This window comes from Sparus aurata, chromosome 7 (assembly GCF_900880675.1).
Source record: "Sparus aurata chromosome 7, fSpaAur1.1, whole genome shotgun sequence".
In the NCBI taxonomy this organism is placed as follows: domain Eukaryota; kingdom Metazoa; phylum Chordata; class Actinopteri; order Spariformes; family Sparidae; genus Sparus; species Sparus aurata.
The window spans coordinates 28,269,490-28,330,437 of record NC_044193.1 but is presented as its reverse complement, the minus strand read 5'-3'; the positions used below and the strand labels follow the sequence as shown (position 1 = coordinate 28,330,437).

At 41.3% G+C, this 60,948-nt stretch overlaps 1 long non-coding RNA gene across 1 annotated transcript; it reads left to right on the top strand.

The window, feature by feature from the left end:
• The first annotated feature begins 16,277 nt into the window (after positions 1–16,277).
• On the top strand, positions 16,278–21,177 carry LOC115584619 (uncharacterized). The gene is made up of 3 exons (XR_003984571.1): positions 16,278–16,869; positions 18,537–18,660; positions 19,214–21,177. It is a non-coding gene; the product is annotated as an uncharacterized LOC115584619 (long non-coding RNA).
• The last annotated feature ends 39,771 nt before the right edge of the window (positions 21,178–60,948 follow it).

The following is a 60,948-nucleotide window of genomic DNA, read 5'->3' as shown; positions in this document are numbered from 1 at the left end:
GCCCTTTACGACTCTAGTGTTACTGCTCAGTTTCATCCGCATCTTTAAGCTTTCAGAAAACATGCACAAATATGGTTGAAATGAAAATGTAGAACACTGACAGAGGACTCTGTCAGTATCTGTATACATATCTCACATTGAGCATAGTCCTTCGGCTAGAAAATAGGCACACTGCCTCTTGAAATTGCTCTGAATGTTGGTCTTGATCATAAATTCTAAGGTGCTTAATAGTCTGGTGCAGGTGCTGTATCTTATGAATGCCAGAGGCTGCATTTGATACTTGTGTGTGTATATTTGAACCCTTCTCAGCATCTGTTAAGGTGATTAGGTTTACCACAACCTGAAAGTGGTAGGAGTTGGTATTTAAGGTCACCGTCTTCGGTAGACTAACTTGTGTGACTTGGCTTAGGAATGCAGTGCTGACAATTAATGGCATCACCTCTTGTGGTCTGGCCAACAGTAGGTCTGGAATGAATCTGGCTTTACGAAGTCAACAGTGATGACAGATGAATATTCACCAACAGTAAATGGATGAAGTTAATCAAGATCTTGTCAGCTGCATTCTCTTCCACACTGCTCTTCCAAGACCGTGTTGACTCACCATCAGTCATCCTGGGCTACCAGATCTCTTCTTCGTCCTGCCGAAAACCTGGTCTTCCGCGTTGACTTCAAAGATATGGCATTTGAATTGGCATTTAGGTTCATCATTGATCCTGTTATCAGCACTGCCTGTAAAGCTCAAGCACACAGTAAGCTGATGTGAAAAATAGCAAAGAATACTTTAGGGAGGCAATCCAGCAAAAGTAACAGCAATTTACACATATATCATCATTGGCCTGGAAATAAAATGGATGTTTTTTTTTGGCCTGTTAAAGTGTAAGTGATGCCAAAAGAGTTTATTGGCTGTCAAGACTGAATATAGACCACAATGTACAAATGACTATCTTGGGATGCCTGGGAGGTATACAGATCAAATCTTCCTTTCGCAACCGATTTCTTCATTTGTAATTTAATTAGATTTTGGCACTAGTGCACTGTCTTGTGGAGACAGCAAGAACATTAAGACAATTAAAAAATCAACTGAAAAAAAAAGTGCAGTTTAAAATGCATACACACAGACTAAGAGCCCCATCTACCTTTTTGAAGGAGGTAAAAGAGCATGTTTCATGTCTGCCCTTTCTCAGCACTGTAGTACTATGCACTATGTACTGTATATATGTCGATTGTGAGATGTAGTAATTGATCTGGTTTTAAAGGTGCAATATGTAAGAAATTACGCCAAAAACATCAACTAAACATATCTAAACTATCAAAAATATCGTTATGTTGTAGAGATAACATCTATATGTTGCAGAGTCCTTTTTCATCATACCACTATGAGCTCCCTGTCTGGACTGCTAGGTGCAAGGCTAACCAAGCTGTCTGGCTAACAGCCTTGACGGCTAGCAGCAGTTAGTTGTCACTGTGGTGAAATGCTGTCCCATTTGTATAGATTTAGGGGGCCAGTTCTTCATATCCTATATATTATACCTTTAAAATAAGGATGAATCTGTTGTAAAGTACTTATTTGCTACAAGTAAGGCATGAGAAGATGGATTCCACTCTCTTTCTGTAAAATATGAAGCTTCAGATAGTAGACGGTTAGCATAGCTTAGCATAGAGAGTGGAAGCAGGAGGAAACAGCTAGCTCTTCAAGCTCACTAATAAACAAAATATTTCTTCTGTTTAATTTGTGCAAAACCATAATTTGGGGAAATATTGTTAGCTTTGTCTTAGTGCTAACCTAAGCTTACAACCTCCTGACTGTGGCTTTGTATTTAACGGGTGAGAGTGCGGTTGATGTTTTCATCAAACTCCTGGCAAGCCAATAACACCCACTAACATCCACTCAAATATGTTTTTTTCTTCGATGGGAAAGAGTACAATCTACATTCAGTCCTGCATTCTACAGTAATCATAAGTGTTGATCTGCTCCCGCTAATTTTCAACAATGTTTCAACATGATGCTATTGTGTGTGTTGAAGTTAAAGACACTGGTTTGTTAATACTTTTTAAAATTTTTGTACTTTTCTTTTTGGAAAAAAATACTGTATCAATCCATCCATGCAATGTTCTGGACATAATTTGAACAAAAATATATGTGATTAGAAATGTGATTAGATAATTAGAATTTATAGTTGTGCTTTCATAAAAGGGTGGCTGTAGCTCAGGAGGTAAAGCTGAACATCTAGTAATCGAAAGCTCACTCGTTTATATCCCAGCTCCCCCTAGCTGTATGTCAAGGTGTCGTTGGGCAAGATACTGAACCCCAAACTGCTCTTGATGTGCTGGTCAACACCTTGCATAGCAATGAAGTCGCTTTTGACAAAGGCATCTGCTAAATCCCAAAATGTAAATGTAAATAGAAAACTGACAGTATAAAGTTAAAGTAGCATATTGTATAAAAATTACATGTACAAATGCTCTTGTGTGCCAACACAGGAGTAAAAGAGTGAAAAAAATATAACTGGATTCCATAACAAAATGAGCTTGGCAAGCTTGCAGGACTGACAGCAGCACCACTAGCAACACTATGCTGTACTTACATATTGTACATTTGTAAAGTCCTCTCTTTTGTCCTAATGGTCTAAACCATTTTGGTTACTTCCTTTGCACAGGGAAAACCTTATGTTTTTGTAGATGTCAGTTGTTTGCTTTCTCACTTTTTACATGTCTAAAAGCAACAAGGCCATGGCAACAGAAATGGAAGCGTCAGTAAAAATGTGGCTCACCAATGCCAGAGACAGGCATTGTGTAAGTACCAGAAGGAGCACATGCTAAACTACGAGATGAATTGTGACCATAAAACATTTAATTCGAAGCAAAAAACATTTTAGAAAATGGAAAAAAAAGCAAAGGTACAAGACTGTGTACATAATTATCTTAAGAATAAAGGAACTATTCATCCCATAAACCATTGTGAATGTAACAGCGATGTCTCTGATTGGTGGAACTCGCTGTTACCATGGAAATTTTAACAGAACCTGCAAATTTTGTGTTCGCTAGTTACTGCTACCACCAGGCCTAGAATTTCATCATTTTAGGGGCAAGGCCACTTGGCCTTTCGTGTTGTCAATTATTTGAGGGCACAAAGGCCAAAAACCAGGGCAGCAAGGCCATAAAATAAATCAGTGATTTTAAGTACACGTCCATAATGAATTTAATTTAAGGACTAAGAATGTATATATTTCTGTGAAATTAATATAAAACAAGCTCAGGCGAGAAATGTTCAACTTTCAACCAGCACAGGAATTTCACGAGGGAATAGTTTTGCAGTTTTAAGCTGCATCTGCAAAGCTTTTTTTAAGGCCCCACTCCCTCCATTGTTTGCTTGGCATGGTGATTGCTGGGGGTAAATGAATAAAAGTAAATATAATGTTGTAATGAAGTCAGCCACCGGTGTTAGCCTACCTTGCTACCCCTGGTGCTTGACAGCAAGCTAGCAAGCGTTCGTTGACAAAAATGTTACAGGCTGAGGCTACCTGTACAAGCAACGTGTATTGTGTAAAGTTAACGTTAACTTTAGATCGAAATTTTTTTTCACTAATTTATAACACTGTCTTACCTCAGACTCAGCGACTTTTTCCTCCTCCTCAGACCCAACGTCTCGGTCATGCGGACGTTGGGGGTGCGTTTGATGAAGTCTCCTGGTTAGCCAGTGACAGATTGCTGTCAAACTGTTGTTGTAGCCTGCCCGAGCGGTTCATGCCAGGCTCGAATTACCTGCTACAGGGGATGTACACATCGTCTCATTTGATGTTGCCAGCATGTCATAAAAAAACGCATTTTTTTCTGTAAAAGATGCTGATGTTCAAAGCTGTGTTGACAGGGAAGAAGCAGAGGAGAAAACTGCAAAATCAACTAGGGCAGTTTCGGGTGCACAAGGCCAAATTGCCATGGCCATAGCCCTCGTGGCCCTTGTGAAATTCCTGCGCTGGCTACCATTGAACTCTACGATCGTTTATCATAGAGATACCATGATTTCATTTATTGACCTACTGCATTTTTTTAGAGATAAGGAGAAAAGTGTCGAAAGGGGTGAAAATCACTACAAGTCTCAGTGGTAGCAGTAACTAGCGAACATGAAATTTGTGGGTTTGGTAAACATTTCCATGGTAACAGCGAGCTCCACCAATCAGAGACATCACTGTTACACTATAAGATTGTGGGTAGTGTAGTACTTTTCCATGACATCACAAATAAAACATGTTTTTCTTAAAACAAGGTTGATATCATACAGACTTGTGGCTTCTACAGGATCATATACCATCGTTTCACGATCTCATTACTCGTGGTAAGTCTACTTTGGATGGTTATGACATTATGGCCAATAATCAAAATCCTCTATCAAGAATATGAATGGCATTTTCACTTCCGGAACCTCTCTGTTGAACTCTATACAGGTGTCTCTCACTTGCAATAGATGCATTATAAAAACACACATGACTCTCAGATTATTACTGCTGCTCTCAAGTGCAATTGTTCTGCAAACAGTCTGCATTTAGGGTTATATTGTGAGTTCAGTTTTTTAAATGCTATAATGCAGGTTCAAAGTGGGACAACAACTATTTTTGTAATTTTTTAAGGACACCATAGACCATGCCCATGGAAATACTGGAGCAGTATGCCACTATACATGTGTTCAGTGTTCATTCACATTAAAACACACTGATTATGCTCCTTTTTTTTATTCTATATTTTGATATCTAATTCTCAGTTAGAGACACATGTAGGGCCCCACACTATCAGGCCCAGTTGGGACCCTGTTGGGCTTCCTGCATTCTTTTTGACTGCAACTCTACTGTCCTACACACAAATTGCAGGACACTTACATGTTTGTAATGGTGTGACCCGACCTCTCACTAGCCGTTTGTAGACAGGGCAGCAAGGAGCCAATTTGCCCGTCCTTTTTGCGGCTAGGTCCGCGATTTTAGACAGAGGCCGGCAATTTGGGGGTCTGTTTTGGTCCACCGATTTGTCGAGGCGTCAATGTGCCGTCCCCTGCGGAAGATGGGCGGAAGTGCCGATGACCTGCACTGTTGTGCCAGGGAGTTTTAAAACCAAGAAACAGCTGATCACAGCAGTCAGTCCATCACTTCATCTGCAGACATCAAGATGAGCAACTGGACAGCCGTTGAGATCCAGGAGATACTAGCCTCTCCTGGTTCTCTGTGGCTGTTTGGTTGTGTCCGCTTGTTGTTGTAGTGGCAAGCTAGGGACGGTCGCTAGTTCTAAACTCCAATGGGGTGCAATGTAAAGCTCTTATTTTGAAGACAAATTTGTTGTTACTGTTCACAGCCCAACTTCGTGGTTCACGGCAAGTCATATGTTTACACCTACCCCGGTGGCGGGTTTTGGAAAAGGAGGAATATTATGCCTCCATTTTAGAAAGACAAGGCAGTACATTGCCGCCCTTACCTTGAAGCAAGTGTGCCGCCTTTTCTATCTAAAAAGGGCTACTGAAGCAACAGAAACAACTTATAGGGGGGGTAGTAGGGAGTGGCTGAGACAGACACCTTTCAGCCTATTACAAATGAGGTGTGGGTGTTTGAAAAACTCATATTGACCAGTTGAATACATCTTCTTTTTAATCAAAATCTAATTCTAAGGTAATTAAAAACAATTCAACTTTCATTATAAAAACTTTACTCATCAAATTATATTTAATTTGAAAATACAAATGTTTTCAATGCATGGAAATTAAATGCAATGTAAGTTTTAATAAAAAACTATAACTCATTAATTATATTTAATTTTAAAATGAAGTCTCATGGCATCATTCAAGCAAGTGTATTGCAATCATAACTTATTTTCAAGACAGTAGCCAACACAAAAGTGGCAGGAGACAAACACTTGGTGGGTTTTTGGCAGGGACTGACGCTGTTTATCGGCACAAATATGATGAAGAGTCAGTAGGACAGACAGGATGACAGACCCATCTACACGTATAATGGAGAGGGTATTTTTTTCCTCATATAAATTGCCAAAGACATTACCAGTTACTACTTTACTGTTGTTCAGTCCTGTAACATTGCTTTGTGGTACATTTCTCTTTATTTTGTTGAGTGAAAAATCTGTTTAGTCATCATGCTGTAAATACCATCAGATCGACACGCACCTGCCCTATACTGCCGGCTTATCAATTCACACAGGTATGGTTTACCTATGCTGTGGCTCAGATAGTACCTCCAGAGGCGCATCAGAGCTGTAGCGAAATTTCAACCCTCTCCACATCTGAAACTTTCACCCAGAAGAGGATGAGGAGAATTCGAAGGGCAGTGGGAATAATAATAATAATAATAATAATCAATTTATATAGCGCCTTTCAGGGTACCCAAGGACACTTAACAAAGTGGAACAAACATATATGAAAACAAACAAAACAAAGAACAGCAGCACCGCTGTCAACACCGCTGCCAGCACCGCTGCCAGCACCGCAGGGAACAGCACCCTCTGTCCAGAAGCGAACTTGCGTCTGGAGGTCCCGTGCACATATCGGGGGCGACGCAGGCAACCCAGAGATCCAGTCCTAGCGACGGAGCCCGGGGCGAAGCGACAGCAGAAGTCCAGGAGCTCCCGCGCTGAACACCTGAAGACCCCACCAGGAACGGCAGAGCAGCGACCATCCAACATCGCCGCGAGTCAGGGGAGACCACAGCAGCAGAAGAGAGCGACAAAGGAGCCAGGCAGTGAACAACCCAGAGGTTGTGGTGGAGGGAGGACAAACAGAGCAGCGATGGACAGCCAACAGAGCATCAAGTACATCTGCTTATAAGTTAGCGTTGCTATGCTAACAGCTGATTGGTGAGACTAACAGCTGATCAGCGGGGCTAACAGCTCATCAGTGGAGAAAGGTTAGTCCATGGAGTCAATTCTTCAGGTGTGCAGGCTTAAAAGGTAGTAGCACAGCCTCAGAGCTTGTAAAGACAACCTGGCTTTCTTCATTTAACAGAAAATAGCCGTTTTGTCACGGATCGAGAAGCAACGATATTCACGCCAGCGTCCTCTCGCATCCGGGTTGCCATGGAGACTGAGAGGAATGAGAATGGGGCTAATTATAGACATAGGTGTGATCGGCAAAGGACAAAATAGCAGGATAATATACGGCTCCGCTATGTCTCTCTTTACATTTATTTTGTCCCGTTGTCGGTTTTAGCTGGCAGCGGTGCTTTAAATGGTGACTACTGGTGAGATTTTTTTTTTTTTTTAATGTTTTTTTATTCATTTTCAGAATCAGAAACTAAGACATGAGACAAAATAGTGTAGAAGCTGACATTGCTGCTTGAAAATATGTTAACTTCTTGAGCATTAGATAACTTTTTACCATTATTTTCTTCATTATTATAGATTTTTTATGGAAACAGAATCTGTTTCTGAAGTCAGTGGGTCACATGACATGAAAGTTATTGAGAAAAAAATATAATTTCTGTATATTAATATTCATATAAAATACAGGAAGCACTAAAATACAATAACGATAGCTGTGTCTCATTCGTCCACTTTACTAATACAATGTGCTGCTGGATTGGAGTCACTGGGTCACATAACATGGAAGATATCGAAAAAACGATGCAATTATTTTGCATTAATATATTTATGCTAAGTAATTTAATGACGGTCCCTAAATCAGTCTCCAGTCATTCAGCGAGGCTCTGGGACGTGAGCTGACCGTCCTCCTGCTGCTCACACTGGGTGAACCTCAGTAAAGTCGTGGCTGGACCCGAGTGAATATCCGCCGAATATCCAACCGGAAACTAACTTCACCCCGGTCCGCCTGTTGCAGCCTTTGAATAGGATGACGAGGACTTCAGTCACTCAACTTAAACGGTGACTTGTATAAATTAAACAAATAGCAGTAATGACAATAATAATCAATTTCAAGATAACTTAGGGTGTACACCCTCTACACTGTAGAGCTTTCACTGTGTGCAACTTAAATTCGCCATTCGCCAGTGTTATTAAACCTACAGAAATCACATCTTTTTTGTTTTGTTTTTGCAGTGGTGGCACTGAAAATCCAGCAGCAGAATGCATATAGGAGAAACACTGACACATCAGATAACCTTCTGCATCGTTTGCAGGCTCTTTGGTGGAGCTCTGCTTTCAATGAAGTTCCGTCGTGACAAATGAATGGAGTACTTGCAGAGTGAAATGAAGACAAAAAAAAACAAAAAACGGATTTGCATAATTTACGAGAGCCTCATTTTCAGGTCGGAAAATCTGGATTTCCGGATTTATCCGGAAGAATCGCACCCCTGGATAGAATATGATGTCACATGGAAGAAAAAAAACATCAAAGCAATGGAATGTGATGATGTCACCAGGTCAACCAGTGATAGAATGTGATGTCACAGGAAAGAAAGAAAACATCAAAGCAATGGAATGTGATGATGTCAACATATAGAAAAAAAGATCAAAGCAATGGAATGTGATAATACCTACAGCTGGTGTGCTTTTCTGATGTTTAGCACCACTGCAAGCTGTTATTCAGGACAGAACCCACCACAGGTGATACACAAATTGGACGGAAAAGGATTTGTTTTGGAGTAATTTCTAGGAAGATCTCTCATAGGAAAGTTGTCTAGCCCGGGAAGCTTGAGGAGAAACAAGACACCACAGAGTTGGAACAAGCCACAATGTCTTTAACGGATATGGCGATGGAGGAGAGGAAGACAGCAGTGGAGAATGAGCTGAAGGAAAAGGCAGAGAGTCAGAGAAAAGTGGACCAACCATTTAACCAGGAGGAGCAAAAATTAAATGCTCAGGCAAAAAACAAAGACCTTGCCAGAAAACTAAAAGAAAAAATCAACCTGGCAGCTCAAAAACGTGCTTGCCGTTGGCAGATTGAAGCAGGAAGATGGGATGAGGCAAAAGAGGAACAAGCCACAATGGTTATCACGGAGGAGCAAAGATTTATCAAAGCTTTTGCTAAGAAGCAGATGAAGGCAAATGAGGAGAAGAGGACCGCAATGCTTGCATCAATTTCTTCTCACCGACTAGAGGTGATACGGGAGAAAGAGCTGAAGGACAAGGCAGAGAGTCAGAGCAAAGCAGATGAACTTTGGGCTAATGTGAAAGCTGATGAATTATTCTGGAAAAAGGAAAAATTAGAGGCTCAGAGAAAAAGAGAAGAAAAAATCAAAATACTCAAAGACAATGCACAGCTGGCTGCTAAATGCCGTGCTCGCCGTCAGCATATGGAAGCTATTGAGTTCCCTTTTGAACCCTCGTACCTCCCACCAAATTATGGAACCACCTTAGCAGCAACTGATGCAACCAGGATGCTTGAGGCATCCACACCAATTGTTGGGGACGAGCAGGTCGTCGCAAGAAAGGAACAAGCTACGATGGCTCTGGTGGAGGAGCCAAGATTTATCAAGGCTCTTGCTGAGAAGCAGATGAAGGCAATAATGGAGAAGAGGACCGCAATGCTTGCATCTATTTCTTCCCACCGACTAGCGGTGACACGGGAGAAAGAGTTGAAGGAAAAGGCAGAGGGTCAGAGCAAAGCGGATGAACTTCGGGCTAACATGGAAGCTGATGAATTATTCTGGGATGAAGAAAGATTAAAAGCTCAAAAGAAAAGAGAAGAAAACATCAGAATACTCAAAGACAATATCAAACTGGCTGCTCAACGCCGTGCTCACCGTCAGCAGATAGAAGCTACTGAGGTCCCTTTTGAACCCTCCTACCTCCCACCAAATTATGAAACCACCTTAGCAGCAACAGATTCAACCAGGAAGCTTGAGGCATCCATACCAATTGTTGGGGACGAGCAGGTCGCCGCAAGAAAGGAACAAGCTACGATGGCTCTGGCGGAGGAGCCAAGATTTATCAAAGCTTTTGCTAAGAAGCAGATGGAAGCAAATGAGGAGAAGAGGGCTGCAATGCTTGCATCTATTTCTTCCCACCGACTAGAGGTGATACGGGAGAAAGAGCTGAAGGAAAAGGCAGAGAGTCAGAGCAAAGCGGATGAACTTCGGGCTAACGTGGATGCTGATGAATTATTCTGGGAAGAGGAAAGATTAGAGGCTCAGAGGAAAAGAGAAGAAAAAATCAGAATACTCAAAGACAATGTCAAACTGGCTGCTCAACGCCGTGCTCACCGTCAGCAGATGGAGGCTATTGAGGTCCCTTTTGAGCCCTCCTACCTCCCACCGGTTTATGAAGCCACCCTAGCGGCAACTGATGCGACCTGTACACCTGAGACATCCACACAAATTGTTGGGGATGAACAGGACACCCCAAAAGAGGAACAAGACATGATGGCTCTGATGGAGGAGCCAAGATTTGTCAAGGCTTATGCTAAGAAGCAGATGAAGGCAAATGAGGAGAAGAGGGCTGACATGCTTGCATCCATTTCTTCCCACCGACTAGAGGTGATACGAGAGAAAGAGCTGAAGGAAAAGGCAGAGAATCAGAGCAAAGCGGATGAACTTCGAGCTAACTTGGAAGCTGATGAATTATTCTGGGAAAAGGAAAGATTAGAGGCTCAGAAGAAAAGAGAAGAAAAAATCAGAATAGTCAAAGACAATGTCAAACTGGCTGCTCAACGCCGTGCTCACTGTCAGCAGATGGAAGCTATTGAGGTCCCTTTTGAGCCCTCCTACCTCCCACCAGTTTATGAAGCCACCCTAGCGGCAACTGATGCGACCTGTACACTTGAGACATCCACACAAATTGTTTTGGATGAACAGGACACCGCAAAGGAGGAACAAGCCATGATGGCTCTGATGGAGGAGCCAAGATTTGTCAAGGCTTTTGCTAAGAAGCAGATGAAGGCAAATGAGGAGAAGAGGGCTGAAATGCTTGCATCCATTTCTTCCCATCGACTAGTGGTGATACGAGAGAAAGAGCTGAAGGAAAAGGCAGAGAATCAGAGCAAAGCGGATGAACTTCAAGCTAACTTGGAAGCTGATGAATTATTCTGGGAAAAGGAAAGATTAGAGGCTCAGAAGAAAAGAGAAGAAAAAATCAGAATACTCAAAGACAATGTCAAACTGGCTGCTCAACGCCATGCTCACCGTCAGCAGATAGAAGCTACTGAGGTCCCTTTTGAGCCCTCCTACCTCCCACCAGTTTATGAAGCCACCCGAGCGGCAACTGATGCGACCTGTACACTTGAGACATCCACACAAATTGTTGGGGATGAACTGGACACCGCAAAGGAGGAACAAGCCATGATGGCTCTGATGGAGGAGCCAAGATTTGTCAAGGTTTTTGCTAAGAAGCAGATGAAGGCAAATGAGGAGAAGAGATCCACAATGCTTGCTTCCATTTCTTCCCACCGACTAGAGGTGATACGGGAGAAAGATATGAAGGAAAAGGCAGAGAGTCAGAGCAAAGCGGATGAACTTCGGGCTAACGTGGAAGCTGATGAATTATTCTGGGAAGAGGAAAGATTAGAGGCTCAGAAGAAAAGAGAAGAAAAAATCAGAATACTCAAAGACAATGTCAAACTGGCTGCTCAACGCCGTGCTCACCGTCAGCAGATGGAAGCTATTGAGGTCCCTTTTGAGCCCTCCTACCTCCCACCAGTTTATGAAGCCACCCGAGCGGCAGCTGATGCGACCTGTACACTTGAGACATCCACACACATCGTTGGGGATGAACCGGACACCGCAAAGGAGGAACAAGCCATGATGGCTCTGATGGAGGAGCCAAGATTTGTCAAGGCTTTTGCTATGAAGCAGACGAAGGCAAATGAGGAGAAGAGGGCTGCAATGCTTGCATCTATTTCTTCCCACAGACTAGAGGTGATACGAGGGAAAGAGCTGAAGGAAAAGGCAGAGAGTCTGAGCAAAGCTGATGAACTTCGGGCTAACGTGGAAGCTGATGAATTATTCTGGGAAGAGGAAAGATTAGAGGCTCAGAAGAAAAGAGAAGAAAAAATCAGAATAGTCAAAGACAATGTCAAATTGGCTGCTAAGCGCCGTGCTCACCATCAACAGATGGAAGCTATTGAGGTCCCTTTTGAGCCCTCCTACCTCCCACCTGATTATGAAACCAACTCAGCAGCAACTGATGCAACCAGGAAGATTGCAACATCCACACAAATTGTTGAGGATGAACAGGACACCGCACAGGAGGAACAAGCCATGGTTGCTCTGATGAAGGGCCCAAGATTTATCAAGGCTACATGCCAGCCACTGCCCAGGATGGTTAAACCTCAGGCCACTAAACTGCTGCGATGTCGCAAGAACATCGAGGCCTATCAGAGAATAGAACCATCTACACTCAATTTCTGCTTCACTGAGTACACAAAGTTCTGAACGCAAACTTGAGAATCAAATGAAAATTCTGTCAGGTGTCTTGTGAGAGCTGGGGTCTGTGGCCTCTTTTACCTCTCTTTTGTTAGAGCTGACAGGCCAGTTGGTAGGGCAGCGGCAGGCCAGCCTAGCAACAGCCCACCCCTCCACTCTTATGAACAAATCCAGAGAAACTGACAATGAAAAGCAGCTCCAAAGTACGAGGGACCACCACAGGAGCAGCAAAAGACCTTTTCATGGTGAAAAACATCGAGGCCTATCAGAGAATAGAACCATCTACACTCAATTTCTGGTCCAAATCACTGAGCCTACATGGGTAGGCTCAGTGATTTGGACTGGTGCTTCCCAGTCAGGTTCTGGCTCAGGCCAGACCTCAGTGAGAGGAGTTTGCATGTTCTGCTCATGAGTGTATGGGTTTACTCCGGGAGCTCTTGTTCGCCACGATAATATCTAAAAGAAATGTTAGGGTGTAGGTGGAATAGCTACTAGACATTAGTGGCTGACCTCCACCATGAGCCCAGAGACACTGCAACTACAACAGCCCGCCCTACTTTGCCTCTGACTGGTTGGCTTTATTAGTTGCATTCTCTATGCTTGTCTTAAACTGATAACTCATACAGTAGCTCTGATAATTTGAGAGTATGAATGTCTGATTTAACAGTTTGAGTGAAGTGTAGAGTAAGCTCTTTTGTTAGAGCTGACAGGCCAGTTGGCTGAGCAGCAGCAAGCCAGCGTGGTGGCAGCCACCTTTCTGCTCTTCTGAAAAAATCCAGAGACACTGACAGTGAAGAGCAGCTCCAAAGGATGAGTGAACTCAACAGGAGCAGCAGAAGATCTTTTTCTAAGACGCCATGTAGGCTCAGTGATTAGCACTGGTGCTGCCAAGTCAGGTTCTGGTTTAGGCCAGACCTAGCTGTGAGGAGTTTGCATGTTCTGCTCATGAGTGTACGGGTTTACTCCGGGTGCTCCGGTTCGCCCACGATAATATCTAAAAAAAATGTTAGGGTGTAGGTGGAATAGCCACTAGACGTTAGTGGCTAACCTGTCCCTGCTCCTCCATGAGCCCAGAGACACTGCAACTGCAACAGCCTGCCCTACTTTGCCTCTGACTGGTTGGTTTTATTAGTTGCATTCTCTATGCTTGGCTTAAACTGATAACTCATACATTAGCTCTGATAATGTTAGAGTATGAATGTCTGATTTAACAGTTTGAGCGAAGTGTAGAGTAAGCTCTTTTGTCAGAGCTAACAGGCCAGTTGACGGAGCAGCAGCAGGCCAGCGTGGTGGCAGCCACCTTTCTGCTCTTCTGAACAAATCCAGAGACACTGACAATGAAGAGCAGCTCCAAAGGATGAGTGAACTTCACAGGAGAAGCAGAACATTTTTTCCTAGGACACCATGTAGGCTCAGTAATTAGCACTGGTGCTGCCCACTCAGGTTCTGGTTTAGGCCAGACCTCGCTGTGAGGATGTTCTGCTCATGAGTGTATGGGTTTACTCCGGGTGCTCCGGTTCGCCCACGATAATATCTAAAAAAAATGTTGGGGTGTAGGTGGAATAGCCACTAGACGTAAGTGGCTAACCTGTCCCTGCTCCTCCATGAGCCCAGAGACACTGCAACTGCAACAGCCTGCCCTACTTTGCCTCTGACTGGTTGGTTTTATTAGTTGCATTCTCTATGCTTGGCTTAAACTGATAACTCATACATTAGCTCTGATAATGTTAGAGTATGAATGTCTGATTTAACAGTTTGAGCGAAGTGTAGAGTAAGCTCTTTTGTCAGAGCTAACAGGCCAGTTGACGGAGCAGCAGCAGGCCAGCGTGGTGGCAGCCACCTTTCTGCTCTTCTGAACAAATCCAGAGACACTGACAATGAAGAGCAGCTCCAAAGGATGAGTGAACTTCACAGGAGAAGCAGAATTTTTTTTCCTAGGACACCATGTAGGCTCAGTAATTAGCACTGGTGCTGCCCACTCAGGTTCTGGTTTAGGCCAGACCTCGCTGTGAGGATGTTCTGCTCATGAGTGTATGGGTTTACTCCGGGTGCTCCGGTTCGCCCACGATAATATCTAAAAAAAATGTTAGTGTGTAGGTGGAATAGTCACTTGACATTAGTGGCTGACCTGTCCCTGCTCCACCATGAGCCCAGAGACTCTGCAACTGCAACAGCCTGCCCTACTTTGCCTCTTATTGGTTGGCTTTGTTGGTTGCTTTCTCCTTTCTTAAAGGGATAGTTCATGTTTTTTGAAGTGGGGTCATATAAAGTAAATATCTATAGTCGGTCTGTTCCCTACCGTAATCGCCGATCAGCACAGCCTCAGTTCGGAGAAGCAGAGAGCTGGGATACGGAGGTTCTACGGTTGAGAAAATGTAGTGCCACAAGAAAGGGCGGTCTGACGGTGATGTAAAGCAATGTGAATTTTCTCTATACAATGTACACTTGAACTGATATAGATTTTTTTAGGTGGGGCTTGTTTTAGGTGCTTTAAATTCGCTTTGCATCTGGGTACCATTCACTGCAGTACAAAGCTTAGCGTCTGGGCTGGAGAGGCTCCCTACTTCTCCAAACTGAGGCTGCGCTGATTGGTGATTATGGTAGGGAACAGATCGACTATAGATATGTACTTTATATGACCCCACTTCAAAAAACACGAACTATCCCTTTAAGGTTTATTTTCCAATATAAGAAATGTTTTTTTCTTAATAATTCATCCCGGTTGGATGATTTAAATTAGGGGTTATGTTTTGTTAGACTGGTCTGTGACTAACTATCTCAGTTTATGTTAATAGACTGCACCTCTTTTGGTTTCATTAATTTCCTTGAATTAACTCTTTTTCTTTTTTTTCAATAGGTAGAAGTAGTGTTTATGTAAAATTAGAAGGGAGATTTAGGTTAAATTTGAGTGAGAGAGAGAACAAGGAAGGCGCTGGGGTCTGATCAGCGGGGGGTCTGTCACCCTGACCAATAGTAGCTCAAACCTGAATTTTGCACCTAGTTGTGAAGAATTGGGAATTCTGGGACACTGAGTTCAGTTCAAAGTCCATTTTAAAATCTACAATGAATGACGTTATCTGTGGGTCTCAACAGATGCTATGGGGTTTTCTTCTCCAATCTCTGGATTGCCGTGGAGCTGAGAACCATTGTGTAATAATGCACTTGTTCAGTATGTTGACAATATTTGTGTATATGTTTTCCTATGCAGAGGCATTGTCAAACTGAGACAGTGTTTCCATTTTGTTTTCTGGCAGAAAATGGTCCCACAGTTTTGAAGGACAAATGCAAATTCTTTCAAAAAATGTAATGATTTAAATTAGGGGTTATGTTTTGTTAGACCGGTCTGTGACCAACTATTAGGGGTGGGTGATACAGCAAATTTTGGTATCGATCCGATACCAAATAATTACAGGGCCGGTATTGCCGATACCGATACTGATACTTTCTACTTGAAAATTCCTGATCATTGAATGATTTTGTACTTTTGCATTTAATTAGTTGACCATGGTTATGATAATGATAAAACACAGGACAAAGATTTTAGCCAAATAAGAAAATCATACTTAACATAATTTAATCTATAACCTGTCTGCATGTATCCTAAATAGGAATACTAATGTTCCTTCAACAGATACACAAAAGGGTTATTATATACTGCCATATCTGTCATATTTTTGAGTTACAGTTACAGTGAACCTGAGTGAGCGGAGTGAGAGAGGTGAAGAGGAGCGCTGCACTTAAGGACTGCGCTCACACAAGCTCTGTGAAGAAATATGATTGATTTGCTGAACTTATAGAAGAGAAACTACTACAAAAATATCGATCTCATCACGCTAGTATCGATCCGATACCAATACTCACATTGGTACCGATAATATCGATATTTGGATCGATTCGCCCACCCCTACTAACTATGTCAGTTTATGTTAATAGATTGCAATCTATTAACATAAACTGACATAGTTAGTAGGGGTGGGCGAATCGATCCAAATATCGATTTGAATTTCCTTGAAAAGTTAATTCAAGGAAATTAATGAAACCAAAGGGGTGCACCCCTTTGGTTTCATTAATTTCCTTGAATTAACTTTTTTTCCCTTATTTCCATAGGTAGAAATCCCTTTTCACCATTTCAAAGTATCTCGATCCAAATAACGTGAAACAATATTATACCGTAAATCACAATATTGACAGTTATGAAACAGAATGTAAGCATGTAACACTTCAGTTCAAGTTTCATAAGGTTTCAGTACAGTTATTTTTCTAACTCAGTTCAGTTCAAAAGAAATATTTCCAACACTCCTACCGCTCTGGTAGTGAGTTTACCGTTAATCTATCCAGCAAATCCTCATTGAAGCAATGAATGTGAAGATGAAGATAAAGATGAAGATGTGAACGAAGTCTGGGTTTGGCTCGCCATCTTGTGTCCCATGCCTGGGCACGTATGTGGTCTCCCGCGCCGAGGAACAGTGTCTCTCCGCGACCAAACTTCAGTGAGGAGCAACAAAAAAAAATCTGACCAAAACCATTGTGGCTTATTTAAACATGGTCCTCATGAAACACCAAGCAGGTAGAAATTATTTTAAACCAACTAATTTTGAAACTATTTCACTTAACTTCTCTGCATCACTTCGCTTCTCCTCCGTTCTCGGCTCTGCTTGGCTCTGACCGGAACATACGTAAATAAGTGGCACGAGTCCCTATAAAGGGGAAGCATCACCACATTTCTTAAAGGCATGTTCTTAATGATTTCCATTAAATTACTGCCAAATCTGTGTTAACTGACTCTTAATGAAATATATGCATTTTAATCTTAACAAAATACACATTTTTGCTTTTATCTCGCACCTGCGCAGAACGCAAAATCCGATCCAATCCGCTGGAACGTATACATGCAGGAGTAATGCGACTATCAATCGAATAATCTGGGTGCTTTAATTCAACTATGAGAAATCCGATCCGGTCTGATTTTAGTCAGACTAAGGTGTATACATGTATCTTAAAAATCTGATCATAGTCGGACTAACCCAGTAATTCGATTTTCTTGAGTATCATGTAAACACACTGACTGATAGTGAAGAGCAGCTCCATAGGATGAGTGAATTCCACAGGATCAGCAGAAGACCTTTTTCCTAGGACGCCATGACATGAAAGTCAGGTGGAATAGCTATTTGACATTAACAATAGTAATTTGAGTAAATGGAATTAAATACAAACAAATCAATACATTGAATACATTTCCTGGCCTTCCATTCATATTTTAAATCCCTTTTGAGTTTTTTCTTTATGTTTTTTGTTTTTTAAGTGAGTCATTTGACCGTCAGAAACAAACATACATCTTATATAATTAGGGATGAATTGACTGTTTTTTGATAACAACATTTTGTGGAACTTAGAGAACCACATTAGATGGTTTAATCACAAACAACATGAACATAAATACGAAAAAGAAAATAGCCCTGGATGTGGCTGGCAAACAGACCAAGCTACAATAGTTTAGCAAGACATGCATAGACAGTCATATAACTCTTTTAAATTTTCGACTTCATAAATCAACTTGAATCCACCCACTATTCTTCCCTACTTTTTTAAAATCTTTATTTTATCTTGGGGAATCATGAATTTGGCAAATGACTCAACCACAGATCTGTTGTGTCTATGACAACATGTCTATCAGAATCACCAGGTTAACGTTAGGTCAGGTTAAGTCAATAAGTGTTGATTCTGCTACAGCAGCTTAAGAGTCAACACAGGCCATTATAACAATAGTTAAAGAGGCACTGTAGTTTTGGAGAAGAAATTCCAACTCAACATTGTTATATTTACAATATAAATAAGGTAATAAAACAAACTCGGAAATTATTATCATAATTATTCATTTTTTCCACAACTGAATGAACAGGCTGTTCTCGGAGTAAAATAAGGTCCCAGATAACTGTTTTAAACAAGAGAGGTGACAGGATCTGCCAAATATAACACAGTAAAACAGCATGAACTTGTGTTTTCCTTTAAGGTTTGCGTATTCAGTCATGAAAACAAGAGTTTGTTTTTCTAGTTTATTTGGCCATTAAAAGAAAAAAATGTCCATGAAGATCTCTCTCTTCTGATTAAAATTGTCTCCCCATAGTGCACCGTAAAGGAGATCTACTTCGGGTGCTTCATGTCAGCTTTCTTTTCAGGATCGCATCACTTGATTAAAGGTCCCATATTGTACTGTTTTTCATCAATTTCACACAGCTGTCAGAGGTCCAACAACTCTGTATTTTGTTCAACCATACCAGTTTGACCCGGAATCGGATCCAGAAGGAGAGGCTCCTGAAGAAGTACAGCCTCTGCAGCTGAAAGAGGGCATTTCAGAATGGTTAGTGTGTCTGAATAATGTTAGTTTGTTCGTATTTGTTGTTACAGTTACTACCATGTGGCTAATGGCTAACAGCTAGCGAAAGCTGTATTTGTTTCCAACATAGTCTCCAAACTCTTGGACACTGTTTGCATCGTCTCTGTCTCCAGTCTGCACATGTGTCCAGACTTTTTACTGTGAAAACCAAGCTCCCTTGTAATATTATTAACATTAAACTCGCTTCAAACGCCATTGCATAGAGGACCGAAGTGGAGCTAACTAGTTAGCCAATTTCCATCTGACTTCACCATACTCGTAGGAAACTGTAAATACTATCCAACCGCGGCGACACTTATCGGTGGCTCGGGTGCAGTTGCTGGGTCCCGTTTGGTGGTGACTGATTCTTTTATGAGGGTCAGTGTCGAGGCAAAGCCAGCTTTGTACTGACCCTCGTTACTGAAGCAGTCTGACGTAAAGTGGTTAGCACACACATACAAGCTAACACGAACCGCAGCCGGCAGGTTGTCGTTATAAAAAACTAAATGCAACCACTGTCTCTTCTGTTGTTCTGAAGCTGGGAGAAAATATAGGCACTGGTGTTGATTTATACAACCAACCTCAGAGCAATTTGCGCGTCTAGCTCTGAGCTATGACATTGCAAAACACTGCTATCTTACTGCTGGACACACCGAACTTCACCTCGGGGATGGACGCCCCCCTTTCAGATCTCCTAACACCACGCAGAGGAGGCCGGCCTATGAATCTGAACAGCATGTAGGAACCCCGTTTTACCAGTGGATGGGCTGCAGAGACAATGCAGGAATCGCTTGTTTTCCTCATTCTGGGAGTTGGCAGGCATAGGGAGGACCAGCTTATATATAGAGAGAGACCAGACCAAACGTGTTTTTCATAATATGGGACCTAAACTTCACGGAAGTCTAAATTTAATATGGATTTTCCAAAATGAAATATAAGACTTTGACAGGCAGAAACAGCCTTTAGGCATTAAATCTATCAAGGAGACAGCTGACTAGAAACATGGTGAACTTACTGAGTGGTGATTTTGTCCTTAATGTGTGAGAAGTTGTACAGTGTACAGTATATGCATGTGTGTGTAGATGGGGGAATGGAAATGTTGTTATAAGGTTGATAAAGGCGACTATTGACTACTTTTTCACCCAAGTTTTTTATTTAAAGAATCTTTCCACTGACGTTACAATAATTGTGATCAGGCTGTCACTAAATTTTGTTAGAATGAGTATGACCTACTGATTTGGTCACTGAAAATGATAATTCAGTTTTGGTCAGTTCAGTGGTATTAAAATGTGTGTGCATTCTGTATTGTGCACATCTACCTTTTTCATGTGTGCATTTCAAAACAACGTTTTTTTGTTGTTGCTAGGTTTCAACAGTTTTCTGTTTTACAGCACATTAATGACATTGCACGTGAAGTTTAACCAGGTTTACTGGTGTTTGAAAACATTGCTGCATATTAAGCGCCCATTTTTGATGTTAGAATGGTATAAGCTTTATTGCGAAAATCTTATCAACTTACCTTACATCTTACTTTTGGAGCCATTGTATCTTTGGACCAAGGCTTGTTTTCTTGACAGGATGTTGCTGGGCCAAAAACTATTCCAACACTCCTGGAGAATTGGCCAGGTACAGAGAAGGGCTCCTTGTTAAACGTCTTCTTCCCCACTTCCTCCCCTCTTGATAGTACTAGAATAATAACAATGGATGAACCCTGGCCAGCCTCTAAGGTCACAATCTGTGTCTCTATTGGCATCAAGAATGGCCTTTTCTGTAGTCTGGCATATGGGAAAATAATTCAAAGCATACTGAAACTAATGTGGTCTAACCTTCACAAAAGCTTTGTGCACCACAACCCCATCAGTACTTGTTGTCTTGATGAATACTTTAAATCTTTCCTGTAAAGGAGGAAAATGTCACTCATCATAATTGTTGATGGTGACTAATACAGGGAAGAATATGAAACACTTTCCATTTGCAGTGTTTCTTCTAAGAGCTATGAATAGTTTTTGTAATTTGCCTATGAAAACTTTTTTTTTCTCCTTAGCAACGCTGATGTAAACATGTTTTATATGGGCTGCAAGTAAAAGTTGTACTAAATATTACAATGCAGGACTGGTAGGGAACTTTAAAGGCTTTAAGTACACAAACTAATGCAATCATGCATGTTAGGATTTAATGTTATGGTTGTATGACACCGTATGAGGTAAAACCGTGTAATATTCCACAGATCCTGTGCTCCTGCCGTACCTCACATCAACAAAAATGACCACAGAAAATAAATACAATTCCACAGACTGGCCAGGCATTTGGCATATAAAAGTGTTCATAAAACACGCAGGTTCCGTCTGCCAAATATGACCTCAACATCTTACAAGCCTGTGTTCCAGCAGCAGGACCGCCATGATGCTGGATTAAACTATAAACACTTCTCCACCAAAGATGCAGCTGACATCAATTAAATGCAGACACAGTAGGAACACCTCTAATAAAAAGCTAATACAATTCGCTGTCTGTTGCTTATATCCCCAGGCTCAAACTGTAATTCTTTGGAAATGCATCACAAATGTATACATTTATTTCAATATTAGGGCTGTCAATTGATTAAAATATTTAATATTTAATCATGAACAATTGCATGATTTTCCATTGTTTTTTCAAGTTTTTAATACCCTAATTGACATGGGAGTGGACAAATATGCTTGCTTTATGCAAATGTGTGTTTAATATTATTTCAACAATCCAAAACAATGACAAATACTGTCCAGAATATTCTCCAGAATAACCTCAAAGGTACTGCATGCTCGAAACATATGCTGAAAGTATAACATGGCAAACTCAACCCCAACAAACAAACAAGTGATCGGCATATATCGACCTGAATGCAACATTCTTTAGTAATACTAACACGATGCAGTGTCCAACTGTACACGTGTTAAGGTTAACTAAACAATGTTAATTGGCCTGCAAGCTGTAGCCACCCGTTTACCTATCGCCGCTGAAAGTTTGTCTCATGTGGAATTGTTCAGGCGTCTCCGTTTCAAACTATTCAGCATGGTCTGTCTTGGGGAGGGGGAGGAGGGCTCTCTGCATCAGCTGTGTGCTTGGCCGGCATGTGGTATTTGAGACTTGATGTATTTTGGCACAATACAGAACCCAGAAAGCAAGAAAAGAGCAAAAGAAAAAAGAAAAGTAAAATAAGTCAAGTCATATAGTATCCATTTGTACTGTGTCCAATATCCATCTACAGTTGACTTTATGATTCTCTCTCTATATATGCTATCCTGTACTATTTTTCAGGTGTTCATTATGAAAGAAAGTTTTAAAGGAATCGTTCACACAAAAATTAAAAATTCAGTCATTATCTACTGACCACCCCATGCCGATGGAAGGCCAGGTGAAGTTTCGTTGTCCATGAAACAATTTCTGAAGCCTCAAAGCAAATATTGTTGCAGCATTCTGATCTTAAAAACAGACACGGAATAAAAAACAAAAACAAACAGAAGACGGCTCCATACAGCTTGACAAGCTTATTTGGCATAATCAAGTCTCCAGAGCACCCTAGAGCACACACCGAAGGGCGAAGATGCCTTTATTGTTAGAACAACTGTGCTATCTTTGATTATCTCTTTGCAGTAATTGCTGTTCTCCAGTGACAAGTTGGTGGTCTTCAGGGTGGAGTAGTCCCATCACAGCCTGAGTACTTCCATATGCTGCATCTTAGTTTATGGTATGGCACTCTGGCTTTAATGAGAACCAAGATCATGTCCCGGGTACTTACTGTGATGCCACATCAATAATACAATTTGCACACTGGGCCTGTGATATCTCCGCGCGTGCTCTCTGTGCGTGCAGAGTGAAGCAGTAACTGCACAGCGAGCGAGGCATGCCTGGTGACTGGGCCGTCATCCACACTGACACTGCGAATTATTGTAGAACTTGCACCTTTCCAAGCTTTTCGGCAGAGCTCACTGCAGTGGAATGTCTCTGCATTTCATCTATAAAACTTCAGCTTCTTCTGCGTCAGTCCAGCTGGAAGGTAAAACTGCTCTGAATGTATTTCAAATGGGTTGCCTGACCACAGCGAAACCACTTGAATAGTTCCCAAAGTATACAACCTCACTCATGTGGCACTCGGGCCCGAGCCGTCCCGCAGCACTCCAACTAAGCTGAGGTTGAGGCCCTCCAAATGCACGGGTAGCTTAATTAGAATAGAAGAAATATTGATTTCTTTAAACGTCAGAGAGGGAAGGAGTGACCACAAAGGATAGACTGATTACAAACTGACATTATTCTGCTTGGGTACTTTCCAGGTGAAAAAATACTTCAGAAGAGTATGTAGGCAAAAATAAATGGGAGAGGGAGGCTATTAGAAAAGTAGGAATTTGCAAAAGCTACAGAATAACTTTAAGGGATTTTAAACATGTCCCATCCAGACAAGGGGAAAGCAAATACCCCAAAGTATAATCATTCAATGTAAATGATTCAGTCTTTAGTCTTTAATGAGTCTATTGAGTAACTACTCCGTAGGATTTCTCAATTGACTTGAAGGTACACAAAAAGTAACTAATGCAGAGTGATTCGTAACTAATGATCCTGTATTGAGTAACTCCTCCATGTGATTTTTCACCTTACTTAAAAGTGTGCAGAAAGAGTAACTAATGATTATGTAATCAGTAACTAATGTGTCTGTATTGGTATGATGTTTCACTTTACTTTAAGGCACACACAAAGATTTACTAATGCTTAGGTAACAAGTAACTAATGTGTCTGTATTTGGCACCTTCTCTGTATGATGTCTCACTTTAATTTAAGGTACACAGAAAGAGTAACTGTTGATGAAATAATTAGTGTCTGTATAGGGTAACCATTCAGTATAATGTCTCACTTTACTTGAAGGTGCACACAAAGATTAATTAACCAATGCTTAAGTAATTTTAGCTAATTAGTCTGTGCATGGTAACACTGCAACATTGTAGTTTTGGTTAAAACATACCTACTTTTTTGACACACCAACTGTACAAATACACCAACATGTAATTTTTATTTGTTTAAAGCAAGCTGATGTAATAACTAATCAGTCTAATCATTTTGATAATAGCCTATAATCAAATTATAACACAGAATGACTGGAAACAAGTTTATGTTTTACATGGAAACGTAAGGACTAATGGTAAGCTAATTAAAGAAATAACTGGGTTTACTTTTGAACATAACTCGACTCGAACACAAAATACCTCACTGCAAAAGTTCAAACACCATCTCCAATGAGCAGCATGATTGGCTGCTGGGAAATCAATTAAAACATGACAGGAAAAAGACTGGAATTATTGACTGTGCATCAATAAGGGCAAAATTATTGTATACATAAGATAATTATAGTACATCGGGCAACACTGCAGTAGGAACACCTGTGGAAAGGTGAGCCCCAGGTCAACCTATGTAGGTGTTCTGATCATGTCCAACTGTGAAAACTGTGCTCCCATATGGCTTGAGATCCTACTGAGATTCCCCAGGAGCTACAGGAACATTATTTTATTTGGAAAGACGCATCCAGGCTGCTCTTCTCTGCCTGTCGCCACTCACAGCATAACCCTAAATATCCATTCAACTTAGATTGGAACACAGTCATGTTTCCCTTCTTAAAACACAATAAGAATAAGCTTTTTCTGGCTGTCGCGTTAAAAAGATCAAAGATGTGTTCGGAGTGTATCTTCGTGAGCTGAAGGAAGGAATGATGTGACATTAAGCATGGCTTGTTCAGGAGTCACATTGGGCCACCAGAGGGCACTGTTGTTCATCCCACAGACGTAACACCGTCAGACTGGGAGGACAGGAGGGAGGCTGAAGAGGTGTGAGTGACAGAGAGGGAGACAGAGAGAGTGACAGACTGAAAAAGAGAAAGACAGATGATGAAGGAAGCATAGTGACAGTTTTCCAAAGTGAATGTGCAGACAGCACTGTCCTATTATGTGCCAGCTGGGCATCAGACGTACCAGTCCCATTATGTGCCAGTTTAGTATTTTTCCTACTCCACCTACTGTGTCGAAATCACACACACACACACACACAAATGCACACACGCACACACACACGCACACACACACAATGCACGCACGCACGCACGCACGCACGCACTGGGTTTTGTAACCCTGCAGCTGTCATTCCTGGTCCCCTCCCCGTTTAGTTTCTGCCGTTATTACACAACAAAAACGTGCAGATGAGTTTGATAACAGGATGTACTCCGAACAAAGTTTATTGCGAGGCAAAAAGCTGCTGCTAGTTAACAAAGAGGAGCGGCCAAAGTTAGATAACTTTGAAGAGCGCGGAGAACACGGGGCTCCATGTGGCCTCCAGACCACCTTGAGGATCTGTGCACTCTTCAATCTGTCACCTCACTCTGATTAAAAGCTCAAAGCTCCCAGGGAGCGGAGAATTGAATAACAAAACAAACAAAAAAAAGTCAGTTGTGTATGTATTTTTCCAAACAGCATTTTTTTTTCTTTTTTTGGTTTGAATTGGATTGTTTTATTGAGCAATAACAGACTCAGAGGCTGGAGCCGTTCCTCCTGCAGGACAGCACACACTTCAACACTGACACTTTTTTGCTGTTTTTCTGCAGTTTGCATTTTACAGAACCTTTATCTTAATCTCTCCGGAGCTGGAGATGGTCCGTCGTGTGAAAACAAAAAAAGAGAACAGGACGGTGCCTCTGCGTTTAATGTCATATGAAAGCTGCAACTCAAAATCCACTCATTTCAGGGGAAATAAAATGGAACAGAAACTGTAACTTTTGTCGAAAAATTCTTTTGAAATTTTGAAATGAAAGGTATGCCATGACTGGAGATATTTTAATAAACCTGCTTCGTGAGGAATGAAAACATGCACTCCCAAAATGATGCCACGTTTTTTCATAACCTCAAGTCCACATAAAAGCTGCGAAGGCACACGTGTCGTTTGACAGCGAACTCAGTAGGGAACATTTAGAAAAAACATTTCAGTGGAAACCACAAAGGAAGCTGGTGACTTTTATTTGGGTCCTCGCAGATTTAGAGCTGAATGTAAATGACTAACAGTCTTTTATCCTGTAAGGAAGAGAATACAATCTGAGGAGGAATTATCATATTTTTTGGGATCTGGTCAAAAATGAAAAAAAAAAAAAAAAATGTAGCAAAGTGGATAAATAGGCGTGACATCTTTTGTCAGTCAGTGCAATGAAATCCAGAGCCTGTTTACATAAAACGTCCTTCAATTTGCAGAACTGATCTGAGACCAGCAATCCCAGTAAAGGATAACAAGGCTTTAACTAAAAAACCTTTGGATTATTATTTTCTTTGCTGCGATACTGTTTATCAAATCAAATCAAATACAAATTTTATTGATATAGCCCCAAATTACAATCACATTGCCTCAGTCCAGCCGAGTGAGGAAAAACTTGCCACATTGAGAGAAAAAAAAAATGTTAACAGGGGGGGAAAAGATGGAAGAAACCTGAGGAAGAGCCACAGAGGAGGGATCCCTCTCTCAGGACGGACAGACACGCAATATATGTCGCATGTACAGAACAACAAAATCCCAGTTTACAAATTGCAGTGCCCGAGCCACACAATCTCCTCTCCACTGCGGTGACCTGGAAGACGGCAGGCCACACAAGAAGATTAGCAGTAAGATTAGCAGGAGGAGATCAGAGTGAAGAGGCATTTCATTGTTTACTATGATGTATACAAGGCCAAAATATTGTTGAACTACCCAGTCCACTGCAGGCCATCTGTCCCAAAAACAAGGTGGTTTTTAACATACACATCAGAAAATCACCTGAAAATATCGATAAAAAGTTCGGAACCTTGGCTGGAGTGGAAATGTCGGTGTGTCGATAAAAGAAAGTGAAAAAAAAAACAAACAAAACAGACTTGGCAAATAAATCATGACGTACATGGACCATGTGACTTGCTGTAAATGTCCACTGAAAAGACGAAAAAAACCCAGCAGATGTCTGTGTGAAACGGTGAGGTAACCCCTCTTGAACTATTAGGTTAGTCAAACATTAATGCCGTGTTTACTTCCTGTTTTCTGGATTATTCTTCCCCGACTCCAACTCCAAATTAGAAATTCGGTTCAAACTCGTGTCCTGCATTTAAATGGAAACCCAACCACACTCATAAAAAGGTGTCATGAATACAGTGCAGGGGAAATTACATTACAGGTCAAGGTGCTTTAAAGGGACATTTCGGCATTGTGCAAATGATTCATACTCACCAAAAGTTATGGAATCGGTCCGGTAGATGGCTGCGTCGTAATCCTTCGGGGTAACTCGATTGTTACATCCATCCAAATGCTTTTTTTTGGCCCTTAGGTTGTTATTCTAAGTGTGTGACAGCATTACATTACAGAAACAATTCCGACAGAATTAGACCTTCTTTGTACCAGAAAGTCGAGTCTCAGTAAAGGAGAACTCTCAATCCAAAATCTCGGGAGGGGGCTCAGTCTGCACACTGAAGCGTGTAAATATAGCGTCCAGGTTTAAAAGCTATTTTTTGAAAAGTTCCTTCACCGTGCCGAGCGGCACAGCCATCCCCGACTACACCGACTCAGTAGAGACAGAAGTCCACTCTCTTCACCATCTTTTATTTCTAAAACAGTATGAAAGAGCGAAGGAGCTCTGAGTTTGGTGAGCGAGGAGAGAAAAGACCTCTGGGGGATTCAATTCTGCAGCCAGCAGGGGCAAAAATGGTTTGACAGGCGGGGGGTCTTAACCACTGCAGCATCACTGTGCTGTCCACGCACAGGAAATAATGTGTCAGGCACCAGAAACGTATTCAAACCAGAGATGCACAAATCACAAAAACAGGAAAACCAAGGCAGAAAGACTCGTCTGCCGAGACCTCTTTCAAAAACTATCCCGCAGACTCAAGGTTTTGTTTTTTTGATTTTTTGCGTGAACAGTTCCATTTCGCAGCCGTGGGTTTCTCCCTCTGTGCTACCTGACAAGCCCGGCCCGGCCCGGCCCGTCTGTAACGGAAGTGAGTCCCTCTGCAAATGCATACAGAGAATAGAAACACTTGTCTTTTGCTGAAACTCTGCTCTGCACTCTATTAGCAACTTGCCAAAAACAATCTGTCACTTTCCTCTGTGCAGTCACGACAGCAGAGGAAAAGGAGGAACTCTTTCTCTGCCACCTGCCTGTCACAAACACAACGCTGAAAATTAAATCTTAATATTTCCACTCTGGACATGATAGAATGTCACAGCTCTCCCGCAACAAGACGTCTCCAGACCGTTTCTGGAAATAGATTGGATTGACTTCTGCGACGTCGCGTTGGACTACATAATTTGCAGGGATTCTTTTTGCGCTGTCGGATACTTTCGTGGATCCAGACGTTCTGTTTCGTGACACAGCACCTTTGTTCCCAGACATCCCGGGATGTATGCACCTTTATCATGAGTGAGGTAGAAGTTTCTCTCCATAATGCCGGTGTTCGTAAAAGAAAAAATGAGAGAAGGCGCTTGGGGAAAGGGGAAGGCAATTATAATGAACGCACGTAGACTCAGGGGCTCGAAGATGAGCAGCGCGCCGAGATCAACAACTTGACTTTTTCCAGGTTGGCTGATTATACTCTGTGGGTGGCCACACCAGGGGTGTTCTCAAGAAGCGGCAGACAACAGTTACATAAAAAACATGGGTAACTCTTCTTCTTTCTCTGCATCAGTCTTAATGTGAATGAGGAGTGTGCAACGACCGAAGAGGCTCAAAGGTTTACCAGATTGTTCCACATCTGCAGGAGTGATATGTGACTCTGGCGTAACCACCGGTGGAAACGCCGACATACTACATATGGGTTCATTTGCATGCTTTTATGTGGCCTGAAAAGGATCCCACTGGTGCCTTCTTCACATTAAAGGGCAACGCCACCAATTTTTCACATGGAATTGTGTTTACAGGTCTTGTAGGATTCTACTTCCATATGTGGAAAAAGGCAGAATAAAGTCTTTCGTGGCTCAAGAGGAAGCTGCATGTAATCCGATGAATTTCCTCCAGTGATGTCACTCTGTGGCCAGTTGGTGGTTGGTTGGATAATTGGTTTTTAAACCGTTCATTGTGAGTTCAACAGTGTAACAGGAGCAACAATGCTAGAAGAAGTGACTTAGTAACAAGAAGGTAACTTACTGTACCCTCACAGGCAGACATGTTTTTTTGTTGTTGTGCCTTTTAAAGCGAATGACTCCAAAGAATTTGGGGGAAACGAGGCCACTGTTCAGCTGAAGTCACACAGCATTCCTTCATGTGCAACTGGAGCAAATGTGTAATGCCTCTGAGATCTAAGGTTCTGACATTTTCGAACGTTTGTGAAATTTTGGTATCTTCATCCTCAGAAAATCTTCAGAACGAATGCGTGCTACATCGAAGTGTGAAAGGCAGGCATCAATAATTAAGGGGTCATTTATGAAAAATGAAACTTGCTGGTGGGCTTTTACTGCTTGGACTTGTCTATTTTGTGAGTCATGTGTGAACATCAGAGCATCAGACGGATTTGGATGAAAGACAATCATGCGAGCGGCTCATGTTGAGGAAGTCTCTGCTCTGGCAGTCTGAGGACGGTGGGTGGGTGGCGCATTCTTCTCTTTTTCGTCGTTGCATTTTGGGTTTTTTTCTGTCTTTGTTTATTCAAAAAGGCAAATTAGAAAATTCAAAAGAAGACAAAAGCGGCCTCGTGGACTCGTTCCATCTCACATCTCATCTCACATACATATTCTTCTGTGAACAGCAGGTATAACAGCAGATATTTGCGGATGTGTGTTTTTTAGCGTTGAATAGCATCCAGAAAAGTACTGGGTGGTGCAATCAATATTCACCTATTCACTCCCTGTATTTTGCTATTTTTTACTTGACTTGTTCACTTGCTTTCACCGATGCACCTGGAACAGTTTGTGATTTGGTGCCATGCTCAAGGGCACTTGTGCAACACCGGTGGGCTGCTGTTTGAAAAGCTATCACTGCGTGTGGTGTGTGTGTGTGTGTGTGTGTGTGAGAAGAACAAACTGAGTCCAAAGCCAAGTTGAAGTCACGCTACATCACTGTGCCCACCTGTGGATCACATAATGTTCCAAGTGATGCCTCTACGTCAGACAGACAAAGCTCCCAGCACTGTGCAAGTGATACAGGTAAGACGATGTTAAAGATACAGACATTAGTGATCACAGAAGTCAAACCACTCAGAGATGATGCATTAATATAATACATGGCGATAAAACAGTCTCTGACAGATTTACAGGTTGGAAATTGCCATTTCACACTTATGAAACACTGACCTTGAAAGGTTTGATTGTATTTTTTTTCTTTTTTATTTAACGAGCCCTGGAGAAGTGGAAATTATACATTTCACACTTTTCACATTAAGATGAATAAAAATGTCATCGCTTTACACATTCTTATTCTTTATGTTCAAATGTGAAGATTGAGGGTAAGTCTAGTGTCATAAAAACGTGTGCGGATGAAGCAGCCCGAAGCTCCATTGCTCTAAGCCCAATTGGGAGGAATTTTTCCTGATCAGATGCAGTACTGAGGACCCCCTTAACACAACACTGAGGCAACAGCACTAAGAGATGTAAACAGAACGTTTAAGGTTGCCATGGATTCAGCTGTTTTTGAATTGAACTAAAAAAACTTTATTTTCCCCTGGGGGGAGAATGAAAAGCGCCCAGAGTAGTTAGCAAGTCAGCATGTTAGTCACACAGAAACAAACTAGGAGCTGAACAGCCTTGGGAACAAAGGTTGCTCTCCTCCTCTGGGTCCTGCAGCCCGGGCTGTTGACCTCACTGGAGATCTGGAATAAGTTTGAAGTATTCATTTGTTTGTTTAATTTATTCCTGATCTCCAGTGAGGTCAACAGCATGATGGGATTGTTTTGTTCTGACCGTATTTTTAAATTATATATATATATATATATATATATATATATATATATATATATATATATATATATACAAAGAAAAAACAAAGAAACAAAAAATAAGAAAAAAAACAAAGAAACTAAAAAACTACAAGCAAAAGCAGCAACAAAAATCCCTGTAATGTGAATGAAATGACTTTTGAAAGGGCAGCATATCACCAGAGAACTTGCTGATTACTGCAAATAGCATTTGTTTTTTTCTAATCAATACTTGACTGTAGCAACGTTAGCCCGTTAGCCGTGCAGCTAGCCCAACTACCGTGGCGTTTACATCAACAGGGCAGGAACTTTGGACCGCTTTGAGAGAGAGCGTTTCAGGTTGGGACTAGCTGTTTAGCATGTTGACTTCTGCAGCTATCTCTGCAACACAATACATAGATGTGTTGGACGTAACGTCAGAACTGTTAATTTTTTCATGTATTCTCGATAATTTTAGTTAATTTTAAAGGTTTTAAACTATAATTTATGTTGCACCCTTAAACAAACCTACATTAATATATATAAATGTTTGTCACAGCCCCTGCTGCAGACTGTTGGCAACTGAAATAATTAACCTTGCGTTTTTAGAGTACACTACACTAGACTTTTCCCTCTCACCCCACGCGGTAACCTCCTCACCCCCTTCAACTCTCGCTCTGGGAGGCGCAACTCGCAGCTTGAAGACCTCTGATTTATCATTCCTGTGATGATTTATGAAAGCAAGAAGCAAATTTTGTTCGGCCATCTCCACAAAAACATCGCTCTAAAATACAGTTTATGTTACTTTCCATTCCCACATTTGCAACTAAGCTATAAAGTCATGAATGATTAAATGTGTTTGCTAATATATTTTGTAATAAGAGCTGACATAGACACATCTATAATGAACAGATCTTCCTTTGATTTCTCCATGTTCCCAGTGTTGCAAAGGAATCAGACCAAACTGATGCAACCTTGACTGAATATCTAGTTAGTGGTCCTGCACAACAAAATAAGAGTCAAAGTGGTTGCTTAGCAACAGATATATCACTCTGGCCTCCCTCCAGCAGCAGATGCTGTTGGAGGATGTTTTTCAACCCATGACAGAAAAAATCACAAGTTGACATGACTCAGGTTAGCTCTCTCTCTTCTGTCAACAAAAATGCAACACCTTTTATTGATTCCTGTGAAAAATGTACCTTATAATCAGAAAGGTCGGATATCAGCAGCAGCGTATGACCATTGTAATGAGGAACAGGTGAAAATAGATGTGTCTTCTTCACACTTTTAGACAGCAGGGAGGAATTCGTTGTCAGAGCAGAGCAGGAGATTTTGGTGCCTAAACTGTCCTTTTCCCACCTTTCAGTCAAAATCAGTTTTTCTAACTAAATCAATGCATGAATTCCACCTCTCTTACTTTCCTCCATCGCCTGTGGTTTCATCTTTTATTCAAACAGACAATCAGCCGCTCGCAGCTCCGTCTGTACCTCTGCTGTCCATATGATGGCGCCATTGCTTCACGTCAGAGAGCTCCGCTCGGCCGGAGCCTCTCGCAGGTGAACCCTCTTTGCAGCACATCCAGAAAAAATAACTCTCCTTACACCAGTATGGTAATGACGGGAGTTTCCAAATACGGGCTTTCAATATGTACCCTCACCACTGTGGCATGAGCACTTAGGCTAGTTGATCCTTTGATGTCCCAGAAATAGGGCTTTGGAAGCAGGTATCATTAGGGTTTTAGAGAGGGAGCGTCAGAGTACCTTCTCCATCAAAGCGTGCGCACTCCCCTTTGTAATGGAAACACCAGACGAGAGGTGCGCTGAAGGAGTCGAGCCATGATATTTTTTTTTTTTCATGTTTTAGAGGCACATAGAAAACATGTCGCGCAATGTTATCCCTTGATAAAACAATAAAACGGCGCATAATGAAGTACAGAAGAGGAAAAGTTACGTGTTGTGCTCGGTCATAATAAACCTTTATGTAATTTATTCGAAAGATAAATCCCCTGAGATGTTCCATCATGTTTTCAAACGAGTCCTTGACACCGACATACAAAAAAAATATGACAAAAAAAAAATCCCCACAAATACCCATACAAAGCTAAACAAATTTCCACATGCAAATCATGAATTATTACCAAATGTCAGACATAATCATAGCTATAAAACAGGAACAGTTTGATTGAAGATGAGTGTAAAGAGATGCCTTAAACACGTGACAGGACATAATAGATCTGAGTGGAATGTGCCAGTCTCTCCAATCAGATGGAGCGTTAACTTGAAAGGTACACATTCTCTTTTCTCTATTCTGGGAACAAAGGCAAAAAAAGATGAGCAGCATGGTCGATGGCCCTATGCCTCGAAGTTCGATGCTGTAATTACCCCTCTAGCTTCACTTCTAGAAGCGACCCTCTAGTGCAGTAGTATAAAGAGAAAGTAAAGACAAGGTCAGGGGGTGGCTGGGGTGGTCGTATAGGTCAATACACTGGACTTTTCCTCAAGAAACTGGGGTTTGCTTCCTGTTTGATGGTACTTCGTCTTGTAAGCCACTCCGCACCCATCACTTGTTTCTGCACTATGTAATTCAGTGAGAGGGTAGTAGGATCACAGTGCTACATACATGTTTAGTTCAACACATAACATTGCTATGATGGGATGGGTTTTGTTTGTAATTAGCACCTACATTATGTCTGACAAACTGTTACAGACCTGGGATTTGTATTTACTACAGTGGTGTCGCACTCAGAAACTGTGCCAAAACGCACAAAACGCTTATTTCTACATAACGTTGCTTTGTGAAATGTCATGTAAGTAGATAACTTACCTCTTAGCCAGCTTACAAGAACTTTATAATGTGCATCCTTGATGTATGCAGCTGTTTCCCAATATTTTACTCAGCCCTCAGCTCTCTGCTAGCCACTGTTGTCTCGCTGCATATTTCTAAACTTTCTCTGCTGCTTTTCTTCTTTACTTGGTTGTCATACCGTCGGTGTAAGATGCTGTTGTTCTTCTTTGAACTGTCTATAGCATTTGTCTGCTAGCTATGAGCTTGTCTCTTATGTAATGCTTGTGTCATGCTCATGTGTAAGAAGTGGCTGTGTTGGAACTTTTGGATGTGTGCTGTTGCTTTTGATAATTTCGTTTTAGATCCTACACCCCCTTACGTCAAGAAGCTTTGCCTTTTGCCAGGCTGCCATTTGTTCTTGTTCTTGTTCTTGCCTGTGTAAATAAAGTTCAAATGAATGAAAGAATAAAATAAAAACGTTATGTGACGTGAGTTACGTAACTTTTGTAACTGTCATTACGAGACTGGATGTGGTTGTGCTTACCCAAAGCAGGATCTTTTTCTCGAAATATGAACAAATGGCGACCCCTTGACTACCTTAATAAAATCCCCCAAATCGTAATATGTCACATGTAGATTGTCAGCTAGCTTTATTTTGGAAGTCAAACTGGAAGCCTTTGAACATCTGTAACTGAAGGAGAGCTCCAGAAAATATCCAAGACATCGATTCTGTATCTTTGATGATGTTGGAAAGATGTTCAATGGAGAGCCAGAATGACTTGAAAGTTAATTTCAAGGTATTGATGGCCAAGAAGACATTCACAATCTACCTTTAGACATCTGTTCAACATTTTAAAAAACGTATTGTGGTTCAAAATTAAACTTTTTATGACAGCCAAATTTAACTACGGAGAAAAAGTTACAGGGTGGCTTCAAACCCCAAGCCTCAACCTCAGTACCTTGCATGTGCTTTACCTGGTGAGCTATTCATCAGATAGGCCAATGTTCAGAGGTTTGATGACCGACAACACTTACAAAAAATGTAATTCCTGCTCTCCATTGGATTGTTTTCGCTCAGTGGGTTACTTTTTAACTTTTGGGAAAAGTTAAAAAGTGGATTTGTCTTCACCCATGCGTATCACCCTGCTACAGCAACGATTCGCGAAGGTGACCTCCATTGTCAGGTGTTTACTGTAATGTTGACTGCCACATGGAGCTGGAATGGAAACGTATTTCACCTCATGAAGACTGACAATGAGGAGAAGAGGAAAAGTGAGAGAACGGATGTTTCCGGCGAGTGCCGAAGTCATTAAGAATTTACCAAAATTTTAACATACACACCTTTTTACTTGTCTGGGTTTTAACATTTGTGATAATGTAAGTGCACAGCTCAAGAAATTATATTATAAAGGTCTAGTTGTGTTCATACATTTTAATGCAGAATTAATGCATGTTATATCTTTTAGCAATTTAGTGACTCATACATAAAACAGTGATGGCTTCTATAAGGACTCCTCAAAATAAATCTACCGGTGCTGTTATAAAAACTGCACTGACAGGATGGAGGTTTGTTTCTGAGTTTTCTGAATATCTGCGTAATCTGGTATTGGTAATATACAACTGTGAAATAATTATTTTGCAGGGCTGTATGGTTATGCAGTTAATAAAGCAATATGTTATCCTCAGTCTGCAATTTATTTCCTTTATCACTGAGTCAATATGGGGATTTAAAGAAAGCTTAGAGTCAAGCCAGAGACCCAAGTATTTCAATTCCGAATGTATCAACCGAATATTGGTTTATTAGAGAAATAAAACAGAAACTAGATCTGTATTACTCACACACAGTGAGATAAGAGGAGAATAAACATTAAGTCTCAAAAGGATTATATCAGTTATCTTTCTCAAATGTGTGCTGTACATTTTTATATTTTCAGCTGTATTTTCTCCTCTGCTCTAGGCAGCTTCCATTTAATTACCTATAGTCCAGTGTTGAATAATCCATCACGCTGAACATCAAGTCTACATCCATTTTTCTTCAATTCACATAATGGTTTCAACACATCACCTTACCTTACCTTACCTCGCAGCGCTTAACAAGTAGGGTAATTAGTTTTCATTGTATACGAGTTGTTTGTCTTGAGATTGGAGGTGAAACAATTAGTCGAGAAACTGATTAGTCAATCACAAGAAATGTAACAGCAGCAAACAGAGTGACATTTTGATAGTCAGTTAATTGTTTAAGTTGTTTAATCAGGCAAATCGGCTGCTTCTCCGTGTTGTTGATCATTTTAAATTGAATATCCTTATGTTTGGACTGTTGGCCGTGTCTCCTAGGAATCTGGTTTATATCGCTCTCCTAATTTGTAACAGCGGCTACACTTGTAAGGAAACATTACACAGCCTGAACATAATGGGGAAACATTTCTCATGCACCTTTCTCGCAGGTTGCAAACATTTAAATACTGAATGTATTTGCAAAATGTTCAGTGACAACATACAGTATTTAATAGTTTCCTGCAACATACGACAATCAGCCAAAACATGACAAACCACTGACAGGTAAAGCAATTGGCATTGATCATGTAACCTTGGGTCTTGGCATTCATGTTGTTGGACAGGGGTGGCCAAGAATCAGGTGGCTGAGCAGCTTGTCGACCAATCAGTGCATTGGTGGTTTGATCCCCGTCTCTGTCTACATGTTGAAGTGTCCTTGATACAGAACCCCAGATTGCTCCTGGTGGCTGTGAATGCCAAATAACACAATGTGTTTTGAATGGAAGAGCCACCTTGAATGGCAGCCTCTGGCTAAATGTATGAATGGATAAATATGGCAAGTGTTGAGCTTTGAGTGTTCTGTAGACCAGAAAATGCCATATAGAAGTATACCAGTTACGCCCATCTAAAGTGTTCAGGAAACTCCTCCACAACCCAAAGGACTCAAATCAGCCACAACACAAAAACCACTGACATTGATCAGCCACAACAACTGATTTGGGTCCTGTGTGTTGTTCTCAGATTGGGATCAGGGGAGTTCGAGAGCGAGGTTCGGCACTTTGAGCTCTTTGTCACGTTCCTCGAGCCATTGCTAAACGGTTCTGTACTTATTCTGCAATGACGTCTAGATGGATGGTACGTGTCAAAGAATACCACCAGAATGCCAGGTTTCCCAGCACATTGTAAAGAGATAGGTCAGTGTAATTCACCTCACCTGTCAGTGGTTTTATGTTTGGAATGATCGATTCATGGCTGTTAAGGCTTTTAAGTGTTTGGTTTAGGCTAGAGAAAGATTGCCATCTTAATTTGACTTGCACCACGAGACACAACTTGGTCTCAGGATGTGATCCGTCTTCTTTTACAGAAATCCTGCATGTTTTACAACTAACACCCACCTCAAACACCTCCCAAACAATAGCATATGTTGCACATAAACTGACATTTGAAGAAGCCACACTGGGCTGTGAGAACTCATTAGGGACAAGATAAACCTTTTCTTTAAAAGCAATTCATGGATTAAACAATACATCAACTATTTTGGCAAAATCGAAATAGCTTTAGCTTTATTTGAGATGTTTTGTCTGGGTTTGGTCAGCCTATGGGTATATACTGTATGAGCGTAGTAAGCATTTCAAACATGTTCACCTGAAGAAGAAGACTGTGATAGAAGTGAATATTTAAATACATTTGTGATTTGGAGTCAGCGTGCAGGCATGACTGTTTTCATGCAGAAAATTACCTCAGACAAAAAATGAGTAGGAGACAATGGCTGCCTGGAGTGTTGGGAGAAATGACAGCCTCTTTATATAAAAAAAAGAAAAAAAAGTAGCATCAGCAGATATTGTATCAAGCTCTTGCTGTTTGCTGCACAAGTTCAGAGCACAAGCAACCCCTCATTCTGGATATTACATTTGCAAAGTCCGCTTGTATGAAAACTATTTTATACAAGATTATAAAATGCTTTAACACATACCTCCAGATGTGTTTCAATGACTCCACTGAATACAGGCAAATCAAAATACCTAAATGCATCTTCATGACCAGACTCCGCTGTAATTAAAGTAAAACTCTCGCCAAAAAGCGACCAAGGCTTTATTTGTGATTGAATATGAGTCAAACCTTTGTGTAAAAATGTAGTTACGACGAGAGAGGCAACCATGATTTACTGTAGTTATGCTGAGCTATAGTTACATATTACATATTCTTTACAGCATGGTCATAGATTCAACAGTAGACCAAATAGTTAAGATAAGCTTCATCTCAATGAGCTGAACCATTACATAAACATTACATTTCTGCTTAGCATGTTAATGCATCACCAATAATTATCCAGTAAAATAATCTTTTACAACAACATGTTCTCACTCCCAACTTGTCTATTCCAGCAGCTTCATCAGTGGGCATAAACTACAAACTATATCGCTCTGCCTACCCCTCTAATGTCAGTTTTGTGTATGAATCGCTCAGAGGTCAAGTTAGCAATACTACATAAAATGCAATGTCCGGTTAAGCCTTAAATATAAAGTTTGCTAACAAACATTTCACATATTATTGACAACATGAAATGATCAAAATTTGGTTAGGTGTAGCCAACAAAACTACTTGGTTAGGGTTTGGAAAAGATCACTTGGGTTGAAATAACTACATTTAAAGGAGAACTTCGTCAACACTGCTCATGCTAAGTTACCTTTGACTATACGAAATTGATCCAGCTTATTGACGGAGATTGAACCTAACGCATGGGGTAACTTTAGACTGTGTTTTAAGCGTCTTAACATGCTCCACATCTCACACCAAAAGTTATGCAACATCAGCAGACACCTTAGCACACAGCACTGTAGCGTGTATGACTCAAAATGAATAAAAAAGTAGTTAAAACAGTGTGTTTGTGCAAGGAGCTACTTACCTGTTTGTTGACATCCGTGTGTTCCGGTAGCTAGACCAAACTAGCATATCCATCGAGTGTGCACTTAACAGGCTTAACAGGCTATTGTAAGGCTCATGGCTCATGACAGGCTGTAACATGGACATGTACATTATGAACATAAACACGAAAATGCTGGATTACGTTTCCGTCTCCGCCAGTGAGGGAGTAAATGCACGCTCGACGGATCAGCTAGTTTAGCCTAGCTACCGGAAGACGCCGATGTCAACAAACAGGTAAGTAGCTCCTTGCACAAACACACTGTTTTAACTACTTTTTTATTCATTTTGAGTCATACACGCTACAGTGCTGTGTGCTAAGGTGTCTGCTGATGTTGCATAACTTTTGGTGTGAGATGTGGAGCATGTTAAGACGCTTAAAACACAGTCTAAAGTTCTGACCCCATGCTGTTAGCGTTCAATGCTACGTCTCCGTTCACGGAGCTCTGTAATGGCTGGACCAAATTTGTTCGCGTCTTCAGTACTGGCAAGTCAAGGGTAGCTTGAGCAATGAAGCTGCATGTTTAAATCGACCGAAGTTCTCCTTTAATCTTGTAACAGGCGTCATGTAACGTAAGTGACCTTAGTACAATCAGACATGCTATATTAAAGGTCATACTGAAAATGTTTTATGTAGACAAAACATTTTATAAGAAAGATACATCTACAGAGTAATGCTGAGCAATTTTATTGATCCTGCAATACATAACGGTATTTTGTTTCCCCAGAAAATATCGATTTTTTCAGCCGCAAGTATCGATACATTAGGTCCCATTCAAATCCCCCATGTTCTGCCTGGCACTCTGCTCGCTGCCCATTTCCCCCCATTCGCTTTGCAGGAAGAGTGATTAGGTCAGCCTGCTCCTAGTGACGCTATAGATCATTTCTAGCAAGTTACCCGTCTAGATACTCTCTTTACAAAGATGCCTTTATCTTTCTGTTTACGTAGTCAGAGCGAGGAGATTCAAGAGAATGACGGCGAAAATAAATCCAGCACCTTCATGCTTAAAAGCAGATGTGTGGGAGCACTTTGGGTTTAATAAGACGAAGGAAAGCAATGATTTAGATCAAAGTCTGGCGGTTTGCAAGCTGCGTCACACAAACGTGAAATTCTCTGGAAATACCACCAACCTACGAGCCCATCTAAAACGTCACCACCTGGACAAGGTAATGCTAACTGAGGAACCCAAGAAGCTGCGTCGTGACCCAAAACAAACCATGCTGGATAGCGATGGCGGTTGTTCCCACAAGTTCCCATCTACTTCACCAAGGTCACAAAAGATAACAGAGTCCATTGCCTACTTTATTTGTCAGGATTTGAGACCTTATTCTGTGGTTTTCTGTATTCTTAGTGACTTGAATTATTGGCTGTTTTTGAGAAGCCATGGTACTTTGTTTACTTAACTGCTGGCTAGACTGGCTACCTCATATGTTCAGTGTCAAGCTAAAAAAGATGTCAAAGAATCTGTTCAGAACAGGCCACTTGCTGCACTTCATTGTAATACTGCACTTTATTTACTTTTCAAAGGCTTGAAAGCTACAGTTTGCACTGTTTCAATAAATGAAACTAATTTCCTCACCACATCTTTGATTCATTTTTTCTTTTTGGCCTTTTATGGCTTTTATTGATAGTACAGCTGAAGATATGACAGGAAACAGGGAGAGAGTGGGGGAGTGACAAGCAGCAAAGGGACCCAGGCTGGGAGTCGAACCCGGGTCCACTGCAGAGCCTAGGCACATTGGACTCGCACTCTACCAACTGAGCTAAACGGCGCCCCATCTCTGATTAATTTTGTCCAGCATTTGCAAGCTGTAGACTCTCTGTCCAGTCAAAGCCATATATTGTGTAATTGATGCTTTCAGTTTTCAGATCAATTAATTCAATCCAAGTCAATGGAACACTTACAAGATGTCACCAAAATCACACTGTCCCTTTAAAATTTTTTAGAAAATGATGTATCGTATCGTGAGCTGAATATCGTGCATCGTATCGTGAGATTAGTGTATCGCTACAGCCCTACTACAGAGCTTGTAGAAAGGTGCAGAATAAATGATATTATGATTGTGAATTAATAACTTTAAAATGTTTGTCAGGTCAAAAATGACTGTTTTGCTCATATCTCTGAGTGAATTCTGACAGTTGGTTCCAACTTCTGACAAGGTTTGTGAGCCAATAGTAAAACACAGTTTGTATCAAGTGTTTCATTACCATCAACCATCTAAGTAGTTGTCATTTTGTGGAAAAAACGTAAGAAAAGTTCTACAGTATGCGCCCAGCTTACTGTGCTGCCCAAGTGATATCTAGCTAGCGTTAGCAACATTAATGTTAGCTTAGCAATGTTGGCTAGTGCACACACTGGCAATAACTTGAGGGGGCAGATCATTTGAACAACAGCGGCTTAAGCAGACTACTGTATGTCATGCATTGAGGGTCAAAACAGGCAGATAATAATATACACTAACAATGACACAGTTAGTTTACTTTTAATACCTCGAGTACATTTGACTGATTACACTTTCATTCCTTTAGAAAAAGGTCCTACTTTTCGGAAAAGTCTCAATCCCAACTCATCAAATACTGATTGAAGGAATTGTAGGTCTGAATGGTTGCAAAGTGTCAGTATTTGACGAGTTTGGAATAAGACAAAAAAAATCAACTTTTCTTACAAATAGGACCTTAAAATATCATTTTGAATGCAGGACTTCTGATTTTTCATTGCAACATTGACACTTTTAATTACATAAAAGGATTTAGTGTTCTACACTCAGTGTTTCCCTCACTTCCTGTAATTCAGTCAACGGATTATGTTAATTAACATGTGAACAACAGAACGGATCATTAAGGGCGTGTTTATTATATGTGCTAAGAAAATAAAATGAAGCAATTAAAGAAGGCAACTTGCTTGCCATTCTTGATAATTGGAAAATAATAAGGTAACATTTACAAAGACAATTAGATGAATGAAATACGACACTGAAATGTATAATAAATTCAGTTGGTGGCTTGAGGTGGAAATTATAATGCTGTAATGAAGTGTTTTCATTTTTCAGAAGGTACCCTCAGGTGATCTCGTACCTCACAGGCTGTACACTATATTTATATGGATTTTGTTCCCAATCAAATGCTGAATATGCTACCCCGGCAACATTTTCGAGATTCAGCTGCCCTTGGATAACATTAGATAACAAACTATGACAAGGTAAAGTCTGCAAAGTTGTCTGTGACTGTGTGGGCTTGCCTAATTAGGTTTATAAATCTGGCCAGAATCTATGCAGTGTAGCTGCTAGTTCCACTCAGACTGTGACTTGACATATTCCAGTTTTTACCCCAAATCACTAGGGGCATCTCTTGGAGAACATAATCCTTAATGCTGCAATTCATCAAGACCCAGCACTGTAACAACGACACAATGAAGGAGGAAAAAAATAAAATAGAGAAAGCAGGAGTGCAAACTTTCAGGTTGTTAAAACTCTGAGCTTATCCATTTGGCATCAAGGCCTTTTTGCTCTGCACTCACATTAGTCCAATCCCTTATCGCTCTCACGGTCCAGACACACTCAGATCTGGGCAGCGGAGGGAACATTGAGTTTTATATAAATCAATACTATGTCCCCAACACTTTGCTGCTCCCGGCACCCCAGGGAAGATTATAAAATGCTTGGCCAGATCATCTCTCCCCCATCATTTCTTTCTGAGGTGGGAACTAAGAGCTGAATTGAAGAATGTTCTGTTTTCTTTTTTTTTTGTTGTTGTTGTTGAGGTGGTGAGTCACAAAGACAAACAATGTGTTGTTCTGCAGGGTAATCTGGGGTCACCTCCATTTTCATTACAGTCATTTCTTGACTGGTGGACATGTTACAAGTGTTGACGTCATGAAATTGGTGCCTCTTGATTTGTTTGTTGTATCTAAGTGTCATCCTCTCCCCACAGTTCAGCTTCTGCAGCTTTAATGCTGATGAGTAAGATGACGCGCTGTTACTGAAATCTTAGCTAGAAATGTTATTCACAGGAGTGAAGGCAAAAAATTAGTGAGCTTAGGAAAATGCTACTGCCAGATCTACTCCCCCCATTGTTTCTCGCCGAGGTGGGAATTAATGGTTCGTGTCCATGTTTTTGGACGCAAGTGCTCGATCCAGTTCCCAGCTTTGCATGCCTGACCAACACAGGCAACACCCTCCGACAGTCATGAAAACTTGTGGGCTGTCTGATTTCAAACGGGAACAATACATATTACAAAAATAGGTAACTGAAATGCCTATTTGAAGATAATTTCAGTGAAAAATAAGCAAAGCAGTTGCTGAATCTTTCTTTATTTTAACTGTGATGGCTAGTTTTTATAGTTTTTCAGGTGGTGGATTGATGCCCCTGGCAGATAGATGCGGATAGATGCCGGCTTAAAGTAGCTTAAACTTTAACTTTATGCAAACAGGAGCAGGCAAGGTGGCGCCACATCTCTCCAAACACAATGCAGCACTTCCAGAAATGCATTGCACAGCAGCTTACACAGACAATGAATAGGAGGCATAAAAATGACAGCTCCATTCAACATTTACTATGAGAGCTAAACTGAAGAAAGTCGATTCTCAATTACTGGACATGTTTCGAATCGCTGTTGATGTCATGAAATCAAGCCAATCACCAAAATAAATGTTGGCAGTGTGGCTCCGCAAACCGCAGATGTGTTGAAACTTTACACTTATTTAAGTTCAATTTTCTATACTGTGTTGTGACAACGCCATGTTTCTGTTCTGGTCACAAAAAAACACTTGGTTTGTGTTTTATAGTTTCTGTCCTGTTTCCAGTGTTCTGTTTTCCTTCCTGTTCCCTGTGCGCCTTCCAAGTCTGCTCTCTCTCCATAACTGTCTTGCGTCTCCATCATTAGCCCAGCCCTGTTCCCAGTGTTTCTCCACCTGCACCTGATCCTCTAGTTAGTTTGTCATTAAGTCCAGTCTTTGCTGAGTCCTCCAGTTTGTTTTCCTGTTCCTGGTGTTCTGTCGCATTTGCCTGTACCTTGTGTTGCCATTGATCCCAATAAATCTTCATCCATTGAACTTCCTGCACTCCGTCTCCTGCATTTAGGTCCACCTTATCTGTTTCAGCGTGACACTGGGTAAACAGGCAGGAACACAAGGAACAATGTACTGAGGTGGGAAAAACATAACAGACGAACTGACGGAGAGGGTAAGACAAGGACCTAAATACTCAGGCAGTGATAACTAATTGAGCAATGATAGAACAAATACACAGGAGGATAATCAGGTGAAACTAATCAGGACAATCAGAAGGGAGGGAAAACAAGACAGAGGGCAGGAATCAACACAGCGTGACACATGGGGATGGACCTTACAAAATAAAACTGGAAACAATAACCAAACCATGACACAAACACAGCTGGTCCCGAGGTCTAATCAAAAACACTCGGTTTTGTTGCTAGGATCACTGCAGGAAGTTGTACGTAGGTTTCATTAAAGGTGCACTATGTAGTTTTGGGGAAGAGGTTTTAGTCTGAAGAGAAAGATCTCTGTTCATTGAGTTTTGCAACTGAAGAAACTGAATAAACAAACTCTTGTCAAACAAACAGTGTTCTGGGGACCTCATTCCCCCCTGAGAACAGCATGTTTATTTAGATATAGAAATACTGTATATCTAGTGAATAATGATTTAGTATTGTTACCTTAATAATATTTTAAATGCTATAGTTCTGAGTTTTATTTTCATTTTTTTTTAAATAACTCAGTGCACCTTTAAAATATCTGGTGGTGTCACTCTTACAAATGTTGAAACACAGTCCCCAACTGTGGTCACTGGCTTGGCAGCCATCTTGACTCCACCACCATCCCCCTCCACCTCATAAGCTCATAGACATGTCATGTCGATGTGATGTAATACATTTTGTAGACACGTCAATAGGGTACATAGACATTTAAATGTAACAGAGGTTTGCAGAAGGTTACCTGCCAACATTTAACAGACAAACACAAACAGTGTCCTGTTCTGCAGTTTAATATGGGGTCAGTCAATTCTCGACTGGACAAGCAGATGCAGGTATTGACATCATGAAATTGTTGCTTCTGGAATGTTTGTTTGAACTAAGTGCCATCTTCTCCCCACAGTCCTGCAGTCAGACCAGCTGCTGCAGCTTTAATGACGATGAATAAGCTGACATGCTGTTATTGAAATCTTAGCTGAAAATGTTATTCACAAGAGTCAAGGCTAACAAGTAGTGAGCTTAGGAAGCCTTTCAATTCGACAGGTATTCAGACTTTGGGGAGATGGGAACAGGTTGGATTAGATGGGATAGTCTGTTGCCTAAGCAACTGCTACACTCCACTGTGTTCGAAGAGGTTGCTTTATCTGTGAGGATTACACTGAGCGCAGGGAGGGGGGGGAAAAAGGAACTGTTTGCCTGGAGTCAAACAGTTCAGCTCCAGGGCCAAAAGCTGTGTCAGTGCAGGGCTTAAATCCTCACTTGGTTTAAACAACAAACAAAAGAACGGAATCTGTCAACAAGGCGCGAAAACAAAGTCGAGTGAATCAAAGACAGGGTGACAAGGAAGAGGGAGGATAGATAAGGAGCATAAAATGAGGCTGATGTATGCTAAGTCCACTCCAGACTAAATTATCCCAAAACAGCAGCACCGCGTACTTAAGCTCTGAGGTGAAAAGCAGCTGGATTAGATTTTCCTCTTTTTTTTTTTTTTAGCTGACAAGTGGAAACAGTGAAGCCACATGGGATGTGTCACAATCCCCACGAGCTCCTCCGGCATTCTTCCCCGGCGAGGTGACACTTGTTTATGTTATTTATTTACATCTTCCTTTCATCATGCGACGCACCTACGCCTGTTGTTGTGGTGGTTTATGATTATGAATTTCCATAAGGAGATTATGGAAGTCGTGTGATGACAGAGGGATAGAAAGACGACACAACAACCTTCTACCAGAAAGCAAGAACAAAACAACAACCTTGCTTTCATCCGCGGCGTACCGAGGTGTCTTTGGTAGGACTTTGACTTGTTCTAACACTTACTATTAAATAAACGTACATAGGAGCATGACTTATGCTTATGTCAACATACAGATTTAAATACACTGTCTAATACGTACAAATTTTGCACTTTGTTTTGTTGAATTTTATAGCTAAAACGTTGACTCAAGGTGAATCATGCCTGCTGTGGGCATGCATCAAACGTGTGTATGTCTGTGTTTGAATTCAGGAGAATCACTGAACTATCAGGTTCTCTCTCGTCTTTCCCCGTCTTCTTTCTACAACTTTACATTGATGAAGTTAATCTATTTCACCCCCCAGCTCTAGTCAGCAGCAAGGTTATTAATTTTTTTTAAATTTTCATTAGTTTTTATTTTTATTTAGTTTTTCAGTTTGATTTTTTTATTTCAGTTTAGTTTTAGTTAGTTCAACAAATGATTTAGTAGTTTTTGTTTAGTGATTATTTTGAGGAATTGACTAGATTCAGTTTAGTTTTTATTTAGTTTTAGTCTTAGTTTTAGTTTTTCAAGTATTAAGAGAAAGCCTTGACTAGTAGACGCTGAAAAGGATGAAAAAATGTGTGACACCCAATATGATCATCACCGTTATGAAATCTCTATGAAAATGGTCTCCATTGTGGAGAGGACTAACAAACATGCATATTCACACACACAGGCACACATACCACTCTCACCACATGTCTTTAGTGCAATAACTTTTTGTTAATCTTGAGGAACAAGCGTTATTCAAGAGAAGTTGTAGTCCGATTTCTCAGACCCAACGATAGAAGTCCACACATAGAGAAAATGCGCTCCACAAATGCTTGGGAGGCAGGGGAACTGACTAAATGTAAAGCCATTGGGGCAAGTCTTGAATAAATGGCTTCCCTTGACCTCTAGAAATCCATATATCACCATGGCAACCCGGATGCCAGAGGACGCTGGCATGAATATTGCTGCTTCTCAATCCTTAGCAAAACTGATTTTTTCTGTTGGAAAAAGAACACCAAGTTGTCCCTCCAAGCTCTGGGGCTGTGCTATTGAAGGCTACACACCTAAACCATCCGTGGACTCACCTTTCTCCGTTGATCAGCTGTTAGCCTCGCTGGTCAGGTGTTAGCCTAGCAACGCTAACTTTCAAACCGACGCACTCAATAATGTCCATCATTGCTCCGCTGGTCCTCCTTCCACCACAACCTCGGGGTTATTCACCGCTGGGCTCCTTTGTCGCTCTCCTCTGCTGCTGCGGTCTCCCCCAGCTCGCGGCAATGTTGGATGGTCGCTGCTCCGTCGTTGCTGGCGGGGTCTTCAGGTGTTCAGCACAGGAGCTCCTGGACCTCTGCTGTCACTTCGCCCCAGGCTCCATCACTGGGATTGGATCTCTTGGTCTCCTGCGTCGCCCCGCTGTGTGCTCAGGGCCTCCAGATGCAAGTTTGTTGTTTATACGACAGTGGCGGCGGCGGTCAGTCATGCGTTTGCAAGGCACCCGGTAACAGAAAACCGCTGGTGTTAGCAGTTATCTGTCATGGCAGCACCCATAGGCTTCTGAAGAAACAGGTGAATACGGACGGTGCCATTCCATGGTGCTGACTTCGGTGCTAGTGTTCCCTCCGTGCTGACTGACAGGCACTCCATTTATTCTTTGTTTTGTTTCTTTGTTTGTTTGCCACCCTCTGGACTGAAGGAAGGGTAGCAGCACAGTGGCTGCTGCAGGACAGGCAGTAATCAAGGGTACTACAGGCTACAATTCAGCTTAGTTTTAGTTAGTTTTGCTTTGTTCATTGTAGTTTTTATTTCGTTTTCGTTTTTTTTTATTGTCGTTTTTTTTTTAATTTCAGTTAACTAAATTATTTTTTCACTGCTAGTTTCAGTTTTAGTCTTAGTTTTCGTTAACTATAATAACCCTGGTCAGCAGTCAACATTACAGACCATAAACATCTGACAATCACAAAAGTTAAAAGCAATCTCAGAGCTCTTCCCATCGGTAAACCACTCCAAAACTGGGCAGAATCTGACTTGACTCCTGGGGGTTATTTCTCCAGAAAGTCTTGCTCAACGCCTGACTCGATAACAAGAACTGCTGATTGCCAATTTGTCATACTTTTAATTTAATTTACTGTCCGTAACAGAAAAATATCAAGGAAACAGAAAAGACATTCTCAGGTTAACTCCCGAACTTGCCTGAGAATCATCGAGGTTTCTTCGGTATTAAAGCAATACACTTACATTTGTCCGTGCATTCACGAATATATTTTTGTACTACTATTTAATGATTTAACAGAGCAAATTAGCTTTTTTTCTGATCAAATGCTGCTTCTTTGTGTTGTCCTTGAGCTACTTAAAGTCTTCCTCTGATATTATTTGGCTCAATGAGCCTCAAGACCTGGTTAACTAATCTTGTGATGAAAATGGACACACATTACTGCACTTACTCACATCCGCAAATATGTAATGGCAGCTCGAACAAAAATGCCTCACGTGAGCTAAAAGGATTAGCGTCTCCATGCTGGTGATCTCAATGTGGAGACTGATCTGTGCTTGAGCAGAGACGTTCTACTGGCTTGAGTGTGTGTGGCGTCATGCGTGTGTGTGTGTGTGTGTGAGCTTGTACTGCAGGGAGCAAGACGAGGGAGAAGAGCTGCTTGACTCCTGCCATGTCTTCCAGCAGGAGGCTTGGATACTGTAGTAATGAGTGGTGTGTGTTATGTACACAACTCTGCTGTGATTGGATTGAGCGGAGAACAAACAAACCCGTTACGCTAGGCTTGCATGCGTTCACACACACACCCAGACACATCCTCAGAGACACAATTATTTAGAAATAAAGAAATTAAAGCATCCCTAATGTAAATATGAATACAGTGAATGCTCCATTAGTGTTGTGAGAGGGTCTCCGCTGAGTTGAACCCTGCTTGTTGTGTTTGTTTAGTTTGTTGTGTTGCAATTTGGCCGGATCAGCGGGACCTCCATTTACCCAGGGTTCCCGGCGGGTCAGTGCATTAATGGTGAAATGCTGAGCGCTGTTGGATATGAGGCCAATGGGAACAGTGAGGAGTTATTTCATGTGGCGCTCAGTGGTGAATGTGGGAGGACATCTTGGAGTAAACAAACACACAAGCGCACATGTTTAGAGGAGAACTTAACCGGAGATGCGAATAGACAGAAGTGCAGTTGTGACACAGAAGGAGACTTAAGAGAAGCGTGGTTTAAAACCGCATAGTCTGTGTGCTCCTAATCGCGTACTTTATGTCAGCCAGTCCAGCTTTCAGGCTGACTGGCTGCTGTTTAAAAAGATTTTCACTCTGAAGTTTTGATCCGTCACCTCCTGTAGATGTGAGACGCAGGGATGCAGCTGGAAATTTTGGCCCCCTGGGAACGACTCATAGCAGCTGTGACACAGTTAAATACTCACTGATCTCTGCATGTTGCTGTGCACTAATGAACTGTGTCATGGAATGTAACATTACTCAACAATTACAGCTAGAAATTGTGTTTATAGATGTTTAAACAGTTTTGCCCTGGCTCGTCCAGGGGTCGGGTATGCCGATTGTTGTGTGGTTTGGGGGGTAGGGTGAAATGTGTTATAGTCCTTTCCTTTGTAAAAAAAACCAAACATTTAAAATAAAATAAACATGACTAAGTTTGTAGATTTTCAAAGTTGCTGCAATTGTTAACACTTCTCTAATACTGGTGCAGACTGGCAGGGTGGCAGCATGGTTTGCCAGTGTCAGCCTATAATGCACTGCTAGTTGCCAGGTAATGAAAGCCTTGTTCTTAATCATTGGTAACTTGATCAATAGTGCGAAGCTGTGAATGAATCGTGAGCCTCCATGCTTTTCTATCTCCATCAGATAAAAGGCAAATGGCATTCTGATAATCCCAGGATTGTCACCGTAGCACGAGAGACATCACCACAGCTGAAGACAGTGGCGTTGGTTGGTCGCATAAATAGAAAACAGCATTGACAACTACTGATGACATGTAAGGGTCCTGAAGGGTTGTCCCATTATATCGGTGGCGATTTCAACCACCACAACTTGTAACTGTGTTCTGAGAGGCCTGGGGGCACTTGAAAATGAAGAGTAGGCATACAAATTGAAATTGGAACTAGAAACATTTACATTGTGTGAATGCTAAAAATTTGCTGAATATACTGGAAAATACTTGCCTTATAATCATAAAACTGTAATGCATTGCACCACACTGCTGAAGCAGTAGCAGAACCAAAATTAAACATTTCTCCATGAGAATGAATGAGCAAGATTTTGCAGAAAAAGATGAATTTTTCAAAAGCTGAATTTTTCAAAAGGTAAAAAGTTCCCATAAGAATGAACGGGAAACATTTTGCAGAATTGTTTTTGAAAAAGCTATGTGAAGTAAAACATGTGGGATCAAAAATTTAGCTGAAGATAATATTTTCTCAAGTTTTTCCAGTTGCTCTCCACTCTAGCGATGATGTCACGCTCTTGCTCACGCAATACACACCCATTATAAAATCTGGAGACAAACTAAAACTGTGATCATTTTAAAACCATGTCATATTTTTAAAAAGCTGATGACATGCTGAATAGTTCAAGTCTTTTAACTTTTTAAAAGTTAAAATGATGTAGCTGATGTAGTAGTCTGTAGCTCAAAGTATGACGGAGGAAGGAGGTTGAAAGTCATGTGTGTTTTTTAGAGTGGAAGATTTTCCCATTCACTTCGATTGTAATTATTTCTTTGTGAAAAAGCTGAATATTTGAAAAAGCTTAAAAGGCTGAAGGCTTAAAAGGACAAGGCAGCAAGTGCTTAAAAGCTGAATATTTTGATAGCTGAACGGTTTCTCTAGCTGAAAGTATGCTGAAGTAGTACAAGCTGGGGCGTGTGAGCACTTCTCTCCATTACATCAGCTGGCCGGCATCGCTGAGAGCAAAGAAAGCCCTCAGCAAAGTCGCGACTCTTGTCTGTTATGGCACCTCAGTGGTTGAACGAACTCCCGACCAATGTCAGGACAGTGGATTCACATGTTCTTATACTTAGCGCTTATCGATGGCCGAAGAGCTAAACCTCCTATCTGAAAAATTCACTTTTTTGAGAAAACAAAAAGTGTTGCTTTCTTGCAGAATGCTCTTTGTTAAGGATATAGCATTATAGCACCCAATACATAATACACTCTATTTGGACTATATTACTATATTATGTGATAACAATACCAACTAGATATTAGTGGCTCGCAATAAAGTGCAGATAGGAGGTTTTTTTCCCAACTTTTCCTGGATCATTTTGTAGATGGGAGCTTTTGCACTTCTTGCAAGATGGAAGAGGTTCTACAAAATTATACTCTAAATCAAGTTAACAATTTGAATAATTTTATTAAAAATAAAACGTTGTTTTTAGGTAAAAAGATGGGCCAGTGTAGTAAATGTAATAGTTACTACATTGTAGTATACTAGGGTCCGAATTCCTTAAGTGGAAAATTGCTTAAATTGAGTGTCTTTGCTTCCATGTCCACTGGAGATGAATGTGGTCGTGTTTCCCATTATGATCAGTGATTGCATAACTGAATAATGATAAAGAGTACATGCAATACTATTTGGTATTTTAATCAGAAACCTTCAATAATACTGAGCAAATTGAGCCATCCACTGAAAAGTATTTTGTTCAAAGATTCAATGATGAAAAAAAGTGATGTAATTTACGGCAAGACAGAGTCAACTTGCAGTACTGCAGTAGGTGTGCTTCTGGGAAAAAATGCTGAATTAAAGCCATACTAGATTTAACCAATTTACAGTATGACATGTAAGTATTAAACCCTGAACTTTGTACACACAGATTATCATAAAATCCAACATCAAATGCCTAACTTTTAACATCAGTTTTGGATACCACCAGGCAAAAATGCATCCCAGATTAAATCTGGTTCCATGAAACAATGAACTCTATTCACTGCAAGTACATTCTTACATGCTCATGCTGTGTCCTTTTATGTACTGTCCAATGCTGGCTCCCTTAAGAAGTGTAGTGAGGTAAATGATCATAGAATGCATGGCAGTCCTGAGGAAGTACAGCCTTCAGAGCTTGTAAGTCATCATATTTTGACTTTTTAATTTGTGGTGTTTCTGCCTATTGCCTCCTGACCAAACCACTGTTTTCTTTACACCTCGAAGGAAGAAAATCTGATTCACAGTAGTCAAATTTGTACTTCGAGACCCGTCTTTGTATCTCAACTGACAGATGTCAGTGACAACAGTGCCAACCTTATGTCCAGGGCAGATTATGGAATAGTCAATAGATCCTTGTATGTCTTGAAGAAGTCATGCTTCAGGTACTCAACCTTGTAGGGCTGCGTTGAAGGGGCTTCCTCTATGTACGTTTTGTGGTTGCTGGGAACATAGATTTTTTTGTCCCTGAGTGCTCTTTCACTGGCAACGTGTGCGCTATCACATTTCATTTGCATGTGACCATTTTCCAAGATTTTTGGAAAAACCCTACGACAGCAGTGACTTTCAACGTCCCGGGTAATTTTCCAGAAATCTGTGAAGATCTTTGGCCTTTGCTCTTTAGAAATATTCTCACATTGCTGTCCTCCCTTGTTTCTGATTTGACCCTCGTTGAAGCCATGATGACATTTGTCTCCTATAGAGATTTCAAGTAACCTCAATGGCTTTCCTCCCCACTTTCTTTTTCCCCTGTGTACTCTTTTTCCAGCTGTCAATTTTCCACATTTTGTTTGCTGTAGTTGACACCTTTCTTCTTCTTGGGTCTATTGTGGGCTTCTTCCTACACAATATCTTCAGGTGCTTGATCCCCTGCCAGTTATTCCTCTTACCAACTTCCTTCACTAGCCCCATTAACACTGCTGTTTTGATGCAGGGATCCTGCGCCAATTCTCCGCCTCTGTGTGAATGTCTCGGAGGCGGCAAGGGGTGAAATTTCGCTCCGGCGCTGATCCGCCTCTGGAGGTAGTATCAGTGGAGGTATTAGCACAGTATTGGCAAACCTAACCAGTGTGAATGGGTAAGCCAGCTGCACGTATTGAGGGCGTGTCGATCAGACAGTCTAATAACTACACAGGCCACTCACTCAACAAAATAAAGAGAAATGTCCCACAAAGCAACGTTACATGACCAAACAAAAGTAACGTAGTAAATGTAACTGTCTTTGGCAAGTTATATGAGGAAAAAAATCCCCGTGACAATCAGCCCTCCCCTCCGAGACTTCAGTGAACTTTCCCCCAAAAAACAGCCCCCGTCCCCGCGAGTGAGAGAGTCAGACAGCATTCTGTTTACTGATTGTGTAGTTGTGTAATTTAGAGTGAAAAACATAACTTTGACACTTTCCAGGATGTTTGGTGGGTCAGGATCTCAACCACAACACATTATAACAGCATCCATATGATTATAAACAATCCACAGGTTTTAATTGATAGGAGGACACACAACACACACACTGTACCGTCACGCCTCTTTAGGAGCCGCAGTGCCGGCTTTCTGTGTGAATTAGACACTGGTTCATCTTTAAGGCAACGATGCTTCACTCTGTGTGAATGACGGCGGAGAATTGGCGAACTGTCACTGTGGCGATAATGCGGCGTCAATGTGTGAAAGGGGCTACTGTTACTAGAGCTTTCAGTCTCTCCCTGCTTGTCTTTTGTAGGGTTGTAATTTTCATCAAGGTCGAAGTCATCTAAAGGGGACTCGGCATCAGATACTGGAGATGTTTCTAAATCAAACTCAGCAATGAATGTGAATGTCATAAGTGTCTCTGTGATAACTGGCTGGTCTGTTGTTCCCGCTGCCTTAAAGGGATATTCCGGTGTAAATTTAATCCATGGTCTAACATACTGTGAAACTGTGTTAGACTCCCTCTCAAGAGATAAAGTTTGCAGACCACTAGCTAACGTAGTTTTAGCATCCTCAGAAACGGCCGCACGACAACAATACATTGCAGTAAATGGGTCCAAATATAAAACCGCCATCAAAAAGCTACAAATAATGCTCAGAACAGCACCAAACTTCAGCAACATTAGAAATAGGGTTCAAGCACATATTTTGAGGCATCAAGGATTGGTTTGGGGCAATGCATTTCGAATACAGAGTTGTTGGACCTCTGACAGCTGTGTGAATTTGATGAAAAACAGTATAATATGGGACCTTTAATGAATTAAACATTTGTGCTTCGTTGTATTTGAGTAGTGTTTACCAAGACTAACAGACCGAGCCACAGTTTATCTGATATGCATAAAGTCCAGATAAGACAGGAGCTGATGCCAGGCTGTTTCGATCCAGTTTGCTGCTGCTGAAGTGAACAGTATAAGTAATAATTTTGGACAGACAGATTATTTGAGAATGCAAGTATGTATTTTTCTCAACAAAAGGAGGCTGTAAGTGCGGGAATATTAAACAGCCTCATCTTGTCAGACAAAGATATCAGTGATGAAATGAGTTTTTAAACATTTGTGTGTAAAACTTTTTCAACTCCTTCTGACTAAATTGGGTCTTTAAACAAACGAGGAAATAGTAAAATTTCCCTTTTTTCAATCATAAAAGTGGCTAATAATAATGGCTTATTTAATATTCCTTTCTGCCTCACTCGTACCACACTGGACTGAAGTACTCTGAGCCATTAAGCTTCAGGATAAATACATATTCAAGCAGGGGGGCATTGTGGGAAACAGAGAGGTCCAATCATTTGAACAAAGAGAGACCTGCTCTTTTGTCTTGTGTCGTGCTGAATGGGCCGCTGCTGTAAAGTAACTTTATTATGCATAATTATTCCCGCAAAGAATGTTTCACCATGTGTTTCTCTGTCCCTCTTATTCACTGTTTTGACCTGGCTGGTGTCTCTCCCTCTCTATGCTGGCCAGTCAGCGGTGACAAATCACATAAAAACAGCTTTTTATGCAAATTTCCATTTTTGTCTCCTAATTTTTCTCTAACCAGTGAACACTTTAAAATATGTAATAGATTAGCCCAAATTTCTTCTTTTCTTCTATTTTACTTGTGCTACACCTTCAAGTTGGTCCATTAGTAAATAAGTACACGCCTAATTTGATTTGTGTAAAGCCAACCCAATCAGTTGGCTTAATGCTGCCACTTGTCTGCTAACTGTGGATATGTTCAAGCTGTGCCACGGTCTGGTTAGGCACAAAAGCCACTTGATCAAGAAAGGATCATGTTGTGGCTTAAAGTCCCCATGAAATGGCTTTGATGCAGATGCTGACTCTCACCTGCTGACTGGCAGCTCCCGGTGAACACGTTTGACAGAAGATGGAATAACACATCCAAGGACAGTTTGACAAAGAAAAAAACAGTACTGCTGTGGTTTCCTTGATAGGTCTGGCTATTGGCAACCTGGGGCTGTGACGGTGAATAGTACAACGAAACAGCAGCCTTCTACATTTAGCAGCAATTAGCGCATACTTTAGCAACAAAGCTACGGGTATGTGTACCAGGGAACTCCATAAATCACCTTAGTACCGTGACTGGCCTCTGTCTTTGTTATCAGAGGACGTGTGCTGCCCCAGTCAGGAGGTGTTCATAGGGAAGGTGCTGATTATCAGTTCATTTGTTATCCGTTACTATAGCAACAAGTAAAGCTATCTGTCCAGAGCTGCCCATGGCAGAGCAGCCCGAGGGATCTGATTATTTTTCTCCGTAAAAATGTATCCAGTCTCACCCAAAAGTTATAAAGTTGTGTTTTTGTAGAAGTTATAAAGTTGTGTTTTTATACTGGTGATCCAGGAGGTTCAGTCCCGAGCAACACTCTGCATTCTTTCCATACATCCATGGCAGCATCATAAAATAAAGAAAGCATATTTCATTGGACGGAAATGAATAGCACAGGATCAGTCAACATTTTCAATGCTTTCCAGGAAATTGCAAACTCTGAAGTACCATTAAACTACTTTACATATGGCTTTTTTGCCACTGTTGGGCCTGATACCGCTGTACAGGCGAGATGTGGAGCGAGACATATGTGACACAAACACTTAGACAGTGATTCAGACTTCATGGGGACTTTAAAATACTTGTTTTTTTCTCAACACAAACGCAGCTGGAAATTGTCCACCTTAAAGATGGTGTCATGCTCACTGTACTTTTAGGTGGCTAGTCCACCTCTGCCAACAATGCATTCTGGTGCCTGGGCTGATCTAGCACCTAATAATGGCTGGAAAGCCTTTGTAAACATCCTCAATAATCTATTGGACCCATGAGGCCAGTGGATGTTCTGACAGACAATCATAAATCTTTCATACAAGAAGTAATTTCACAAAGTGTGTCATTTAAACACTGCAATTACAGAACTTGGCTTTGGAAAGTTGAAAATTTCACAGCTCAATGCTCCCCTTTGTCTGCTTTCTCTTCCTGTCAAAATTGAAGGGAACACAGACAGGTTTGTTCCTGCCAGTTAGAAAAACAAGGACTTTTCGTCGAAACAACTTAACAAAACACTCCAGACAAGGGCTCCTTGTGAGAGCCTTGTAATTGCTGTTGAGCAAAGATAACATCTTGGAGTAACATCAGTGACACACCACTGACACCGAGATTAATTGCTCCTCTATGTCAATCTACATTCACATAATAGTACTACTAGAATTTAATCATATGTTTTATCTCCAGCCTGCCCTCATCAGAAAAGCAACCATGTAGGTCGGACATGAAAGCAGTTTATTTTGAACCATATATTCATGTCTTATTAGGTGGTGACCTCTAGTGGCTGCAGTAATTATTATGGCAGCAAAGGAGGAAGTCAGGTGAAGTATAAAGACCGATAAAGTCCAATTAGGGAAGTGAACAGGGTGGCCAGTTGCGTCAAATAAGCCCCAAAAACCAAAACCAAAGTTCAGCAGTCATTTATATGGTCAACAGTCACATACTGTACTTAATGTAACTAATGCTATGTATGTTCGTAACACAAGAAACATAAGTAACATATTTATTTTAAGTAGTTATTCTTGCCCTGACCAAACCAAACTGTTACGTTACGATCGAAGTCTGTCACACCTGTTGCCGGTACGCTGCGGTGGTATATTCTGGGAATTTTGATCCATGTAATTTCAGGAGACCTTGTCAATTACCCACTCAGTCGCTAAGGTTTGAGGATTTGTTGTTCACCTCCCAAATTTCATTTTTTGTCATTTTTTTTTTATTTTTTTCGGATTAGATTTAACACGTCACAAAAAGTGTAACAAAACATTTCCTCTCTTAGCAGAATGTACCTTTCTCTAACTGAAAGTGTCATGAAGAGCTCGATAGATACAGACAAAAATAGTGGTGTGAGTGTGAATAATGCCTCAGTGAATTCTGCAGAATAATCCTGCTGGTGGCTCAAACACAGGGCTGCTGCAGCACATCGTTCACATCTGCATTAACGACGGAGTCAAAGCCCCGTGTTTTGATGTCAAAATGGAATTCTCCTCGTCTGCTGAGAATGTCACAAGCCTCGCTCGCTTCTTTGAAATGGATTATCAAGAGGTGCTCCGGCATGTTGTCACAAGGTGGCTGTCACTTATGCCAGCTGTTGAGCGCATCCTGCACAGCTGGCCTTCTCCTCGCTCCAACTTCCTCTCAAAAGAAGGAGAACAGTGCAATAAGGCATTGTGGCATGCCCTCTCTCCAGAGGACGCAGGCTGATTCCAACATGCTGTTCACATTTTCCACACAACAATCTTGAAGTTGGGGATGCATCTGTATGTCACTGTCGGTGTCGGGGTAGTTGAAAAGGTAACATATTACACATTACTCGATACTTTTTTCAAAAAGTCATGCATTACTTATTTACTATTTTTGGGGGAAACTTCTAGTTTCATTAATTTTGCGTTACTCCACTCGCCTGAGCATGGAGGGGCAGCCCGCCCTTTTGACATTTGGGCTGCCCAGAGACACTCCAGCAGCCTAACCCCAGAAAAGTAGAAACCAGCAAGTCAGGTATGACTGCAACAGCCGAAGAGAGCTGTGTGTTTACTGGGGAAAATACATGTCAGAACTGCCAGACTGCTGTAAAGCATCAGAGAAGCAAGTAAATGTGATTCAACCAGGCGAACCAATCATAGACGTTGCCGTACACTGTGTCTCTGCGATGTGCAGTTACAATTGCAGACATATGTAATGTGACTACAGTAACGCGTTACACAACTGATCCCAGTTGACCTCTGCACCTAACTGTTGGAAGAGAAGCAGGATGGATTCTCTGTTAGTTTTTCTTTTTTTACACGTTTAAAGTGTTTGATCAATTTCTTGTTTTTCAGCGAGGAGAATTAATTTCAGAGGGCTGGATTTTGATTCTGTCAGATAAGTGCAGGGAATTGCATCAGGCGCCTTTGTTTGGCATGCCTCATCTCTGGTTGGATAAAACTGCCACTTTGAACTTCAGTTGTGCTTCTTGACATGCTGTCAAGCTGCTGGTCATCCTTGGGAATGAGAGTAGTGGGGAGTGATTGTGCCTCATGCCATGTCAAGGTTCCCCCAGGGCTGGTGTTCTAACAATTTCATTTGAGTTGAATGAGTTATTGAATGGACAGCGATAGGAGCACAATGGAGCTCATCAATAGGTTGCTATAATAGTTTAGCAAGAGGTCAAAGAAGCCTGAAAAAATCCCTTCACAGGGCTCCAGACTGCGACCAAATGCTCGCATAAATTTTACATTTAGTCACACATGTGCGACTAGTGAATTTCCCATTTTTTTTTTTTTTTACACTGGTACGTGGAAGGGCGAATCAAGGAATCTGGAGTCACAGGTGGCAGGCCGATGTGTGTGTGAGAGGGGCAGGGAATGGGGAATGGCACTGTAAGTGGCTAATGTGTGGAGGGCGAGGCTCCTAGTTGTTCAGAGTGTGGAAGGAGAAGGTTTCACTTTCAGCGAGTAATGTCGAAACAAACTCTTATCGGGCGATTCCACCAGATACGTGACCGCTGCATTACGGTTTTTCTCTAATCTATGTGTTAACTTCCACCAGGTCTGTTGCACTGCGTATCTGCTCCGTCCCAGCTCCGGCAGCCCGGAGCAAGCTCTTCTACTAATCCTTCAGTCGGGAACACTTCGTGTAGTGTTGTAAAAACAACAACACATTGGTCCAACACAGTGGTAGTCTAAGCCATAATATATGCCCTGACCTGTACTCCAATGAAAATGCAACTCCACTGTCAGTTGCATTTAGATGGCAAGAGGCTGTTAATCAGTGTGCTGAGGAGGCCAAATTAATATTTAAGTTTTTTTTTTTCATTGCCAAGGAAGAACTACCCTTTACCTTTTTTGTGATTGTGCTCCTAAAATTTTCAGTTAGGGGCCACTGTGCTCCTTGTAAAAAAAGGTTAGTTTGGAGCCCTGCTTCATGTTGTACCTGAACACAGCTTCAGGAGCTTTATCCTGGATTGAGAGTGTTTGTCAAAGTACAAACCAATCCACTGAGTAGCTCTCTGAGTCACAGTTTTTTTTTTTCTGTCGAGAAACTCAATTCCAGTTATTACCTTTGCCTCTTTCTTTGTTGCACTAAACCTGGGATGTATCTGCCCATAATCAAGCGTTATTATGTGACTTTGTTCCAACATTCACGGCAAACTACAGAATAATACAGTGGATCGATGCACTTCTTGATTACAAATTTCTCCCGGGAACTGTGCTCGATATATATTGTTAAATTGATCGTTAACGTCACGGTAGTGTTGCTTATATGCCAGAGGTGGAAAGAAAAATTAAACTCTGGAGAGATGGAGTGAGAGAGAGGGGGAGAGGGGGAAAAGCGAGCTTAAGGGACACAAAAGACGGTAAGGGAGAGAGCTGTTCAGACGTGTGAAGTGGCTGAGTGTAATGGCAATCTATTTGCTAGCACGGTGATGACAGGAGTGGGCGGGCGTTCGATATCACAAAGGCGCAGAGGTGGAGCGGCAAATCCACCTCTCCTCTGTCCCTGCCATCCATCCACACATCTGTCCATCCGTGTGTCTAAACATCAGGAGGGAGGATGACTGGCGGTGCCGAGGCAGTGGAGTGGAGACCGTCAAGTCAGGAGGAAAGAGGAAGCCTGCGAGCTGTGGAAAAGAGCTGTGGTGATGGATGGCTGGATACAGGGGGAAAGGGGCCAGAGAGGTGGGGCAAAGTGGAGGGAGATTACCAGTGGAGTGTGTTTGTGTGTTATTGTACAGATATCCTGATATCTCATATACACCGTGTACAAACAGGTGATATGTATCTGGATAGGTTGTCTGAATAATGACATCTGATAGCAGGCCTTTGCGTTCACGCCTGGTTGATATGAATACTTTATCATGATTGAATCTCATGTTGACATTGGCTGGGGTGAACTGATGGACATGTGTCTCAGGTCAGTGGTGGACATTCTTTGACATGCACTACAATGACCGACAGAAAATCCTCTTGACAATGCTGATCTTCGACCTACGGTGTTAAAAAATTAACCGCCATTGTCTGCTCCACGAAAGGAGACTGGTTTTGATGACAGTTAGGAGACAGGAGGCGATGGTACAAATACGTCTCATGAATAAAATGTGTGAACTGTATGACCCGTACAGAAAATAACGCATCATACCATACATTTTCACACCACGAAAGTGTTCCAAATCCATGTTTCACTCTTGTAAAGTATGTTCACTTTCCCATGTGCAAAATCCCATGGACATGTGATCACGTGATCATGTTTTTGTTTTTTGTTTTTTCACATGGGAAAGTGAACACTAGAAAATGTTTAAATCCCCTGTGGAATATGTGGACATGCTCTTTACAAAAGTGAAACATGGATTTGGAACATTTTTATGCCATATTCTGTGAAGGCCATTTTAATTCCATTATGAAACCTGTGGGAATACCCAAGTAAAACCTTTGAGATCACATGGAAAACCTTTGGGTTTAAATGGGAAACCGATTCGATTGAATACGAAACCCATGTTAAATCCATACAAATGCCCATGTAAAGCCTATGAAATCACATATGGAGCATATGGGATTGCATGTAAAACTAATGTAACCTATGAGATCTGGTGTGAAATCTATGGGATTAGATGTGATAACCATGGGACCGCACGTGAAACCCATGGGATAACACGTAAAAGCGATTAAAACACCCATGTTAAACCCATAAACATGAACGTGTGAAACCTGTGAATTCACATACGAAACGAATGGTATTCGAAGTGATACTCATGAGACTGCATTTGAAACCCATGTTCAGTAAATACCAATGTTAAACCCATACAAATGCTCATTTGAAACCTATGGGATTGCATGTGAAATCCATCAAAAATCCTGCAGTCATAATTAACCAGGCTTCAGATTTTATCCGTAGACACTGATTCAGGTGAAACAGCATCATATTTCAATAGACAAACGGTTTTCTGGCTTTCCCTGTAATGTCCTCCTGCTGGTCTGCCTGAACCCCTTGTGATTTACTGTGTTTCCTGATGAAATGATGGCTACTGTCAGGGACCTAGCTGGCAGGCACAAGAATGCACAGCGTAAGTTTTATTAACAAAAAATGAAAATAATCTATTAAAAAAATATTCCATAAAGTTGCAGGCCTCTAAAAACAGAATTTAACCTAAACTGAATGTAACCTAGCACAGGACCGACTAAAAACAACTAACTGAGATATAAGGGTTCACATATACACTGACTGATCAGGCCACTTTAGATACATAGGAGGTATAAACAAACAAACAAACAGGTTTAAACAAAACTACAATAACCAC